The sequence below is a fragment of the Anolis carolinensis genome, chromosome 4 (genome assembly GCF_035594765.1).
Source record: "Anolis carolinensis isolate JA03-04 chromosome 4, rAnoCar3.1.pri, whole genome shotgun sequence".
NCBI classification, from domain to species: domain Eukaryota; kingdom Metazoa; phylum Chordata; class Lepidosauria; order Squamata; family Dactyloidae; genus Anolis; species Anolis carolinensis.
In genome coordinates, this window is record NC_085844.1 from 242,769,811 (window position 1) to 242,841,899 (window position 72,089).

The window sequence follows — 72,089 nt, forward strand, 5'->3', positions numbered from 1 at the left end:
TCTTCACCAGGTTGAACACAGCCAACTACCTCAATCTTTCCTTATATAGTTTGTTTTCCATACTTCTTATCATCTTTGTTCCCATTCTTTGAATTTGCTCCAGTCTATATTCTTCTTAAATATAAGTCTCGACATCTTAGTAAAAAGTCAATTCAAATATTTTTATGTCGTTTCCTCAATCCTGTGTGCCATGGTGACTTACAAAAATTAAAACAGGTACAGAGGAAGGAAGGAAGGAAGGAAGGAAGGAAGGAAGGAAGGAAGGAAGGAAGGAAGGAAGGAAGGAAGGAAAGAAGGAAAGAAGGAAGGAAGGAAGGAAGGAAGGAAGGAAGGAAGGAAGGAAGGAAGGAAGGAAGGAAGGAAGGAAGGAAGGAGTTTACAAGACTGCAGCATTAGAATTCTTGAATATTGATTGAGGGATCCAAACGAGACCTCCTTGATGTAAATTCAGGATGACTCAACATTCTAAAAGTTGCCCAGTTCACAGCATTCCTTGCCTTGACATTTTAGGACCAAGCCCTGAAACTCTTATTATAGGCAAGGAAAGTATGGGACAAAAATGTTTCTGGCTCACTCAACTTTAGAAATAGCAGGAGGGGTATCTGGGTAAAGGGGCCCAGAATGTGCATGAAACTTGGCTAACCAGATAATCTGGCAACCCAGGGTTTTGGTGATGACAGAGAGACACTGTTTTTCATTTGTGACATGAGTTGCAGTGTTGGTCCTTCACTTCCTGGCTTGTTCCAAAGGGTGCAATGCATGTGGCCAGTGCCACCCATAAGAATGCCAGTTCTCTCATTAATTTTCTCCCTTTTCTTTTCAATTTGGGATGCGCCAACATTGCACAAATGCAACACACATGCCAACTTATTTGCGTTGATCCCAAGAGAAATGACCCCAGCTGGAAATGGTGGAGATGGATGCTTGTACTCTGATCTGTGTCTCTTTATACATAAAAATCAGGAAGTCTCCTCCTCCAGTATTGCTTTGTTGTTGTTTGCATTCAAGTTATTTATAACTTATGGAAATCCTAAAGCAAACCTCTCATAGGGTTTCCTGAACCTATGGCTTGCCTAGGTCACACAATGGATTTTCATGGTTGAGCAAGGATTAACTCTGGTCTCCAGAGTCATAATCCAACACACAAACTACTATGACACCGAAGATTTGTTGTCCCTCCTGATGATCACCAGGTGGGGAAATCTGAAGTAGAATAGTACTTTGCTAAAATATTTTCTAGTACTCTGAGATCCAGCAACCCTAGGGGAGTTGCTTGTCCCATCTCTTTGCTGGATATTGCAGTAAAACATTTTAAACATTTTTTTAAAGAAAGGGGGAATATAATAGAGATCCTTGCTGTGACTTCATTAGGGATTAGAAATGTAAACTGACAAATGCAATTTTTAGCAGCTGGGTACAGCTGCCCTCCCCCAGCACCTCATACCTTTAATTAGAACGGCCTGTGGTCTTTCCCCTAAAGCAGATAAGTAATAAATAGGAGCCTTTTGTCGCCAGCAAGTTCGGCATTGTGAAATGGCACACTGCCTGCTCTTTTTTTATTTTTTGAAAAAAGTCTTTGATTAAGTCCAGCACTAAATCTACAAACACAGAGGAAAAAGAACAGGAGCAATTTAGGCCTTGCCAGTTCCTGGCATTAAGTATGCAAATGCAGCAGCAGTTCTGGCTCAGAAAAACAGCGGGCGCTGAAAGGGGCTGCGGCAGCAAGCGGCACGACATCATTCATTTCCATCATTAAAACAAAAGCAGGATAAATTGCTACCTAATTTGTAAAATATGCTTATCATATAGGCTCTTTGGTCTTTAAGAAAGGCACCAGCTGAATAAGAATCATGGAATTATTTGGGGACTGGGTGCAGGAGGGAAGAGGCACGGAAGGGGGGATGCCTCTGTCCTCATAGTGAGGCTGTTTTAGAAACATAGGATCAATGATGGGCATCCTGTTGAGTAATGCCAGGTAGAGTAGACCCACTGAGTCCATTTTTGAATAGTAAATAAACACAAGAGTCAATGGAAAAATTCAGTGGGAAGTTGTTATTTCTATCAAGTAGACTTTCACTTATGGTATGAATAAGAGCTCTCCAAGGGAACTCTTCAGTTGCACTGCTCAAGTCTTGCAGACTCAAGACTATGGTTTCCTTAGCTGAAGCAATCCACATGTAGAGTGTTTGTGTGTGTGTATGTCTTCCAGGCATCTGTCAGTTTATGATGACCCCATAGATTTCATAGGGTTTTTTTAAAGGAATACTCAGAAGTGACTTTGCCAGGTCCTTCTTCTGAAATATAGCCTACAGCACCTGGTATTCACGAATGGTCTTCCATCCAAGTACTAACCAGGGATGATCTTGTTTAGCTTCCAAAATCAGAAAGGATCTGGTGCCTTTAGGGTTTTTAGAAATGGTCTTCCCCATTCCTATGTATCATTGTGAAACTAAGTCAGTGTAAAGGACTGACAGGAATGAAATCAACTCATTAAAACGTGGCGTTGTAGAGGGGTTCTGCAAATACTGAGAACTTCCTAAATGACAAATAAATGGGCCCTGGATCCAGAGCCGGCCCTAGGTATTTTTCAAGTGTAGGCGAACAGAATTTTGGCGCCCCCCCAAACCAATCACTGAAAAATAAAAGCGATGGATAAGCGAAAATGTTGGATAATAAGGAAGTATAAAGGAAAAGCCTATAAAACATCAAATTACATTATGATTTTAAAAATTAAGCACCAAAACATCATGTTTTACAACAAATCAATAGAAAAAGCAGTTCAATACATGGTAATGTTATGTAGGAATTACTATATTTGCAAATCTAGCACTAAACATTGAACAGGGATATAGGGCAGTGTGGACTTAGATAACCCAGATAGCCCTCAGTATTAAAAAAAACCCTCTAAAATCAGGACAATAAATAAAGAACAACACTCTGAAAACAGAAGAAATCCAGACAGTAAACAATCAGGGACAGCTAACACCTCCCAAAAAAAGATTATCCCAGGCAAGAAGAAGCCAGGCCTTGAAGCCACAGGGCGATTAAATGCTAATCAAGGTGATTAATTACAACATTCACACCTGCTTCAAAGAAAAGTTCTTTCTCCCACCCTGGACCTTCTACAGATATATAAACCCCACATACCTAGCTTCCAAGTTCCTACAGACCTCACAATCTCTGAAGGCCCCAAAGGTGGGCTTGCGTGGTGCGAAGGTGGGTCTGCGCTGGCCAGAAGGCCCGAAAGAGAAGGAGGTGGAGAGTGGTGCCCTCCTCCCAGGACGATGGTGCCCCCGGGACGATGGCGCCACAGGCAAATGCCTATTTCGCCTTATGGTTGGACCGCCTCTGCCTGGATCTGAACTCTTTCTCTGGAAGATAAGATGTCTAAACTGAAGCTGTTGTATGTCGGCCCTATCATGAGAAGATGTAAAAAAACAACAACCATGCTTGTTAAGACAGTAGGAAAAGAGGAAGACTGTATTCCATAAGGATGGACTCAATCAAGGATGCCACTGACCTGAATCTGCAAGAACTGAGTATGGCTATTGCATAAAGGGTGGGTTAAAGGCCTCTTATTCATTTTAATTCAATTACATTTTTATTTAGACAAATTCAAACAAAAATCTACATGCAAACATATAACTCCCTCCCAAAAAAAATCATTAACAACAAAAATATTAAAAATACTTTTTCTGGAGTAATACTACTACGTCCAAAACATCAACTACAAACTACAAACAATCTATGTTATCCAATATAAATGCTTTACATTCTCTGTCATTTTCTCTCCCATTTAGTAAAAAATACACACCCACATAATAACACACCTCTAGTCCAAAACTACCTCAGTGATGGAAATTTGGCCCCAAATTTGCTGGAGGAACCAATAAATGGGCTCCTGATTCATATGGTCACCATCAATTGAAGTCACTTGACAACAGTTAACAACATCAAAATACTGTCTCTTTTTTCCCAATTGCCCTCCATTATGCTGAGCATTTTCATCTTTTCCGGTGAGTCACAACACACACATCATACATTTCATTACAACATAAAATCAGACATACCAGAAATGCTATATAAGGATAGAACAGTCCAGCCTCCTATCATGAAGAAAGCAACAGCCAAAGCATTCCTAAAAATTGCCACCAAATCTCTGTTTAAAGACCTCCTTGCTTTCTGAAATAGCTGATTTTATTTATTTAGATGATTTAAATACCACTCTTCAGCCAAAAAGACCACAGGTGAGCTGGCATGAGGAATCCTATTATGATTTATTATCATGTCCATCAACCTTTAGCATCAGTTCTTCCTTATGTTTTGATGGCAGCTCTTTCCTTGTAATTGAAATTGTATTTTTAAATTTTAATTTCTATCCTGCTTCTATAACATTATATTATCTGCTGTGATCAGTTTGTAAAACACTTTGGAACTAGACTGTTTTGATCCATTCTGACTTGCTTGCCACAATTGATGCAAGTACAGTGGATTTAACTTAGGCTTGTCCAGTAATAATGGATACTTTTCAGTTTGTACTGCTTGATGATATGAACAGAATTATTCTAGAAGTAAGAGTCCAGCATACATTTGGTTGACAATTGTTTCTTGGCATACTAAAATGGCCGGGGCAAACTTGCCAAGTGGGTATGAATAGTGATGAATACTGCTTTGTGACAAATTGTGGTTTCATTGGCACATAAACATGTGTCTCACTTTGAATCTGTCTGGGTGTTAAGATCAGAATAAGATCATATAAGAACATTATTGTCAGAGTAGATTTGCTTAATAGGTATCTGGGAGGAGACTTTTTCTTGTGTTACTTCATACTATGGAATAAACTGTTCATGGAGATGGGATTAGTAAAGTTGTGTGGAAACATGCCTTCAAAACAGGCTTTTGAACCATCTTATAACCAGCTTGAACATAATACATGTGAAAGGGCTCTATGGGCTATAGGAGACTACAAGCTAAACATGTGCCACCAACATGATGTAGCAGCAAAAAAGTCAATGCAGTTTTAAACTACATTCAGGAGAGTATAATGTCTAGATCAAGAGACTTTATAATGCCACCATATTATTCTTTGGCCAAGTCTCACCTGGAACCCTATGTCTAGTTCTAAGATGCACAGTAAAAAAGAATACCGAAAAGCTTGAATGTGCCGAGGCCAAGATAGGCAAAGACCTAGAAACCATGCACTGTGATGAGCACCATAGAAAGCTGAGCATGTTCATCTTGGAGAGCTGTATTTAGATACCTGTAGGGATGTCACATAGAAGATGGAGTGAGCTTTTTTTCCCTGCTGCTCCCTAGACTAAAACACAAACCAAATGACAAGAAATGCCTAAACATTAGGATGCACTTTTTGACTGTAAGAGCTGTTCAAAGAAGGTATAATGTGCCTTGGAAAGTAATGGATTCTCCTTCTTTGGAAATCTTTAAGTAGACTACATTGACATTTTTCAGAAATGTCAATTTATTCTTGTATGACAGGGAGCTGGATTAGAAAGCCTCTGGTCTTTTTCAGCTTGATGGATTACATGATGATTGATTATTGTTTCATTACTCCTAGCAGAAAATTTCATAGTCAATATTCATACAGAATAATTCATTTGGTGATTTCTCATCTGTCATTACTTTTTTGTTATTTTAATATTAGTATTAGTATTTTTTAAATATTGTTTTAATGTGTGATTAATCAGTAGCAGATGTTCCTGATAAATTGTTCTGCTCTTATCTTTTGTCCAAATTTTAGAGGGACTGTCCAAACTGTTAAACTTATTTGGATCTTAGGAATCAGCACCATGGATAATTCCTTCAAAATGTGGGCTGAAACCGGGATTGCATCCATCTCCCCCCCTAACATAGATGCCATAAACCAGTTCGATATAAAACTGTTTGATATAAAAATGGCATAAACTTGAAAAGTTTAAGAAAACATATTTTTGAAAAAGTAACTTCCAAAAGTAAGCAGCCATTCTTGGAAGATGCAAGTTATTATTTAATCAACACATCACTGAATGTATATCTTATCTTTCTCCTTGGATAGGTGCTTTGAAGTTCACATAAAATCTGGACTGGAATTGGCACCCCACTGTCATGGAAGCCAACAGTTGCTGCTAAGATTGATACAAGAATGAGATAAACCCTGAAGTAAGTAAAGGTAAAGGTTTTCCCAGACGTTAAGTCCAGTCATGTCTGACTTTGGGGGTTGGTGCTCATCTTCATTTCTAAGCCGAAGAGCCCGCATTGTCCGTAGACACCTCCAAGGTCATGTGGCCAGCATGATTGCATGGAGTTGTTACCTTCCCGCCGGAGTGGTACCTATTGATCTACTCACATTGGCATGTTTTCGAACTGCTAGGTTGGCAGAAGCTGGAGCAAGAGCGAGCGCTCACTCCGCTCCCGGGATTTGAACCTTTGACCCTGAAAAACACATGCAAAAAATTGTCTTTAAAAAAGTAGCATTTCAAAGTAAACGGTCATGACTTGGTACCCAGATTAAGTAACTGTGTTCCCACCTGCTACATTGCTTATGAAATATAAAGGCATTCCTCCTTTGTTACCAAAAATAAAGATAACTTCTTCCAGATAACAGTGTTGTGGTTCTGATCTGTTTCGTGTGAGCTCTGGTGATTCTTTATTTGCTTCTTTGTTGCCTGACATGACTGTGGTTCTCCTAATCTGTGCACTGGGGTCTCCTTTGCATTTGCCATGCAGCCTGCAGACAAAGGAGGAAGACGGTAGACCTCTCTTTGACTATGCAAAGTGTCCTTGGTTGATTTCCCAGCTGTTCAACCATTCAGCTGTTAAAGGACACTGCCTCTGGCGGTACAGAGTCCCCACTGCTGTTGTGCTGGGGTGTCACCAGATGGAGCCGAATGCAGTCATTGAGGCTGGGTACAGACTCTCAGATGCCTGCTTTCTCTTGGCATATGCAAATAGGTCCCGGGCATCTGGTTCTCTTTTGTTTGGGGAGGGGGCCGGGTTTGCTTAAAAAAAGAAACAATCGTAAATTCAAACAAGCACCCTGTGGATAGGGCGCTCCTCGGATTGTGGGGAGGCCAACACCACTGGATGGAGCCGCTCTGATTTATGATTAGGCAGGATGGATGGGTGGAATGACAAGGAGGAGGCTGCTGGTCATTCGGTTAGATTTGAGGCTATACTTTGTTCCAGGAGAAATCATGGCCTCTTTTCTGTTTAACTTGTGGAAGGGGGAAGGATGTCATTTCATTAGTTAGCAAAATTGCCAGAATGGGATTGGAAGGGGATACATTTAGAGCTCGCCTTTCTTTTGATGAGCTGAAAGCAGGATACATAACTTTGCAGTGCTCCTCTGGACCTCCCCTCCAAATTCTGATATTAAGGTCGTTGTTGGACATATTTTAAGAATTAGGGACATTTTTTTTTTCGTGTCAGGAGCAACTTGAGTCTCTTCTGGAGTGAGAGAATTGGCTGTCTACAAGGACATTGCCCAGGGGACGCCCGGATGTTTTTACCATCCTTGTGGGAGGCTTCTCTCATGTCCCTGCATGGAGCTGGAGCTGATAGAGGGAGCTCATCCGCACTCTCTCTGGGTGGGATTCGAACCTGGCAGCTTTCAGGTCAGCAGCCCAACCTTCAAGTCACTGAGTCCACTACGCCATCTGGGGGTTCCATTAGGGACATGAAAAGAAATGAAATGAAACTGATATGCTGACTATTGGCAATCTTAGGTGTTTTCTTAGCTGACAGAAATTTGAACAGTATTATCTTTTATGAACAGTTGGTGGTATGGGGATACTAAGTCACCTTGTTTGTCTCCTGAGGAATCTGTATAATGACCAAGTAGCAACAGTAAGAACAGACCATGGAACAAACTGGTTCAAGATTGGGAAAGAGGTATGGCAGGGCTGTATACTCTCTCCCGGCCTGTTCAACTTGTATGCAAAACACATCATGCGACATGCAGGGCTTGATTAATCCAAGGCTGGAGTTAAAATTGCTGGAAGAAACATGAACAACCTTAGGTATGCAGATGATACAACTCTGATGGCTGAAAGCGAGGAGGAGCTGAGGAGCCTTATCACCAAGGTGAAAAAAGAAAGTGTAAAAATCTGGGTTGTAGTTAAACATGAAGAAAACCAAGATTATGACAACCACACTGATTGATAACTGGCAAATAGAGGGAGAAAACGTGGAGGAAATATTTGTATTTCTAGGTGCAAAGATTACTGCAGATGCAGACTGCAGCCAGGAAACCAGAAGATGTTTACTTCTTGGGTGGAGAGCAAAAACCAATCTCAATAAAATAGTGAAGAGTAGAGACATCACACTGGCAATGGTATTCCCCATAGTAACCTATGGATACGAGAGCTGGACCATAAGGAAGACTGAGCGAAGGAAGAGAGACGCTTTTGAAATGTGATGTTGGAGGAGAATCCTGAGAGTGCCTTGGACCGCAAGAAGATCCAACCAGTCCATCCTCCAGGAAATAATGCCCGACTGCTCACTGGAGGGAAGGATATTAGAGGCAAAGATGAAATACTTTGGCCACATAATGAGAAGACAGGAAAGCTTGGAGAAGAGAATGATGCTGAGGAAGATGGATGGATGGTGCCCTTGAAGTGACTGACTTGACCCTGAAAGAGCTGGGGGTGGCCACGGCAGACAGGGAGCTCTGGCGTGGACTGGTCCATGAGGTTACAAAGAGTCAGAAGCGACTGAATGAATAAACAACAAAGCTATGTCAAAAATCTAACCCATTTATGTCATTTCTAGATGGGGAAATTATCAAATAGGGTAATATGAACAAATGCATGTGCCTGTTGATATAGGGAGACCCAATGAAATTCATAGGGTTTTCTTAGGCAAGAAATATTCAGAGGTGGCTTTACCAGTTCTTTTTTCTGAAATATAGCCTACAGTTCCTGGTATTCATTGGAGGTTTTCTATCCAAGTGCTAACAAGGCATACACACACAATCCTGCACTAAATATAGACATTGCACACTGGACAAAAATGCCCAGCCAAAATGTCAGTTGGTTAAAGAGGTACATAGAAGAATATACACACAGAGAAGACATCAATGGGATGTTCTTTAAGCTTTGGGGAGTTCCTGCATAATCCTTGGGAAACTCTTGATGACTGTGGTACATGGTACTGAGAAAGGCAGACCAATGTTCTCACCTACTCTAAAACATTTCGGTGTGTTTTCTAATGTGTTGCATCTGAAGTCAAGTGATTAAAATCATTTGTCATGATGAAGTGTTCTTTGGATGTTGTTGGACTGCAAGTCCCTTCAAACCTGACCATTGGCCATTATGATAGGAGTTAAGGCTCAACTTTTATCTTGTATCCCATGCCTGTTCTTGACCATTTATCACCATTGTTAACTCCCATTTCTGAATTGTTTCCAGCCAGTTCACATCTTTCATGAATATTCGCTTCCATCATGCACATACTTCATTTATACTTTTTAGCACTGCAGTGCTGACTAGCAACACTTCCCAAATCTATAAGCAACACCCAAATGCCAGTCAAGCATGGGATTTTTTTTTTCTGGATGCAACTGATGTTATCTCACCTACACAAAACCACCCTTTAAAAGAAGAGTGAAGATGCGTAATGGGATCCTAACACTTCTGCTGCTGTTGTGATGGCCCCCTCTCCCTTAGCAGCTCAAGCTGTTCCTGCAAAGTTGTTGTATAAATATTTTTTTGTGTACCACTCTGTATGTGAAGCCATGTTTGGACTCAAATGTGTCTGTGCAACCAGCTGTCAAATAACCTCTGCCAACAGCAGGGGCTTCCTTGTAGACTGAAATTTGATAGAAGACAGATAGAGAGATAGCTACTAAATAGAAGCTTGGTTGGTTGCACTTTTAGATAAACAGAGTTCTCTGGGTAGTGTACAACACGTTCAACAAATATAAGATACAAACAAGAAAACAATGACTGAAGACAAGATGGAATAAAAACCAAGATAAAGCATGTAGCAAAAAGGAAAGACACCAAGATAAAGCAGGTAAGAAGGAGGAAAGAGGATCTTCACTGCTATGGCACCAGAGTTTTGGAATGCCCTCTCTTTGGGCAGCCATTTGGTGCCAACACCAAGCTAAAGGCTGGATCTACAGTGCCATATAAATACAGTTTGGAACTGCATGATGTAGTTAGTGTAGAGCCATATAATGCAATTCCATGGTGTTCTAAACTGCATGATATGGCACTGCAGTTCCAACCCAAATCTGTCTTCGTTCCACGATTTTAGGGGCTAAGAGATCAAGGCCTGGCTAAGTCATGGAGCTCTCATAAAGCATTCACTGTGTATACTATTCAAGGCCATTAAAAAAGATTTAGGCTGCTTTAAATTGGTTTAGACTCTTTAATGATGCTTTTTAGCCTCTACCTGCCTCGAGGTCTTTTGATATAGGGCAGGCTGTAAAGATTTTTAATAAGCAGATAAATACATTGCTGCAAAGTAAAATCAGCACAAAAAAAGTGCTCAGATCAAAAAGCACAAAACAAATCCTTAAGAGTTTATTTCTACTCTGAAGTTATAGATGTTGGATCCTATGTTACCTGCCATCCCATTTTACCTATGGAATCCTAGAATGTGAAGTTTATAGGATGCTTAGAATTATCTGTTTGGGAGTCTTAGCGCTGCTGTTCAAGGTATTCCCATAGCACTCTCAGGCAAAAAATTCCATCTATTAATCCAATAATCCCAGACCTTGTAGATACATGACCTTTATGTATACTGTGCATTGCCATAAATAAAAATGAGTGAGCCTTGGAGCAAATCAAGCCTAATTCTCCATAGATGCCACAATGACTAAACTGACACTGTCATAGTTTGGATATATCATGACATGATGTGCCTGATTAAAATGGATTATAATGCTTGGCAAAACAGAGGAAGACCACACTACAAGTGGATTGGTTCAGTCATGGAAGCCACAGTTGCCCTAAGTTTGCAATACTTGAAGAGGGCAATAATGACTGAGATTCATGGTGATCATAAGGTTGCCATAAGTTAATGTTGACTTGACAGCAAACAACAGCAACCGCAACATAGGATTCCTAGGTCTGCAGCATACAGTCTACCTACACCTTGAATCACCATTCAACAATTTTTGGATGTGTGTACTCAAGCTGTGGCTACCTAAGAAGATGCCAACCAATGCCTCCAATACACACATACACATAAATATGTATACATACATGCACATACAAAATTCTAACATTTTTTCAAGACTTAAATGCATCTATGTATCTGGCAGGACAGCCCACAAATGGATTCTCCTCAAGGTATTGATAGGTATCACAAATGGAGGACCAGTAAACCCAGAGAACAATCCCCCAATTATTATTTAAATCTTTTCACTTGCAATTTGAATTAATTGAGTTTGATTGGCCTACTCTCTGGTACCTGCCAGGACTTTCATGGCCAAAACTGCAGCCATCCTGGCTTGTATGCTGGGAGTTGTAGTTCAACTAAGAAAGATGAAAAGTCAGAGTAGAAAAACAGGAAAATCTACAACAAAAATGTTTTCTGAAGTTTTTTGTTACTTCATAAAAATTGGTAAAATATAGTATTAATTTTAGAATTGTGAATAAAATATATCATAAAGTGTTTACTGTATATATTTTACTATCCCCACATTACTTCTAAAAATTACACAGTAGATAGACTTATATATAAGACTGTATAATATCACCCATCATTGCAGTTTCCGGTCATGGCTACCAAGTCTCAGGTCTTTTCATGGGAACGAGGGCTTTATGTTGGCACTATGGGGGATTAGGAGAGACAAAACAGTTTTCTTTGTTGACTAATGTCAATGGTTTCCTGTGTTTTTATTGCTTGCTTTTGCTAGTTTATGAGTAGCAAGCAGAAGGGGGGGATAATAAACCTGAAAGATGTTTCTTATAATTCAGGTGTTTCTTGGCTTTTTGGACCATTTAGATCTATTTTTAGCATTTTTTTAAAATAAATCCAATTTGTAAATGTAGTTTATGATCTGAGAGTAACGAACTTTAAATATGTAAAGCATGCTTCTAATATATGCTACCTTTCTCCCAGGGCCCTTCTACACATGCTGTAAAATCAAGAAGTAATTGGGTTAAAAGGGAGGAGGCATGGCTAAACAACATTTAGCCAAAGTGTAGTAGGGATCGGGTTAAGAGGTAAAAAGTACGTGCTAAAAAGGTGCACTCATAACCCGATTCCAGTTGGAAAATGAGCACTTTTGCATGACTGAATATCCTTGCAGTCATGCAAACATATGTTTTCCTCCCTCCATCCTGTGTGGACTGCTCCAGTGCATGTGCACTTTTTAAAAGCCCAAAACAGTTGATCAGCTGATGGGCTGTCAAACGGACACACAGGTGGTTTAAGTGAAGCACTAATGGAGCTCAATTAGAGATCTCTGAAACTCTTTATTTTACACTTTATAATCTTAAGCAGAGGTTGAATTAACAATTGAGAGAAGAGAGATATTTCACTGAAGATTTTTTTTTTAAATCCCTTTTATGCGCTGGACTTCATATGCACACATGCAAATCTGCTTATATTTATATTAAGATATTCGCATATATAGTCTAACACATAACGGAATGAATCGTTTGAAAAAAGATTTCCGTCAGATGTCCTCCATCCACCCTGAATCTCGATCCACTTCAAAAGAAGACTGTGAGGATGGCAGGGGACCTTATCCCTGGGCTGACAGGTCTGTGCGTAAACCTGCTGTCAGATCATGTGATTTTTAAACCCACTTTTAAAACATGGACCTTGGTGCTTTTAAATTGCTTTTAAACCCAGTGGAATTAAGGTGGCTTCCAAAGGAATTTTTAAATTCTCAATAAAAATTAAAAGAATTAAAAGTATAAACACGTTTCAAAAAACAAACAAGTTGAAAAGAAATAAAATATCACTCTAAAAATTTCTCCTGCTTACATATTAAAAGCTTGCTTGAATAGAAATGTCTTCGTGCAAGGGCATTTCTGAGGATGGGAGCAGCTACTGACAAGGCTCGCCTTCATCTCCTCATCAGGCAAGATTTAAACCTCTAGTAAGTTTTTACAGGAAGATACAGGCTTTCAGAAAGTCTAGGTCTAAACCATATATGATTTTATAGATCATGACAAGTATTTTGAATTGTGCCCAGGAAAAACCTACTATGGTAGAGTCTCACTTATCCAACATAAACGGGCTGGCAGAATGTTGGATAAGCGAATATGTTGGATAATAAGGAGGCATTAAAGAAAAGCCTATTAAACATCAAATTAGGTTATGATTTTACAAATTAAGCACCAAAACATCATGTTATACAACAAATTTGACAGAAAAAAAGTAGTTCAATACACAGTAATGCTATATAGTAATTACTGTATTTACGAATTTAGCACCAAAAGACTTGCAGTAAAACTGGTGGAAATTGAACATAGAAGATCCCGGAAGACCTATGGATGGCTAGAGAAAAATTCTCTCTAATTGACCATAGGTCATGTTGGAAGACCTAGAGATCCCTAGAGAGAACATATTATCAAATCTGCAAAAGTTACCCAAGCCAATGTTGAGGGTGAAGTGGCTGGTATGAGCATCGGTGCTCCACAGGGCCCCCTTCTCACTGGAGGGAAGGAAGAACTGAAGCCAACCTGATCAGAAGGAATTGGGAGATCAGGAAAGCCCAGCAAGAATGATCTAAATTGAAATTGGTCCACCATTTCCAGCTCATTATTATTACCTTTTCAGTTCAAGTGTAATAAATGAATTTGGTTGCAGAACATCTGTGGGGAATATGGGTTTAACAGGTTCCTTAGACCAGTCTTTCTTTTATCTCACTTAAAAACTCATTTGGAAACTAGCTCTGAATATGATGCATTTTGATAGCATGACCTAATACACTGACACTCAATTACCTCTATTAATTTATTATTCATGATGAAAAATTCTAATAAATGGTGAAAAATTATTCTAATAACATTTTATTCTATTACACCATCTCTCTAGATAGTTGCAGTCAAATAGTTAAAGCCAGTTACTAAAGATTTGTTCTTTTCTTGCCATTCATCTGTTTCTAATGAAGTTCACTGAAATGAAATTCACTCCATTGGGTACCATGCTTGCTAGACACTGTAGGCTAGGTTTGGTCGTGGAAGCAAGGGGAGATGAGAAACCAAGGTTCAACATTTGGCAGAGCAGATGACAAGCAGGAACTATATGAATTGAAGCAGAGTTGTGTAGGTAGAATCTGAATCCTAGTCTGGTGAGTTGGGTGTATGTGCAGTAAGCATGGACTACACTTAGTGACAGCATCAAAAGGGCTGACATGAAAATGACTCTCCCCACCTTCTGTGTGGTGAGGGAATGTGTAAACACCTCACCCCTGCAAGATACACATGTGTTAGACTTCTGCTAAGTGCACTCACAGGTCCAGTGGGGAAAGGGCAGAGGCAGTGAAGTCGTACCATGCATCAGCTTACATGGAAGTCCTACCATGCATCAGCTTACATGGAAGTCCTACCATGCATCAGCTTACATGGAAGTCCTACCATGCATCAGCTTACATGGAAGTCCTACCATGCATCAGTTTACATGGAAGTCCTACCATGCATCAGCTTACATGGAAGTCCTACCATGCATCAGTTTAAAAGGAAGTCCTACCATGCATCAGCTTACATGAAAGTCCTACCATGCATCAGCTTACTTGGAAGTCCTACCATGCATCAGCTTACTTGGAAGTCCTACCATGCATCAGCTTACTTGGAAGTCCTACCATGCATCAGCTTACATGGAAGTCCTACCATGCAACAGCTTACATGGAAGTCCTACCATGCAACAGCTTACATGGAAGTCCTACCATGCGTCAGCTTACATGGAAGTCCTACCATGCATCAGCTTACTTGGAAGTCCTACCATGCATCAGCTTACATGGAAGTCCTACCATGCAACAGCTTACTTGGAAGTCCTACCATGCATCAGCTTACTTGGAAGTCCTACCATGCATCAGCTTACATGGAAGTCCTACCATGCAACAGCTTACATGGAAGTCCTACCATGCAACAGCTTACATGGAAGTCCTACCATGCGTCAGCTTACATGGAAGTCCTACCATGCATCAGCTTACTTGGAAGTCCTACCATGCATCAGCTTACATGGAAGTACTACCATGCATCAGCTTACATGGAAGTCCTACCATGCATCAACTTACATGGAAGTCCTACCATGCATCAGCTTACATGGAAGTCCTACCATGCAACAGCTTACATGGAAGTCCTACCATGCATCAGCTTACATGGAAGTCCTACCATGCATCAGCTTACATGGAAGTCCTACCATGCATCAGCTTACATGGAAGTCCTACCATGCAACAGCTTACATGGAAGTCCTACCATGCATCAGCTTACATGGAAGTCCTACCATGCATCAGCTTACATGGAAGTCCTACCATGCATCAGCTTACATGGAAGTCCTACCATGAATCAGCTTACTTGGAAGTCCTACCATGCATCAGCTTACTTGGAAGTCCTACCATGCATCAGCTTACTTGGAAGTAGTACCATGCATCAGCTTACTTGGAAGTCCTACCATGCATCAGCTTACATGGAAGTCCTACCATGCAACAGCTTACATGGAAGTCCTACCATGCAACAGCTTACATGGAAGTCCTACCATGCATCAGCTTACATGGAAGTCCTACCATGCATCAGCTTACTTGGAAGTCCTACCATGCATCAGCTTACATGGAAGTACTACCATGCATCAGCTTACATGGAAGTCCTACCATGCATCAGCTTACATGGAAGTCCTACCATGCATCAGCTTACATGGAAGTCCTACCATGCATCAGCTTACATGGAAGTCCTACCATGCAACAGCTTACATGGAAGTCCTACCATGCAACAGCTTACATGGAAGTCCTACCATGCATCAGCTTACATGGAAGTCCTACCATGCATCAGCTTACATGGAAGTCCTACCATGCATCAGCTTACATGGAAGTCCTACCATGCAACAGCTTACATGGAAGTCCTACCATGCATCAGCTTACATGGAAGTCCTACCATGCATCAGCTTACATTGAAGTCCTACCATGCATCAGCTTACATGGAAGTCCTACCATGAATCAGCTTACTTGGAAGTCCTACCATGCATCAGCTTACATGGAAGTCCTACCATGAATCAGCTTACTTGGAAGTCCTACCATGCATCAGCTTACATGGAAGTCCTACCATGCATCAGCTTACATGGAAGTCCTACCATGCATCAGCTTACATGGAAGTCCTACCATGCAACAGCTTACATGGAAGTCCTACCATGCATCAGCTTACATGGAAGTCCTACCATGCATCAGCTTACATGGAAGTCCTACCATGCATCAGCTTACATGGAAGTCCTACCATGCATCAGCTTACATGGAAGTCCTACCATGAATCAGCTTACATGGAAGTCCTACCATGCATCAGCTTACATGGAAGTCCTACCATGCATCAACATGGAATGGTAGGTCTTCCTGCCTTCCTGCCATGGCTGCTTTTCTTCCTGCTTAGCAGGCCAGGCCTTAGTGGATGTGACTTCCAGAGATAGCTGCAACAGTGGATTCCACCAGGCCAAGAACATGACAGTACCCAAAGGAGACTGCCTGGTCACCATGCAGCTTGGGTCCAGGTTATTTGAAGGACTGTACCTTTTTTTATGACCCTCTTAGTACACTAAGATCATCTGAAGAGGGTCTTCTTTCTGTCCCACCAGTCGTTCAAACATGTTTGGTGGCACTAAGGGAGAGGGCCTTTTTGGTGGCTGCTTTCAGACTCTGGAACTCCCTCCCTGGGGAGACCAGAATGGTACCATTCCTGCCTGATTTCTGCAAGCAAGTCTTGCAGAAAGGGAAAGCAATTCCCTTTCTCTGTCATCAGGGAATGGCGAGACACACTAAAGGATCAGTACAGCGTGCTGTAGTTCAGAAGACTTGATTTATTATTTGATTTATTGAGTATTTGATTTGGTTTATTGAATATCCAGCTTGACATTTTTTTAAAAAAAAGATCCCAAGAGAGCTAATTTCAAATTTTTTCACATTTGGCAATTCTGTAAAATGTGCCTTTCCAAGAATCCACCCCCAGCATTCAACACTAAAATTGAAAAAGTCTGAATCCTGAACCTTGAGGCAAATATGCAGCTGATTAATTCTAATCCAATGAGGATAGTCTATCACATATTGACTGCTTTGGCAAAATCTCCGGGTGTCAGATACTGATGTTGGCTATCAAAGAACTGTCAAGCATTTCTAGACATGCAATAGCCTGAGAGTGTCAAAATGTTTGTTAGAAAGAATTTGTGAAAAGGACTTCTCATGTGCCTAGAATAGAAGAATAATAACACATGATGGCCTAAATCCTATTGATAGTGTCAGCTACACTAAACAGTTGGAGTCAGTGGGGTTTGCCTATGCGTTGACTTTACCATTCACCTATTGATTCTATGGGTTTATTCTAGTTAGGATTCACCAATAGGATTCAGGCTAGTAATTCAGTGGCTTGACATATAGATCTTTTGTGGGGGAAATATAGCCCTGGGGATACAGCCAAGGACCCTCCATATCTTCAGGAATGTCAGACTGGCCTTTTTCTGGCCACAAAAAACGAGTGCACTAACCTCATCTAAGTGCAAAAAGTTGACTTTGTATAGGTCACAAGGGATGCATCTACACGGTAGAATTAATGCAATTCAAGGATGTTTAAACTTCCATGGTTCAATATTATTGAATCATGGGAATTGTAGTTTTACAAGATTTTTAGGTTTTTCTGCCAAAGAGAATTGGAGCCTTACCAAATTACAAATCCCACCTATCCATAACATTGTGCCATGGCACTAAAAGTGGTATCAAACTTAATTCAATCTAGAGTGTATGTGCAGTCAAGGCAAACATAATCTTGATTCAGGTCATTCCATTTTCTCCCCTTGTCTCTCTCTCCTTCTTCTAGTTGCTCCTTCAGTTTACTTCAGTTGCTGCCAGTTGAATTCAATATAGCAAAGTAGTTTACACTCAACTCAATAGAGAAGAGGAGGAGATGGAATCTTGTCAGTCCCAGTTGGCTCAGGCAAAAAGCAAATGCTGCAGCCTCTCCTTGCTTGCTTTTTTTCATTCATAACTCTTGCCATCTTGACCACACTCTGTTGTTGCTTGGTTTTCACTTCTGAAATGTTGGAAGGTGTGGAACCAATGTGCTATAGGGATCTTAGAATGAGAATACAATTCTGGAAATTAGGGTTTGATTTGCCACACAGCCATGGAGACTCACTGGATGACCTTGGTGAGTTACCCACTTTCAACCCCAGAATATCCCATGTAGGATCACCTTAGAGTCACCATAGGCTGCATATGACTTGAAGGCATTCAGCAATAAATGTATTTAATATAAAAATATCATTTTAAATACCTGAAGTGGATGTCTGCCTACTTTATTTTTCAGTACTCTCTGCAGTCTGTGGAGGGTTCCAAAATGGCTTGTGAAACTACTGTGGTTGCCCACCCCTGATATATAAGGACCCAGGCTCATTCATGAGCATCTCCAGCTATAGCATCAGGCAATGGCAAGTGTGAAAGGTCTCTTTATGATTGGCTGCAGAGCTGGTGGCAACAAGAGATAATACTATGCTAGATAGACAAATGCTATCTGCGATGTAAGGCAGCTTTCTGTTGTCCATATAATAACCTACTCCTCCATTTTTGGTGCAGTATTCAAAGCTAAAAGAGAAGGCAAGGCGGTGGAAGTGGATGCTTTCTGAAAAGCTGACAGAAGCTCCAGTGGCAATGAATGCTGCGTGTAGCCTTTCCAGCCATTTCCTCCCCAGTTATCTGTACGGCTGGCAGCACAGACATGCCAGGCCCTGTGCCAGAAATATTTTTTCTCCCAAGCTGTTCCAGCTTCCAACTCCTGCTTAGTGTTTTTTTCCTCTTTTCTTGCTTGCCAGCTGGCTCGTCTATCCCCAGCAGCTTTCGGCAGCTGGGGAGGAGGTTTCATCGGTATGTGGAGGTCAGGGAGGCTTGTTGGCAGGTGGTGGAGCATCTGGATTGGGTCCTGCGCACTCAATTTGACAGAGATGCCCACCAAAGACAAGGCATGGCTCCCTTTTGTCTCCATGCTATTGTCCTGGGTGCATTGCTGAGCTACAGAGGTGGCCTGCTGTCAAAGTGGGACTGGCTTCACCAAGAAACCCACAGTCAGTGCATCCCAATTGTTTATCCAGTCTGGAAAGTTTGAGAAAAAGCCACTCTCCTTTTTTTTTTTTTTTTTACAGCTTCTAGAGTTCACCAGTCAGAATGGCACAATCACATAGGATAAAGGAGAGCTTATTGGTGTTGCTCAGTTTTAGTTGTCTTCTTTCTGGAAAGCCCTTCCTAGCAGGAGTGGTCATAGTGTGAACCCATGGCTGCCCCATTTCATTTTCCCCAAAGCCATTCGACATCCATTTCAAAATGGCATACTTTTGATCGATTTTTGGTCTAAAACAATGCAGAAGGTTCTGAAATGATGAAAAGCACATGGAAATATTCCATCTGGAGCTGTCTAAAGTGTGTTTACTAGGTGAAGAAAACAACCTCTTGCACAGAAAATAGTGTGTCTTACACAGAGTATACTATATGCTGTGCAAAAAAATCTAATCAAAGTAAATGATTTTTAATAAACAAGTCCCAAATTGCAAATACAATATCAAGCTTAAACAGAAGTTATTATTACGGAAGAGAACACAAGCTAGAGGAGAGTGCAGCAATTTGCTTTTGCTTGTGTCTCGTGGAAAAGGCAAGATTTATCCCTCTTCTCTCTGCTGGGTTATTAGGGTGCAAGCTACCCTGTATACGCATGTAAAAGCCTAGAAATTGTAGTCAATTTATCAGTCCCCCAAACCTGAGTCAAGTTGTTCACTGGTCGTTGTAAATACAGGACCTCAGCTCTTATCAAAAAAGGAACCTTCCCTTTCTCTGAGTGACAAAAGGTGGAGAGCTTAGTTCGTCCTGGAAGAACCTAAAATAAGTACTAACTCTGTTCAATAGTGGAATAGGCTGTAATAATGGGTGGGTGACCCTCCAAGATAGCAATGATGTTTTCCCCTCTCCATGAAATGCCCCTTGACTTATCCATGGGTCATATCAAAATCTATATTTTTGACCCCAAAACCTGAACTTATGCATGAGGTCAACTTATGTATGAGTATATAGTAGTTGTTCTCCCTAAATCCGGCTTGCATTGCATGTACAAATAAAATAAGCCGAGGAATAAGAGAGAAAGTGGGAAGAAGTGGAGAGAAACTGGGACATTTGAAAAGCAGTTGAAAACTGGGATGGAAGAGGATTAATATAGTCTGTCCCTTCCATATCAGGACAGTTGGTAGGTGCTTAGGAGTTACACCATACAGGTAGTGTAGTAAAAGGTGCATAGCTTTGTTTGGTTTAGCTTCTTTGATCACAATAGCCTCTTTCCCAGAGAAAGTTCAGTGTTTTGAAACAGATCCTTCAACTCCTGTCTGCTGGAGCTGGAGTTCGATAGAACTGCTGCCTTATCCCCTTGTTCTTCCTTAAGTATTCCCCTTGGGCTCCTTTCAACAAGACTTCAGTAACATGGGTGAATGCTTAACACTTCTTAATTTCCTGGGTTTTTCCCCCAGTTGCATTTCCCTCTCTTTTTTTTTGTCAGCATGGAGCCTAAGTGTGAAATAGCACTTTCAATGTTTATCCAAGTTTCATTTGGAGATTTTGCTAGAGAGAGGGGAGAGGAGGGTGAAAGAAAGGCAGGGAGGAAGGGAGCGAAATACACAACACCGAGGTGTTAACTTTGCAAAGTGAAAATAAAATGACCTTTAGCATAGAAAGTGTTACTTTCTCCTACATTACACATGAAGTATGAAACTCTTCCTGCTTAGGCTTCATGTACATAGTGAATCCTTCGAGGTGGGAGATATAAATATGGCATTTCTGAATATGTTTTTTAAGGGACAAGTCACAAAGGAAAAGGCATTTTTGTAAAATGGCAGGCTGGTTCATACAGTTGTCCCAAAATGTCAACAAAAAAAGACCACCTAGGGCACAGAAATATAGACATTTGGCAGATGCCTGATTACTTATGTACCTGAGAGCCATTATGGATCCTGCCTAGATTTCATGCTGAAAGAAAAATGCGAGATAAACAATATAAATAAAATAATGGCATCATCGTGTTAGAAGAGACTGCAAGGGCCACTTTGTCCAACCCTCTGCCACAGAGGTATAGGTGTCTTAAGCACTTGAGAAATGACCATCTTATAATAATAATAATAAACCTTTATTTATATACTGCTCCATCTCCTCGAGAGGACTCAGGGTGGTTTCCAGCATGTACAAAACAGTCAGTTGTCAAAACAACATACAACAGCATGAACGAACGAACAAACATAATAAAAACAATATCATAAACAGCAGTAAAAAACAGTTCAATCAAAAATGAACACAGTTACAGTACCTGTCAACATGAAGGAGTCCAATACAGTAATCAGGCTGCAAGGTCGACATAATCAATGAAAAGATAGGTAAAGACTTGTACTTCAGAATATCATAGGACCCAGGAGTGGATAGTGTGTAGACCAAGGTCAACATGTTGAACAGCCAACTAATCTTGCTCAAAGACTTCCCGGAACCATTTTCCTAATATTTAGGTGGAATCTCCTGTAATTTGAATCCATTGGTTTTTTCCAGTCTCTAGAGCAGGAAAAAGCAAACTTGCCCTGGTATTAAATATGGCTATTTCACTTCTATCTTCTCTTCTCCAGGTATAATATATTCAGCTCTGCAAGCTGGTCCATCACTGGCCATACAGCCTCTGTATTTGTTGTTGTTGTGTGCTTTCAAGACATTTCCAAGTTAAGGAGACACTAAAGTAAACCTATTATGGGGGTTTTTCTAAGGCTGAGAATGTGTGACTTGCTTCCAGTGGGTTTTAAAGACCAAGCAGGGATTCAACAGAGTTGTAGCTCTGTTGAAAGACCTGCAAACGAGAGTTCATCACCCTCTGAGGCACTGTATTTCACTGTCAAACTCCTCTTACATCAGGAAATTATTTCCAAAGTTTATATGTATGTAATCTCTTTTTTTCCTTGCATCAATTCATTCATTAAGTTCAGTTATTGTTGTAGTACAGCATCATACCAGTGAATTGCGTCATTGCTTAACCATATGAATGAAACCCATATGCACCTATGTAAGCATAATTTGCAGTGATGTATACCTCACAACAATGTGCACCCACAATGTTAAAACAAATACAACCATTCTTCATTGGACAAAAATATCCAATCCAATCATAGTGGAACATACACATGAGTAAAACATTCTGGCCATGAAATATTAACTTTCAGGCCAGGTGTGTAATGACGTGCAGGATGTGAGGCTGGATGGCTCTTGTCTGCTTTGGTTTCTACAGCTATCTGGCTTTCTACTGTACTTGTTCATGCCATCTGGTTTCTACATCAGTTTCCCAAATTTTGCTTACATCTATCAGAAGTGCAAGTCACAGGGCACAATGCAGCTTGTGTTGGGGAAAAAAAACTGTTTGTGTGGAAGAGGAAGCAAATAGAGACATCCCTTGGGCTTCCTAGCTGGTTCTTATAGTTCTGATCTATTCTGATCACCCTTCCAGACATTTTAGGGTTACTCAAGTCACTTCCTCTTTCATACTTGAAAGTCTTCTCCTTGGAAGGAGGCCATCTTTCCTTTCTTGTGTAGACAATGGGGGGAAAGCATGGCTCCCTGTATCTCCACCTTAGTCAGATAAGTAGCACTCCAATTTCCCTTGAAGTTCCACAGATACTTACCCTATATACTCGAGTATAAGCCAACCTGAATATAAGCCAAGTCACCTAATTTTATAACAAAAAAACTGGGAAAACTTATTGACTCGAGTATAAGATGAGGGTGGGAAATGCAGCAGCTACTGGTAAATTTCAAAAATAAAACAAAAAACAATAAAATCACATTAATTAAGCATCAGAAGGATAAATGTTTTTGAATATTTACATAAAACTGTAATTTAAGATAAGACTGTCCAACTCTGATTACCTTATATACTTGAGTATAAGCTGACCCAGATATCAGCCAACCTGGACCCTCACTCGAGTATAAATCGAGGGGGCTTTTTCAGCCCTAAAAAAGGGCTAAAAACTCAGCTTATATCCAAGTATATACGGTAACCTACTTTATTATTTAATAAAATTACATTGTGGTTACATATAATTGGCCTGAAGACATTTCGGTTACTTTTCTCCAGACTGATTTTGATTCCCCTGTTTATTCCCTAAACAAAACTATTTATTGGCCTACCTTCCATCATCTCTACCCATCAACCTAGCTTATCTTAGACTTTTGAAAACTTCAAGGCAGATCAAATTATTGAAACATGCAATGAAACACCTGTATTATAGAGACCACCAGGCTTTCTCTCACAGTAACAAGTCAAAAGAAGCCATACTCTAAAAGAAGCCACCTTGGCCTTTGTGTGTTCTTCTGTTCCTCACATGAGTAATTAAAGGACCAACCACAGCTCTAAGGCCCTATTCATTTTGTGGTTCACAACATCTTTCACTCTTGCTATTTCAATTCCCAGGGATGGCATATTAGATCAAGCCATTAAGCAACTTCCAAGGGTTCTCCTGAGACCATCCATCAATAATAATGAATGCCTATTTCCTACAGGATCCTTAGTGAAGAAGATCAGTGCATTGTGCATGTCTCTGTCTCTGAGTATATCTGTCCCAGTGAAGCAAGCCTGTTGCCTTTTCAGTATTTGACAGCCAAATGCCTTTAGAAATGGCCTCATTCTATCTCTCCTATCTGTGTCAATCCAATTATTTGTCCTGCATTTAACATGGGCCATACAGAGAGAGAGAGATGAAGTCATTTGCTCTAATTTCAAGAACACTTGAGGGAAAGAGGCACCAGGTTTAAAGGTTATTTTGCTAGCTTGTACAAATGCTGGGCAGACAAACATACAGTGAAGTGGCCACCTTAGGCAGAAGATGCTGAGAGGTGGCTGCAAGGTGTCAGGGGAGGGGGCATCAAGAAATGTGTTGTCAAGAATGAGAACATTTCTGAATATTCATTCCATCATTACATCAATGCAAGAAGGACTCTCAAATAAAGAACGTTCTGGCAAAAAGAAACAGTGGCACCATCAGCCATGCTGATTGGGAATATTGGAGCTGCATTCCAACACACCTTCAAGACACTTGTTTGGGGCAAGCTGTTCTGAACTAATGCTGATTAAACCCTCTGTTATCACATCTGTATTTATAATGTCTCTGTTTCTTCTCCCCCATTTCTCTCTTTGTTGTCAGCTTGCTTCAGTAGCTGCCAAATTAATTCAAAGCTCAAAAGTAGTTTGCACTCAATTTAGCAGGGGAGAGAGGAGAATAATTCTGGAATGATCAACTACCCAACAGGTTTAGCAAAAGCAAACTGCTGCATCCTCATCTCAATTAAAAGTAAAGGTAAAGGTTTCCCCTGACGTTAAGTCCAGTCGTGTCTGACTCTGGGGGTTGGTGCTCATCTCCATTTCTAAGCCGAAGAGCCGGCGTTGTCCTTAGACACCTCCAAGGTCATGTGGTCGGCATGACTGCATGGAATGCTGTTACCTTCCCGCCGGAATGGTACCTATTGATCTACTTACATTTGCATGTTTTCGAACTGCTAGGTTGGCAGAAGCTGGGGCTAACAGCGAGCGTTCACTCTGCTCCCCGGATTTGAACCTGGGACCTTTCAGTCTGCAAATTCAGCAGCTCAGTGCTTTAACACACTGAGCCACCAGAGGCTAAATTAGTTACTCATTAATAACTTTTACCATATTAACTAAACTGATTTTCCTTGGATAGATATGTCCCAGTTTGCATCTGTGAAATGCTGGTGTATAACTTATGCAGGGTAGAAAGGATGAGTTTACTGAGTAGTGGACATGAGCAGGATACTTAACAGTGGTGCAGTGATATCTAGGTTTTTAGGGTCAAAACACCAGGACTCTTTCCTTAGCCAGGGATGAAATGATAATTTGGATGACACCTCTCATGCTTTCCTGTCAGTTGTAGATTTCTTACTTGCAATACTCACAACAGTGAGTAGAGAAATTGATTTCTGCATCAATCATATACATTTGCAAGCCATCCTTCTTATGCATGTTATGTGGCTTTGTCCTTGAACACTCAACCCATTTTTCCCCAAAAAAGGTGGAGGCCACTGTCCAACCATCAGTACTGAAGAAAGTTTTAGTAATCCAGTCCAGGTATCTTTTATACATGGAATGGATGAAGCTGCCATTTTGCTCTTTATATCAAGCAACTGTGTTATGCACCAGCATAGTGAATATGTGCTTCATGTAGCAGACATCCAAGTGAGACTGCTACTCCATGGTTCTGGATTTTGCCTTTGGATGCTGCTACTTACTAATCAGGTTTGAGGATCACAGATTCAGTAGTGTTCCAAAACTATGGTGGAGTTCATATGGACTCAATGGCAATGAAGTAAATGCACCATGATCCAAAAAAATGTGTCTAGGCAGGTACATACTGGTGCTGAAGGAGGCTTCAACAGATACCATGGACATACTGGTTCTTCTATATAAGTCTTGTAGTTGTGCTGAGGACTGTTGAATGGCAGAAGTACTTGCAGGAGCTGATTTTTGCTCCACATATTTTAAACTGATCAATTAGTATGAATGAAGCTATCACTTCCATCTTCATCTTTATTTTCTTTGCTGTACAGTCAGCTCTCCATATCCATGGATTCTGCATTCACAGATTCCACCATTCGTAGCTTGAAAATAGTTTTTTTAAATCCCCAAATGCACACCTTGATTTTTCTATTATATATAAAAGCTGCCATTTTACTACAACATTGTAAATAATGGGACATGTCCATCCATGGATTTTGGTATCTATGGGGAGCCCTGGAACCAAACCCTGAAGATACCAAGGGCCTATTGTATTCTTTTTTTTTTAAGGTGGTGACTTAATGCAGAGCACCTGCATTATATGCAAAACATCCCAATAATTTGTCTCTCCAAGTAAGGCTAGAGAAAGAAAGGTCTGCCTGAGCACCTGCATAGTTGCTGCCTGCCAGTATCAATGCTAAAATGGACGGATGGTTTGCCTTGGAACAAGGCAGCTTCTTCCATTCCTCTGTGCTTTAAAAAAAAGAAAATAAAAACCCACTTTCTGGGACATTATTCTGTAAGATGATTATCACAGGCAGTGGAGCTCTGATAATCTCCTGGGGCCTGCTGTGTCCCGCAGTATTCAGAAGCCCCTTTTGTGCTCTGTTGCTTTAATTCTCCATGCTATCTCTTGATGTGTGTTTGGTTATCTGCCTTGACTCTCTCTTTTGCTGGAATGCTTCTCTGTGTTAAAGTGCTTTTATGCAGCTTCTGAAGGCACTGCAGTAGTGTCATTGTTAACATGATAAACTCACAGGCTATATATATACACACACACACACACACACACACACACACACACACACACAATTCCTCCAACAATATCAGAGTCTTACTTAGAGCAGTGAAAAGCCAAATCCACCAATCCAAATTCAAAGGAGCAAAATTGTCATGGACCTTTATATTTGAAAAACTCACAACAGCACATCAGATACTACACCGATGTCCTTGGAGCTGGACAGGATAAGAAGAAACTAGGGGAGGGAAATAATGGGGAGAAGCACAGCCAATTCCTAAACCAGGAATCAAAAGAAGAGCTTTTAATTTTGTTTTGTAAAAAAAAAAAAAAAAAAGCAGAAAAGATATGCATTCTTCAGAGATTTCAAAATTTTCTGAATGTTTCAAAAGAACAGCAGTTAATAGGTTACATGAAGCCCACAATGCATCCACAAAACCCTGTGGGCTTTGAACACTATTGAAGAAAAAGACTGTGCTTTCAGATAGGAAGACCGGTAAGATATAATGTAATGGGCGATGAAGAGAGAGAGAGAGAGAGGGAATGAGAATGTAGACAGGATATGATGTGTGATGAAAATATATGTAAGGTCTCATTCCCGCTCTGCCTGATTCTCTCTCTCTCTCTCTCTCTCTCTCTCTCTCTCTCTCTCTCTCTCTCTCTCTCTGCTTACATGTCTGCCTGCCTTACTAAAGCCAGAATCATTCATGTCACAGTATTTACAATTTCTATGCCTGGTTGTAAAAGCTGGACAGTAAAGAGAGTGGATCCGAAGAAAATAATCTCATGTGAAATGTGGTGCTGAAGGAGACTTCAACAGATACCATGGACAGCTCAAAAGACAAACAAATGGCTCCTAGAGAAAATGCAACATGAGTTGTCCCTAGAAATCAAAAGAACCAAACTGAATTGTATTTTGGACACATCAAGAGGCAATGTGATTCAATGGAAAGGATTACAATGGGTGGCAAAACAGAAAACAATAGGAAACTCAGTATGGGTGGGGTGTTATTTGAACAAGTAAGCTGCAGCCCTAAATTTGCAAGATCCAAATTGGACTGTTCAAAACCAAAGCTCTTGAAGCTCTCTCATTCATAAAGGTGCTATAGGTCAAAATCAACATTATGGCAGATCACAACAATTACATCCTAGCAATGACCAGATGTTAGACATCATGTGCTTTTCAACATAGAAACAAGTCAGCAATGGCCTTGGTCCCATTCTTCGTGTGGAAAATGACATGTCTGAAAAATAGAGATTCCTTAACTGTGGAGAATCAGTGCTCTTGCTCACATGGAACTCGGGCTGTGGCACAGGCTGGAGAGCAGCTGCAATGAATCACTGCAATGAATCACTCTGACCAGGAGGTCATGAGTTCGAGGCCCGCTCGGAGCCTATGTTTGTCTTGTCTTTGTTCTATGTTAAAAGTTTGCCTGAATGTTTGCCTATATGTGTAATGTGATCCGCCCTGAGTCCCCTTCGGGGTGAGAAGGGCGGAATATAAATGCTGTAAATAAATAAATAAATAAATAAATAAATAAATAAATAAATAAATGGAATGCCATCACTTGGGAAGAAATCTTTCTTCTTCATATGTGTTCCTTTTCATATGTGGAAAACGAAGCTGATAAGGGACCAAAATTGGCACCTCCTTGGCTCTACATGGCGAGAAATGCTTGAATGGGGCTTCGGTCATCCGTCTGTCTATTGATCTCCATGTAATTTTACTCATCATGTAAATTCAGATATAAAACATTCCTCTTCACAAAATGGATACACATGATTTCTTTACTATTTAAATTTCTGTGCCATGTTTCCTCTATAAATAGTGCTCAAGGCAGCCAACAGCAATAACGGGCAAGTTGAAATACAAAATCACAGTGACAATATAAAAATCTAATGAATTTCAATGGAATGACACAATTATGGGATAAAATGAGATGAATCAAAATCCTGGAAATAAAATGAAGCCGTAGATAGCAAATGCCAATTAAAACTGACAGTGGGATATGTATCTCAGCTTAGGAACATCTGCAGATGGTCCGAAGTTTAAATCCTGGCATTTGCAGGTAAAAATCACTAGGAAAGACTCCAAAGAGGAGAGCATGCTAGATCCAGTGTGGAGCTTTATTCCAGGCATCCTAGAATCATTATCATAGAATCATAGAATCATAGAATAGTAGAGTTGGAAGAGACCACATGGGCCATCTAGTCCAACCCCCTGCTAAGAAGCAGGAAATCGCATTCAAAGCACCCCCAACAGATGGCCATCCAGCCTCTGCTTAAAAGCCTCCAAGGAAGGAGCCTCCACCACGGCCCCGGGGAGAGAGTTCCACTGTCGAACAGCTCTCACAGTGAGGAAGTTCTTCCTGATGTTCAGGTGGAATCTCCTTTCCTGTAGTTTGAAGCCATTGTTCCGTGTCCTAGTCTGCAGGGCAGCAGAAAACAAGCTTGCTCCCTCTTCCCTATGACTTCCCTTCACATATTTGTACATGGCTATCATGTCTCCTCTCAGCCTTCTCTTCTGCAGGCTAAACATGCCAAGCTCTTTAAGCCGCTCCTCATAGGGCTTGTTCTCCAGGCCCTTAATCATTTTAGTCGCCCTCCTCTGGACGCTTTCCAGCTTGTCAACATCTCCCTTCAACTGTGGTGCCCAAAATTGGACACAGTATTCCAGGTGTGGTCTGACCAAGGCAGAATAGAGGGGGAGCATAACTTCCCTGGATCTAGACGCTATTCCCCTATTGATGCAGGCCAGAATCCCATTGGCTTTTTTAGCAGCCGCATCACATTGTTGGCTCATGTTTAACTTGTTGTCCACGAGGACTCCAAGGTCTTTTTCGCACACACTGCTGTCAAGCCAGGCGTCCCCCATTCTGTATCTTTGATTTCCATTTTTTCTGCCGAAGTGAAGTATCTTGCATTTGTCCCTGTTGAACTTCATTTTGTTAGTTTCGGCCCATCTCTCTAGTCTGTCAAGATCGTTTTGAATTCTGCTCCTGTCTTCTGGAGTGTTAGCTATCCCTCCCAGTTTTGTGTCGTCTGCAAACTTGATGATCGTGCCTTCTAACCCTTCGTCTAAGTCGTTAATAAAGATGTTGAACAGAACCGGGCCCAGGACGGAGCCCTGCGGCACTCCACTTGACACTTCTTTCCATGATGAAGACGACGCATTGGTGAGCACCCTTTGGGTTCGTTCGCTTAGCCAATTACAGATCCACCTAACCGTCGTTTTGTCTAGCCCACATTTTACTAGTTTGTTTGCCAGAAGGTCGTGGGGGACTTTGTCGAAGGCCTTACTGAAATCCAGGTACGCTACATCCACAGCATTCCCTGTATCGACCCAACTCGTAACTCTATCGAAAAAAGAGATCAGATTAGTCTGGCATGACTTGTTTTTGGTAAATCCGTGTTGACTATTAGCAATGACCGCATTTGTTTCTAAGTGTTCGCAGACCACTTCCTTAATGATCTTTTCCAGAATTTTGCCTGGTATTGATGTGAGGCTGACCGGACGGTAATTGTTTGGGTCGTTCTTTTTTCCCTTCTTGAAGATAGGGACCACATTCGCCCTCCTCCAATCTGCTGGGACTTCTCCCGTTCTCCAAGAACTCTCGAAGATAATTGCCAGTGGTTCTGAAATAACTTCCGCTAGTTCCTTCAGTACTCTTGGGTGTAGCTGATCTGGCCCTGGGGACTTGAATTCGTTTAGAGAGGCCAAGTGTTCCTGGACAACTTGTTTCCCTATTTGGGGTTGGATTTCCCCCAATCCTTCATCCATTCCGTGTTGCTGAGGTTGAAGATGGCTTTCTTTTTCTGAGAAGACCGAGGCAAAGAAGGCATTAAGTAGTTCTGCCTTTTCCCTGTCCCCTGTCGCCATCACCCCATCTTCTCCTTGCAATGGCCCTATCGCCTCCTTTTTCTTCCTTTTTCTACCAACGTAAGCAAAAAAGCCTTTTTTGTTGTTTTTTATGTCCCTGGCAAGCCTGAGCTCATTTTGCGCTTTAGCCTTGCGAACCTTTTCCCTACAGGTGTTGGCTATACGTTTGAATTCTTCTTTGGTGATTTCTCCCCTTTTCCACTTCTTGTGCATGTCACTTTTGAGCTTTAGCTCAGTTAGAAGTTCTTTGGACATCCATTCTGGCTTCTTTGCACTTGTCTTATTTTTCTTCTTTGTTGGCACTACATTGAGTAGAAAGGTATCGCTAGAGGCATATAGACCAACCTCAATACAGGAAACCTACCACAAAAGTACCTCTGTCCTTCCCATCACAAATTTTTGCAACTAAATCTTACCATCCATTTCAGAAAGTAAACAGTATCTCATGGGAGTGCAGGAAGCAAATTCTTTGTTAAATGAAATCTCTGATTGAACAAACAATTGGTGGGCAATCAACAATAGCAGTTTCTTTCTGTGTTAGTCTATATAATCAGTTTATAGAATTTCCTTTCCTTCTCCTAATATTTCATCCTTTCTCCCATCTCCCTCGTAGCTTTTTCTTCCTTTTGTGTGTAGTCTCAGATTCTTCTACTGACCAAGTCAGACATCAGGTTTAATATTATTAAGGATGCAATTACTTCTTTCTCAAGTGTCTGTCCATTCAGCTCACCAATTTATATATCAATACCACCCTTTTGCGTAAAGTGAAACACTCTCTGTTTGTAATTACATAATTACTGCCTTGAGATTGATATTTTCCACACTGGCAATGTCTTTGTAGTACAGTGAATGAAGAAAAGAATGTAGTTCTCCAGCTGGACTATATGTCCCAGTTGCTTTAGCCCCATAGTTAGTGATGAGGAATGGTGAGAGTTGCACTTCAGCAATATCTGGGGTGGCACAGGATCCCCTTGTGCTAAGATCAGTGAAATTCATGTTCAAGTCCCCATATAGGCAGAGGAAAGTTACCTCTTAACCTTGATCAAGTTGTGATTTGCACCTGGTTCTACTTCATAGAATTAATGGGTTACTATGGTGGGACTAGGGCCAGAGGCAACTATAATGTACCAACCTGAGGTCCTTAAGGAAATTGTGAGAATCAAGTACAGAGTGAATTCAAACTAGTTGCCTCCTGCCCCAGGATGAGGCATTGACTCAAGATCCCATAGCAAATTGTGGAGAGATACAATTTGTGTGTCCATTTCTGAGTTTCATGATTCGAGAAGGATATCAACACGCTTGAATGTGTCCAGAGGAATGTGACCAAAATAGTAAAAAAACAACAAAAAAAACCCCCAAAACCACATTCTATGAAGAGCAGCTTAAGGAGCTGAGTGTGTTTAGCCTGGAGCTAAATGAGTTGTCAGAATTTAAGACACAACTTAAGACCTATCTCTTCTGGCAGGCCCATGCAGTCCATTTCAACCATGACTTTTAAATCACATTCGTTGTTTATTTTCTTGAACTTTTGTCTCAGGTATTTTAACATCTCTGTGTTTTAATAGATGCTTTTATGGTTGCATTTTAACTATGTTTTTATATGTGATGTTATAAATGTATTTAACTACCGGTATGTTATGTCCCACCTCAAGCAGATAGATAGTTAGTAGATAGACAGACAGACAGACAGACAGACAGACAGACAGATAGATAGATAGATAGATAAATCTGGTTGAGGTGGGACATAACATGTTGTTGTTTATTCGTTGAGTCGCTTCTGACTCTTCCTGACCTCATGGACCAGCCCACGCCAGAGCGTCCTGTTGGCCATCGCCACCCCCAGTTTCTTTAAAGTCAAGCCAGTCACTTCAAGGATGCCATCCATCTATCTTGCCCTTGGTCGGCCCCCAGCATCATGATCTTTTCCAAGCTTTCCTGTCTTCTCATGATGTGGCCAAAGTACTTCTTCTTTGCCTCTAATATCCTTCCCTCCAGTGAGCAGTTGGGCATTATTTCCTGGAGGATGGACTGGTTGGATCTTCTTGCGGTCCAAGGCACTCTCAGGATTTTCCTCCAACACCACAGTTCAAAAACATCTATCTTCCTTCGCTCAGCATTCCTTATGCTCTAGATCTCGCATCCATAGGTTACTATCAGGAATACCATTGCTTTAACTATGCGGACCTTCGTTGCCAGTGTGATGTCTCTGCTCTTCACTATTTTATCGAGGTTGGCCATTGCTCTCCTCCCAAGCAGGAAACGTCTTCTGATTTCCTGGCTGCAGTCTGCATCTGCAGTGATCTTCATGCCTAGAAATATAGTCTGTCACTGCCTCCATGTTTTCCCCTTCTATTTGCCAGTTATTAATCAGTCTGGTTGCCATAATCTTGGTTTTCTTGATGTTTAACTGCAACCCAGCTTTTGCACTTTCTTCTTCCACTTTGGTGATAAGGCTCCTCAGCTCCTCCTCGCTTTCAGCCATCAGAGTGGTACCATCTGCATACCTAAGGTTGTTAATGTTTCTTCCAGCAATTTTAACTCCAGCCTTGGATTCGTCAAGCTCCACACGTCGTATGATGTGTTCTGCATACAAGTTGAATAGGGTGAAAGTATACAACCCTGTTGTATTCCTTTCCCAATCTTGAACCAGTCTGTTGTTCCGTGGTTTTTTCTTACTGTGGCTACTTGGTCTTTATACAGATTTCTCAGGAGACAGACAAGGTGACATAACATAGTTAAATACTGTGTGTGTGTGTGTGTGTGTGTATGATGGTAAGAAAGTAAGATTGCAATGTTGTTCCATGTCCCATGCCTCATCTGCATTGGGGTCCAAAGCAGTAACTTTCCCAAGCTCTGCAACAGAAGACTGTGGTTTATTATCCCAGAAACTGAGATGGAGTGTTTGGAAAGGCGTTGAAATAGATTCTAACATTTGATCAGTAGTCCTTTGACATTCCTGAAAAGAGAATCTGGCTAATTTCAATTTTTCACTAGAGGATACCCCTTTGATTTGTAGGGGCTTACAATTTCTGTTTTGAGATTTTGAAAAGGAGATAGCAAAATATGTACCAATATGTGTGTGCTCCCCACCCAGCATTGTTTCACAGTGCAGCACTTCCATGTGCCAATTCAAGCACATCGAAGGCCTGGATTATGATCTCATCTGGTGAGATAGGAATGGCACAAAGCTGGGGATGATGAAGCAATTGGAGACTGTTGACTCATGGGGGTCTTTCTAAAGCTGGCATCCTTTCATACTTAATTATTTTGTCAAATTCCTGGAATTTGAGCTGCTGGTGATGCTGACAGCATTGGGTGCATGGGAATCTCTTCGGAATAATTTCTGCACTGAAAATCTTTGTTCATGTCTTTGGGGGCTTGCATGCACTCAGGTTCCTTGGAGTGATTTAGCCACATAATTTTTTCCGAGAAATTAGCTTGGGCTTCTGCCTGGTACTTTCCTTCGCTGCTCTGATACACAATAGCAAAATGAAACTGTGTGTATAGGTAGAGGGAAAGATATCTCTTACAGATTGAGCATCCCTTGGCTGGAATTCTGAAATCTGAACTTGTTCTCATGGGTGGCTGAGATTATGACCCCTTTCTTTTCTGATGGTTCAATGTACACAAATTTTATTCCATGCACAAAATTATTTTTAAAAATTGTATAATTGACCTTCAGGCTACACGGATAGGGTGTATATGAAACATAAATGAATTTTGTGTTTACACTTAAGTTGCATCTCGAAAATATCTCATTAAATGCAAATATATGGAAATGCAGATAGTCCAACATCCAAAAAAAATCCCAAATCTCAAAAGCTTTTGGTCCGAACCATTTTGATAAGAAATATTCAATCCATATAGCATTTCTGTTTGCATTCTGGGTCTCTTGAAATATAACATGGCTCTCCAAAGACATATGGGTAAGATGTTTTTCATTTGCTTTCCTTTTGATAAAATGATTATTTTTAGAAAATCATTGGAAAAGGTGCACATTTTGGCTCAGGTCCTATGTTTGATTGTGTGGCATAAATCTCCATATGGGGTGTTATGCACTGATAATGTTGATGTTGAAGGCTAATATTACAAAACCAAACACTTCTCACCGATGTGCAACTGAATGTGAGAGGAACAGTGAACCAAAGTGCCTCCATTTTTGACTGCTTAAGCATTGAAGAGTGTCTGCTTCACCTTATATTAAAAAAGCAGCCTGCCTTCCCCAAAGGAAAGGCAAGTGTCGCAAGGATTGTTCCGAGAACATTTGTGGTTGGCTGATGTGGTCAACTACATACTGGACAATGTATGTAATATATGTTTCGCTACAGGTGGTGTTTACTCCAAAGGAAATGCTTGCTAAACTTTGTAACGCTTAAAGAGAAAAGAGGAACTTTTAAGTGGTAAACAAGTTGGATATATAAGGCTCCCAGCCCAAAGGCTGGGTGTGACAGCTTGGTATCGGCATCACTTTGTATGCTGTCTGTCTGACAATAAAGGTGCATTGTTCTTAACTCATTTGGGCTCCGAGTGGTCATCCATACCGGTTCAGCAAGATCCCGGTTGGTAAAAATATAGGGGCAGCACACCGCTTCCCTTATAAATGCACCACCATGTATGCATGCTCATCCATGTATGAACTCTGTCTTCCCACATGAACCTATCCAAGCTTTATGATCTACAGGGGAGGCCCTTTTCCCCATCTTTCCACCATCACGGGCATGGTTGGTGGGAACAAGGGAGAAGGTCTTCTTTGTGGCTGCTCCCACACTTTGGAAGCTAGAATGATTCCTTCTTGATTGACTAGCAGGTTTTGTTGTTTATTGGTACAGTTGCTTCTGAATCTTGATGACCTCATGGACCAGCCCATGCAAGAGCTCCCCATTGCCACCCTCAGCTCCTTCAAGGTCAAGCCAGTCACTTCAAGGATACCATCCATCCATCTTGCCCTTGATCAGCCGCTCTTCCTTTTTCCTTCTATTTTCCCCAACATCATTATCTTCTCCATGCTGACCTCTCTGACCTCTCAATTTAGTCTGACCTCTCTGCCATGACCTTCCCGTCTTGCGTGTCCCTTCACGGTTTTGCTCATGGCATCATTGAAGTGCCCAAGCTCCAGCACCATGACAAGGTAACAATCCTTTGCAGGAGGACTAGCAGGTTAAGACCTTAAGCCCTTGGAAATTGATTTTTAACATGAAATCTTTATTTTAAAGTAAAATTTCAAATGGTTTTGATTCTGTGATTTAATACTTTTAAAATATATATTTTGTACATTTTAACTATACATATTTTTATTATATTTTCTGCCTTTTTGTAAGCCACTTTGAATCTGAAGCCTGGGAAAAAGACTTCCAAATAGAAAGACTTGGGTAGATGGAGCATATGAATGTCTTATAGACATCCCTTAAGTATTTGTGCACAGCTGACAACATCTCTCTACACACAACACTACTTCTGCAACCTTCCATATCAGAAAAAAGTGTCCAAGCACTTCTGTAAGGTGAATGCATCCATTATTATGACAGCAACAGTGGGGCTTTTATTTATACCAAAACCAGATAAAGCATAGGTGAAAGTATTCATCCATATTTATATTTGCTATTGCTGAGAATAAAAATGGTGGTCATGCTGGAAACTTGGCAAAGATGGATCCATGAATCACAGCTCCTAGTCAATTTGTGTTGCCCCAACTGGCTGCCCAAATGCTTCCCCCCCTTTAAGACTGTGGAGTCGGTGCATTAGGACTGAACCTGGTGAGGCTGTTAGAAAACCTGACCCACTTCTACACTGACGTGAAGTCTGCTTTTCCCTCGGATCTTCTTGCAGTAGTTCAAAGCGAAGGGTGAAGGATAAGGATAGGCTGGTGTGACCCTCCTTTGTCGACGGAGGGGGTGGATTTGATTAAGGAAACCTTTGATTCTCGGCTCATCTGCAACTATTGATTTTGGAAACTTCAAAGATGGGGCATTCAGAATCACCTTTTAAATGAAACACATCTTCTGGGGGAGGGCTTCCCCTCGAATCTTGCGGGTACCATTAGACGATTCTTATCACGTCTCTTGAATACACACCTGCAAGACAAGATGACCCTCATTCTTTCTTCCACCTGAGCTGGCTGATGAGGTTGAGAATGCCTTAAAACAGGTTAATTTGATGCCAAGTGACAGGAATAAATTGCTGCCACTTTGACGGGCAAAATGTAACCTTTCCCTCCCCCTTTCTTTCCCCGCCCCAGCAGTGAAATTGCCAATCATCTGGAAACGTGCTGCCGTTGATCTGTTACATAAAGAAACGGTTGGTTTCATTTAAAACAATATTGACCTTCCCCTCTGAATCTTTCTATTTGGACTAAATTACAGGACAAGGCTTTGAAAGAAAAGAACTTGCCTTTCTCACATCTCTAAAATGCCATGCAGTGACCCCGCTTTTTTGTTTAGCATCTCTCTTCTGTCTGCAATGAGAGCCATTTGGGATTAATCATTACAATTTTGAGAATTCATGGATTAAAAGGAACATCTTACTTTCCCAACAGCTTTCCTTTGCATGGATTTGAAGGAAATACACAGTGTAGCATTCTTGGACCATTATACAGTATGGAGACAAATCTGATTTTTTATTAACTCTTGTTAGTTGTATCAACTTTGAACAAATCTTGCCAAGAAAACTCCTTGATAGGGTCACCATAAGTTGGAAATCATTTGAAGGCACACAACAATGTTCTGTTTCAGCTACTTATCGTAGTTAAGTAGCTTCGTTTGCCCACCACGCCCTTGCAAACCTGACAGAGACATCATTTGCCCATGCTCCAATTACCTAGATTCACTTCTCTGCAGCCTTTACGTATTCATGATTACTACATAGACATTATTGTGACGCATTGTCCAATGATTTCTCACTGATCCTTAGATTCTTGGATAGAATCCAAATCATTGATGATTCATAATTCCATCCACTGACTCCTGGCAGACTGTAAAACTGAGACAATAATGGAAATGATTTATTTATTTATTTATTTATTTATTTATTTATTTGCAGTATTTATATTCCGCCCTTCTCCCCCTGAAGGGGACTCAGGACGGATCACATTATATACATATAGGGCAAACATTCAGTGCCCCATATACACATAGAACCGAGATAGGGACAGACGCAGAGGCAATTTAACCTTCTCCTGAGGGGATGTTTGATTCTGTCCACAGGGGGGAGCAGCTGCTTCATCATTCACTGGGACAGCACTTCCTCATTGCAACATCATAAATTAGTTAAATTTGCCTCCCCACTTTATAAGTGGTACCTTATTTCCTACTTGATAGATGCAACTATCTTTCGGGTTGCTAGGTCAGCAACGAGCAGGGGCTATTTTTTTAATTTTTTTTAATTGACGGGTGTTCACCCCGCCACGGGCTGGGTGACTCATGACTTCATGGTCAGGGTGATTTATTGCAGCAGGCTGCTCACCAGCCTGCGCCACAGCCCGGCCCCATATATATACTATAGTATATATACCATAGTAGCACAGGATGTGAATATATGCAAGTGTGTGGGTCTACATGCCTACTGTTCTGGCAAAGGGATTAGATGTTCTTGTTGCATTAATATGAGCAACCTGGTTGATGCCACTCTCCCATTGCCACTGAGCAGCCCTTTCCTTCCATCTTCTGGGTTGGATGGTTACGCCAGTGAGTTTCTAGAAAAACCCACAGTTGTAAACTCTGTGGGCGAAGGCAATGATCAATGGTTGCCAGTGGCTTCCATGTCAGGGGATCTATTGAGTCCACTCTGGCCTTTAGTCTAGATTTTGAAAAAAATCCAAGTTCCTGGTGGTCCAGGTTCAATACTGTCATTTTATGATCGGATCTAGTTAGCAAAGAAACAGTCAGCACTCCCCTCTCCTTCAAATGAACTATCAATCTAAACTCACAAAGGAGTTTCTACAAAAGCCTATTTCCAGCCACAGGAAAAAAGCTTGGATTAATTCCACCTCAACGACTTACATATCCAGGTCCTGAATTTTTAAAAGGGCTTTTATTTTTGCAGGGGAAATATTGTGCTTACAAAGAACTGCATCAGCAGTTCCATACAAGCACTTAACTGCTTGACTGCAGGTGCAACCCCTGGTTCGTGTTTATATGGCAAGCTCAGGCAGCTACGATATCCCTTCCAGGTTCACCGACAGCAGTCAACATGGGCTGGACATCCGCCAAAAATGGATGCCAACCCAACTGCCTGGTATGGGACAGAGAGAGGATGCTGGAGCCTGGTGCTTAGATTGTTGCCTTGAAGTCTGGAATAAAACCCATAGTGGATTGACTTCATCTCTTAGATAAAAGCCACCAAGCATCGCTCAATGGCCTGGTAGGTCATCCCCAGGGAAGCAGCAGGACAGTTACAGAACAGTGAAAATGCTGAACAGTCTTGTTTTGCCCAGGAAAAACTGTTTAAAATCAAATAACTGACTCTCTAAAATAATGGCTTGAATCCTATTCAATTTCTGCAAATTAAAATTACAGAAAACTCATTTTATTAATAGATTTAATACTCTTTACACACCATTCCGCAATTGATCCAATAGGTCTATTCTAGTTGGGAGCTAACTAATAGGACTCTGAGCAATCTCTATAATTCGTTTTCATAAAATTCAGATTTATATTGTGGGTTAGTTGTGGTTATGGATTTTAGTTTACATTTAATTTACATTTGTATCATTGCTCCAGAACTTTTGTGAGTGTTTGTCAACACTTGAGAAATGGAGCCCCCGATGGCACAGTCGGTTAAACCCTTGTGCTGGCAGGACTGATGACTTCAAGGTGGGTTGCTGACCTGAAGGTTGCCGGTTTGAATCCAACCCAGGGAGAGTGCAGATAAGCTCCCTCTATCAGCTCCAGCTCCATGTGGGGACATGAGAGAAGCCTCCCATGTGATGGTAAAACATCAAACATCTGGGAGTCCTCTGGGCAATGTCCTTGCAGATAGCCAATTCTCTCACACCAGAAGCAACTTACAGTTTCTCAAGTCATACCGGATATGAAAAAAGCACTTGAGAAACATACTTTTTAATCATTTCTCATTTTTTAAAAATAATTCTTTCTGTCCCTTGAACTTGCTGTTGTTGTTGTTTATACGTTCAGTGGTTTCCAACTCTTTGTGACCTCATGGACCAGCCCACTCCAGAGCTCCCTGTCAATCATTGCCACCCCCAGCTCCTTCAAGATCAAGCCAGTCATTTTCAAACATAACATCCATCCATCTTGCCCTTTTTCCTTTTTCCTTCCATTTCCCCCAGCATCATTCTCTTCTCCAAGCTTTCCTGTCTTATCATTCTGTGGCCCAAGTACTTCATCTTTGTATTGTCGGAGGCTTTCATGGCCAGAATCATTGGATTGTTGTGAGTCTTTTGGGCTGTACGGCCATGTTCCAGAAGCTTTCTCTCCTGATGTTTCGCCCACGTCTGTGGCAAGCATCCTCAGAGGGTGATCTTCTTGTGGTTCAAGGCACTCCGAATTTTCCTCCAACACCACAGTTCAAAAGTGTCTATCTTCCATTTCTCAGCCTTCCTTATGGTCCAGCTCTCACATCCATAGATTATTATGGAGAATGCCATTGATTTAACTATGCAGTGTGTTGTCTCTACTCTTCACTATTTTATTGAGATTGGTCATTGCTCTTCTTTCAAGAAGTAAAGCGTCTTCCGATTTCCTGGCTGCAGTCTGCGTCTGAAGTAATCTTCGTATCTAGAAATACAAAGCCTGTCACTGCCTCCACGTTTTCTTGCTCTATTTGCCTTTTATCAGTCAGTCTGGTTGCCATCATCTTGGGTTTTTTGATGTTTAGCTACAACCCAGCTTTTGCGCTTTCTTCTTTCACCTTGGTGATAAGGCTCCTCAGCTCCTCCCTGCTTTCAGCCATCAGAGTGGTATCATCTGCATATCTAAGGTTGTTAATGTTTCTTCCAGCAATTTTAACTCCAGCCTTGAATTCATCAAGCCCTGCACATCACATGATGTGTTCTGCGTACAAGTTGAATAGGTAGGGTGAGAGGATACAGCCCTGTCATACTCCTTGAACTTGCCCTACCATAAAAAACCACAAAACAATAGATCTGATTGTGAAAACCTCTAATTATTTGACTGAGAGTTCCAATCTTATACATGCCTACTCAAAAGTTCAGTGAAATGTGCATAGGGTTGCCACTGAACCATGCCTGTTGGGAAATGGCCCATGAGACATGAAATATATGCATTTGCGCTGATAAACTGCTCCTGGTTTTTATCAACCTGTTTTTAAATAGGAAAATGAATTAAAATAAAGGTCTTGCAAAACCAAGGAAGATCTATATCATCAATTTGATTGTGAATATTCTAAAGGAAGGTCAGGGCTGGGAATATTATGCAACTTCCAATATGCTGGATGATGGAGGGATAGACCTACCCATAATTCAGAACTTGCTTCATAATTAATCCAAATAAAAGGATTAAAACATGGATATCATATCTCATCAGTAATGTTTCCTCAGATTTAATCTCTGGAATAGGACATATTTAATCTAAAATGTGACTTCTTCTGCCATATTTGTATCCTTTATTTTTTTAAAAAGCCCTTAAAACATTGAACCAATCCCTTTTTGTCCCCTTTTGTTGGGCTACTCCAGCAATATGATTGACTCAAAAAAGATATGTCAGAACGTTGATTACATTAACTGTCATACACCAGAACCGTGTAAAGTTCCTGACATTTCGAATAGGCCACGAGGGTTTGACATTCAAAATCTGTTCCAATCTGGAATCGGCATAATTGTTTCTTTGGAAAGAAGGGTGGATAAACATCGTTTGTGTAATAGAGTGATAAGGGTTTTTTTTTTAAAAAAAATGGTCATAAGAAACAGAAAGAGACTGACCACTTAGAAAAATAGCTTTGATGGACCACTGGTTCCCAAATCCTCCCAATCAGCATAGACAGTATTCTAGGAGATGTAGTTCCTCAGAGTTACCTTTCTAAGTCAGCTTATGCATCACCATAAAAGGTCAGAGGTTTGTACACAGTTTGCATTTATAGGCATAGGTACATGTTTTGAAAGAACCATTATGATTTAAGTAGAAATACAACATATTTCACCATATTATAAACTACCACAATCAGTTGTCCTTCATGTCTGTTTAGGCAATTTCTTCAGAACATTGGGTTGTTGTATGTTTTCCGGGCTGTATGGCCATGTTCCAGAAGTATTCTTTCCTGACGTTTCACCCACATCTATGGCAGGCATCCTCAGAGGTGTGAACATTGTTTTCCAAACATGGTCTTCCTGATGTTTTAGTCTTCAGATCCCAGAATTCCTGATATTTGGCCTGCCATTTGGGCCTCTGAGAGCTGAAGTTCAAAATAACTGGAGGATCAAAGTTTGGAAAGCACTGCACTAGATTTCCAGATGTCAAGAACCACCTTTGCCCAGTTAAGGGTGGCATATATGTGGTAGCCACTTCTAGCCACGTATTCCTCATTAGTACCTTTGCTGTCTTGACCTCGCTCTGGGCTTGCTTGACCATGCATATCTTTTTTTTCTTTGTAAAATATTTGAGGGTATGTACTCTTCAAGCAGGGATTCATGTTCTAGTAACATTCAACCACAATTACTGGAACACAGTGTGTTTTGTGAGGACCATCAATATGGTTTTGAAAAGAGGCGGGCAAAGTGTGACCTTGAGGCTCTGTGTCAATGGTTCTCAACCTGGGGTCCCCAGATGTTTTTGGCCTACAACTCCCAGAAATTCCAGCCAGTTTACCAGCTGTTAGGATTTCTGGGAGTTGAAGGCCAAAAACATCTGGGGACCCCAGGTTCAGAATCACTGCTCTATGTGAGTCGCTGCCCCCAAGAATTTTTTTTTTGTGAACCTCAGCCTCTCCATATTGCCTGGATCTCCTTATTTCTGCCCTCACTATGGTGAATTGCCTCTCCTGGAATCTTATAGGAATGGCAATTCCCTTTTTAAACACATAGAAGACAACTATGTGTTCATGTGTTTGTGTTTTAGCAGACTCGCAGGATCTCAAAAACAGAATGCAGTTGGTTTCCATCTCCAAGAATTGTTGTACCCCAAGGCAGCATGAGCACTCGAAAACCAGACAACAGCCAATATAACACACTATATCTTTATTAAAGCAATTATATATCCAAAGGAAGTTAGTATAGAGTCTGAGTAAGGAATAATTCTTTTTAGAAAGTCAATGGTGGTTCCAAATAGGTAAAAGGAAAAGTCCGATATTATAATCAACAATGAGAACTTGATAGCTCTCCAAAGAAATCAAAGTGTCCATGAGTTGAAACAGAGAAACAAGGCTGGCAGAAAACAGAGTTCAATCCACTGGAAATCAAGGCAGTAAGGTTGTCAAGGCTGAGGCAAACTTGAAACAGGAACAAGGAGTAACAACTGAAGTAAAGTCAAGGTCTACTCGAGAGTTGCGGCATAGCACGGCCCGACTGGAACTGGAATACTTGGCTTGGAAACAGGAGCTGGAGATGGAGAAACCTCTCTCCAAGAAAGCAACGTTGACACTTCAAGAAAATCTACTGAGCGAAACACTTTTAACAGAATCCGGACTGTTCAGAATTTAGGGAGTACAACTCCCAAAACTTTCCCATGGGAACACTAACCATTATCCCATCTATTTGCCAGTCTCTGGCTCCAGCAGACCCCTTGTTTTGCACTCCTCCCTCTGGTTACAAAATCTCTATGATTAAAAACCCCATTCCCAGGCATCTCAGCAACATCTGGCTCTATCTGCGAGGGAGGAATTGAAGAATCTTCCCCAATTAGTAAGTCTCCAGAGCCAATATCTTCGGGCACCTGCAGCTGCAAAGGCCCCTCCGTGGAGGGTGAAATGTCAGTATAATCCTCAGCATTATCTATGTCAAAGTGCAAGTCCTGAAACACTGCAGGCCATGGTGCCCTGGCTGGCTGGGATCTAACAAGAATTCTGTATCCATGGATCTAATCATCCATTGTTTGAAAATCTTTTTAAAAATCTAAAAAGGAAACCTTGATTTTGCTCTTATATTGTATACTAGCTGTGCCCGGCCACGCGTTGCTGTGTCTGAGTCTGGTGGTGTTGGTCAGTCTACATTAGGTTGTATTTATGCTGTGACCTCCACCTTCTTTATACTCACATTAGTAGTAGTATTTGAAGTCTGTTACCTTCTTCAATTTTTGTGTTGATTGATAATTGGTTGAGATCCCTGTTGTCTTTGGTTTGTTGTTAGTTGTAATGTCTGATTCTGCTGAGTGCAGTTTATATTTTTATTGTGGTACAATAGTCTTTTTTTTGTTTTGCCTGTGTAGGTGTTTATTACTATTGTTGTTGTTGTGGTCATGAAGGTTGGATAAGTTAGATGCTACTGTATTGTTTTTTGGAGGCCCAGTGTAGCACTGACTGGCCTCTCAGCCTCAGTGCCTGGCTGTTTCTTGCCTGTGATGGTGTTGATTCTTATTGTTGTTGTTATTGTCATTGTTATTATTGTAATTGTTTTTTTGGAGGCCAAGTGTGAATGTAGTGATTGGGGAGGTGGATGAGTTGTGTTGTCAAATATTGTATTTGTTATAGTCACAATGCGTTGTTGTGAGTTTTGTGGGTCCGGATTGTGGTTTTGTGGTGTAGTTGTGTTGTTACAACCGGGAGAAAAGGCTTTTGTGTTGTGTTGTCAAGTTTTGTATTTCTGGGGCGTTTAGTTGTGTTGTTATAGTCACGATGCACTGTTGTGAGTTTTGTGGGTCCGGATTGTGGTTTTGTGGTGTGGTTGTGTTGTTACAACTGGGAGGCAAGGGTTTTGCATTGTTTTGCCAAGTTTTGTGTTTCTGGGGCGTTTAGTTGTGTTGTTATAGTCATGATGCGTTGTTGTGAGTTTTGTGGGTCCGGATTGTGGTTTTGTGTTGTGGTTGTGTTCTTACAACTGGGAGGCAAGGCTTTTGCGTTGTGTTGTCAAATTTTGTATTTCTGGGGCGTTTAGTTGTGTTATAGTCACTATGCGTTGTTGTGAGTTTTGTGGGTCTGGATTGTGGTTTTGTGGTGTAGTTGTGTTGTTACAACCGGGAGAAAAGGCTTTTGTGTTGTGTTGTCAAGTTTTGTATTTCTGGGATGTTTAGTTGTGTGCCAAGTTTCGTATTTCTGGGGCGTTTAGTTGTGTTGTTATAGTCACGATGCATTGTTGTGAGTTTTGTGGGTCCGGATTGTGGTTTTGTGGTGTGGTTGTGTTGTTACAACCGGGAGGCAAGGCTTTTGCATTGTGTTGTCAAGTTTTATATTTCTGGGGTGTTTAGTTGTGTGCCAAGTTTCGTATTTCTGGGGTGTTTAGTTGTGTTGTTATCGCATGATGCGTTGTTGTGAGTTTTGTGGGTCCTGTGTGGTTTTGTGGTGTGGTTGTGTTGTTACAACTGGGAGGCAAGGCTTTTGCATTGTGTTGCCAAGTTTTGTATTTCTGGGGCGTTTAGTTGTGTTGTTATCGCATGATGCGTTGTTGTGAGTCTTGTGGGTCCGGATTGTGGTTTTGTGGTGTGGTTGTGTTGTTGTAACCTGGAGGCAAGCCTTTTGCATTGTGTTGCCAAATTTCGTATTTCTGGGATGTTTAGTTTTGTTGTTATAGTCACTGCGCAAACAACTTTATCATTTTATATATATAGATGTGACAGTATTTTAGTACGCTATTGTATATCATGGGACTTGGGCATCCACAGATTTTGGTATCTATGTGGAGCAGTGATGGTGGTACTGGAGTCAAATCCAAATTGAGACCAAGGGGCCACTGTATTGGCCCATAGGCCTATTGGTACACTCCCCAACTGAAAACTACAATTACAACAAAGTGTAGCTTCAGGGCAACTGATAGGGCCAAGAAACAAATGTTGTCCTCCTTGAACAACAAAGAATGGACACAGTCCAACCAAAGTCAATGCTTTAAGCTCTATGGATCTGGTGGGATATTTGAAGTCATTTGCTTAAATCTCTCCTCTCAAAATCATTGAGTGCTCAACGTTGACTGTGTAATTGTAATTAATTCATCATAATTAACGAGTGCATTAATTCCTGTGTTTCAATCTATGGTTAAAAATGTAATGATGTTAGCAACTTACAAAAGTCTCTCATTCATTTGCAAGACATGTGTATGAAAACACACACACACACACACACAGGAAACCAAATTAGCATTATGGCTGCAATTCATTTATTTCCAAGCATTTGCAGAGAAGTCAATGGTTTGCTCTGTAATTCTTCTGAAGGAAGGGAGTTGTATATTACAACCTTGGGGCAGAAACGATAAGGACATTCTCTTACAGAAATCCTACTAAAATAAATAGGAATTGATCATCCTGATATGCTCTTCCTAGCATTGTTTATATTTTATGCTCCATTTAAAGGTGATTCCTCCCTCTTTGCCTTTTGATATTAAAAAGGGTGAAGGGGGGGGGGGGGGATAGAAGCCGAAAGGGTAATGTGGATTAAGATTCTAAATGGGATGGCACATCTTTAATGATACATATGATAATTAGAGAATACAATAAACACAATTAGCATATGTTTTAAACAGTTTATTAGTGAAGCTTACCATAAAAATCAGAATATATAGTGCTCCGGGGTTGGTTGGGATAAAAGCTTCTAATCCTCAGAGCCATAAAACTCTCTGGCGTGGAAGAAATGGGCATCTTTAAAATGATTGAATCAGCAGGCCTCCAGTGGAAACACACAAATTAGCAAACTCCAGGAGTTGGCCAGGGCACAGTGTTGCAATGCAGGGAAGTGGAGTCACCACAAGAGCGGTTCTTGCAGGTCGGGTGGGACGCAGCTCTTTTCTATAGGGCAGGATCGTGACATTGACCCTTTCTGAATGGTCAGAGGAAAGCCTTTTCACTTCCCTCCACTTTCCACCCTTCAGCTGCAATACATACAAAGAGAATGCACTGTAAGCCAAAACAAAAACAGACCAAGCTTCAGGATCATTAGGGAAAACTCAGTTAATTACTACTGACAGAAATGTAAATGAACAGGATTTCTGAAGAAGGATGATACCCAGTTTCTCCAACCACAGGCCTCAAATCCAATAGTGAATTCAGATTTGTTATACAAAAGAGCTTCTGAACAGTTGGGTTAACCAAGTGGTTCTCAACCTGTGGGCCCCCAGATGTTTTGGCCTTCAACTCAAAGAAATCCTAATAGCTGGTAAACTGGCTGGGATTTTTGGGAGTTGTAGACCAAAATACTTGGGGACCCACAGGTTGAGAACCACTGGGTTAAGTCATCATTCAGGAACTCCAAAATACCATCCTCTAGTTTTTGAGTGCTCTTGGAAACTTCCCAGGATCAGCCCTGGTCAGGACTTGGATTGGGGACCATAAATTATATTTCAGAGGAAGGCGATAGCAAACCACCTCTGAGTACAGAACAATCTCCATATTCATGGGTGACAAGTTCCAAAACACGCACACAACTAGGGACACTTGATGCAATGGATAATAATGAGGTTTTATTTATTTATTTTATTTTGCTATACTTGAATCAGAAGCATACCATACACTCACACTGGAGGACCAAGAGAAGCCAAGAAAATGTGTGTAAGCGAAACCATAGATGTTGAATGCATGGATAGGAGGTTGTACTGTTGTCCTTCCTAATAAACCTTTATGAAACTCATGGAGTTGCCATAAGCATAAGCAACTTGTAGCCACATCTACACTTACATTTTAATCAGCGGGCATGGTATGAAAATGTCTCCTGGTTCCATTGATTTATTTCATTAAAATATTTTATCTCAATGTTTAATCACGAGATTACAGGACAGCAAACAAATAAAGCAATATAAACTGTAAAACACATTATAAATTAAAATCAAGAAATAATTTAAACATGTTGAGCATATATTCAGCAATTTAAATAATGGAAGGCAGCTTTAAAGGGTTTTTTAAAAAAATTATATGAATGCTTGCAAGTAAAATTAGCCCGAAGGTTTAATAAAAAAAAAAAAAGCAATAGTGCTGAAATAAAACCAGTGTTTGCACCAGTCAGGTCTTCAAGGGGAGGACATTTCACAAGTGATGAGCCACAGCCGATCAGGAAAAGGAAAAGAAAATGTTTTCATAGGAGAAGACATATTCCATGTCCACATCGAATGGGTTGCCAATTGGTGAATGAACAAAAAGGGAAACATGGATGATTCTGTGTACCTGCTTCAGTTGAGACTAATAATAGCATCCTGAATATTTAAATTCCAAAAACAAATGCTGTAAGAACTAGCACAGGTCCATACATGTCCAGAATATGATCCCCGAACTTCCACACAATCGTGGGAGTGGCTTTATGACGAAACTATGACATTGCCTGACAAAAACTCAGACTATGGGTTTAGTCAACTCACAATTGTAATAGAAATTTTCCAGGGACTCAATCAGCCCTTCTTCCTTGGATATATTTAACCAGTGACACTAGAAATGCTTGGCTAATGGGGCTAGAAATTGGAAGTTGGACGAGCGTGCAAAGCATGTGCTCTGTCCCTGACCCATATTTCCAGATTGCTCAAGTGTGAGCCATTGCAGTCAGTAAGACAGCCTTTCCCAGCTTTGGATATCCAAGTGTTGTTGAACTATAGATACCACCTTACCTGAGTGCTGGTTCCCTCACTGTGGCTGAGGATGATGCACCGTACAGTCCATGACATCAGGTGGCAAAGGACTTTCCATCTCCTACTCCCCTGATCTAGTGATGGCTGATGATTAGCAGGGAGTCTGTAAATCTACTCTGAACTTTAAAGGTGCTGGACCCAGTCCTACAAATAGGTTCAGCGATCTGGAGAGTTGCTTTGAAGTTCAGATTAAAATTGGTGTAGATTCGCCCACTGATATGGGATTCACCAGTCATCATGTCTGTGATCTGTTTAAACTTGAAATACTTGTACTGATGACCTACAGACCTTTCCTACTTATTCAACAAGTTAGGGACCAGGGCACTGTCAAAAACGGAAAAGGCTTGAAAAGCAAAATTTTTTAAAAGCTTGCAAAACTGAACATTAGATGATGCTGAGTTGACTGAGGAAGAGACAAAAAGAATGTCCCTCTTACCCTCAGTTTGATCTGCAAGCCACTTTAAACAGAAATATCTCTGACTGCTGGCCAAAATAAAGCAGAGTGGGGCAAAGCAAGCCTCCCTTGGGACCTGTCCACACTGCCAACAAAAATCCCACATTTGGGCCACATTTTCCTGCCCTGCATTGGGACTGCAGTGACTCCATTGATGCAATATATATCACACACATCACAGGGAGAGCATCATCGCCGGCCACTTATTTTTTACTGACAAACTCACCTTGCTGTTAGAGGATATTCCACATTTCCAATCATTTGCATTGTATTTGGCCACATAACTGTGGACACTCCAACTTTTCTTTGTTTTTCCTTCATGTATACGAATAAAAATATTTTTTATTGGGGGCAGGGGGAGACTCATGATGATATCATCCACACACTTATACTTTATTTTTTCTTTTCATCAGTTTGTTTCAGACACCACTAACTTCTTACCCTATGACATAGTAAAGTGCAGGATGGTCACAGATCTAAAAGTCTAGATTTTCTGTAAACCTAAGGCACATTTTTGGGAAACTGATTAAAGCCCAAAGAAATGTATTACAAGCAAATGCTCACATTGTATTTTAGGTTTTCAATGCTTTTGAGTTGCATGCAATTTTTTAAAATTTCACTTAGACAAACCCTGAGAAGGCTCTCTCCTGTGTCTCGACCAGATTAGTCTGTGTGGATGGCAAGATGAAGGAAAAAAACCCCTCTAAAGATTGAAAGCCTTGGGCAGATTTATATGGACTATCATGTAGTTTGGACCTAAGACTTTATAATTTGGAATCAACACTTTGAATTGTTGCCAGAAATAGACCCTTTCAGGGAGGGAACCATATATTTTTCATTGTGGGTTTTGGGAACATACTTAACCCAGTTCTATAAGTATTTGGATCGAGGTTTCCATTCTTCCAGGATAATTTAGGCTCTCCAATAGTTATTCCTCCACCCCCTTGTCTTCTTATTGAATTTGGACTTATTTGTTTGCATATGACTAATGCCCAAACTTTCTCTGCATTTTAATCCCTGTTTAGAGAGGAAAAAGCTATTCTTTGTTTGTTTGTTTGTTTACGTAATGTGGGAGGGATGTCCATAATCCTACACTAAAGTTGGTTTGTGCGGATCATGGATCAAGCCGTAGGATATTGTTTGAATAAGAGTTATTGAGCACACATTGAAAAAGCAGCCACAATGCTCAAGATTGCCAGCTTTGAGATGAATGTGCATCTGATGCGTCGCTGTTTCAATTCTGCAAAGAAAATAAAGAATAGGAACTGAGCTGGTGTTTGAATACATTCTTATAGGGAAATTGGAATGTCAGGACCTTCAATTAGATCTGAAGACGGCAGAACATTTCCATAAAAATGAAAGAGCATCCCTCAAATGATGCATTTCAGGTTTGCTCAGCTCCGGGCCTAATCTGAACAAATTCAATCACAGCTTAGTGCTGGTGGAAAATTTCACTCTCTTTTGCTGTGCACCAACTTCAGCAGTGGCATAATAACAGCTTTTGTGAAAGGTAGGTGTGTGTGGAAACCCAGGTACCTGAATCAGCAGAAAATGAAACATGGCTAAAAAAAGTTATATAGCACGGCTAGAGATGCCAGGTCTCAGGACACCAGACAAAGTCCCTTAGAGTTGGAAGAGACTGCAAGGCCATCAACTCCAACCTGATGAATTACTATCCTTCCCTGGCTCTTTGCATAGAGAGACCTATCTTGCGGGTGGGAAGTGATGTTTGTGTGCTTTGATTCAGACTTTGACAAAGTGAAACAAATTTGTAGCCCCCATGGGAACTAATGTGGGAGGGTAAAATGCCCCCAAACACCCTCCATATCAAAGGTAAGCATAATGGGGCCTGCAAGAGTACCTATGGCACATAGACCTTAGTTCTGAAATATTTGAATCATCTCACAATCCTCCCAAAACGTCCAAAACCTCTACCTCAGTTTGTCAAAATTGACAATTAGCCATTTCCACCCCCAAACCACCATAACATCATACCAAAAACACCCAAAAATCACATACAGAAGCACCCCAGAGACCTCCATCACCCTAAATATCTTCATCTTCCTCTGCAATCCTTCTCACAAATGCAAGAGGTAGTGATGCAATCTCACTTTCTGTTGCCATTTTGAGGGGGACACCAGAGAGAAAAAGATGTTCTTAGGCTTGCTGTGGGAGGAGAGGGGGCTGTGCAAATGTCTTGGGAAGAAGATGGCATTTGCTCCCCAAGTGATTGCCTCTAAGTTTTAGAGAAAATTTGGAGGCATTTTTTGGGCACATTTGAGGCTGCCGTTGAACCTTGAATGCCCAGGGGAGACCTTGTTCTAAAGTGAACAGGGAACAATTCCCAGGTCACTTTCTCTTATAACTATGGGGAAAATGGAGAATACCCCCACAACTCTACAGCAAGTTTGGAAGCAAAAATGTGCATTTATGTCAGGTAGTGCAGCATTTCATGATTCCTTATGGGGTCAATGTGGTCCTCTGGTTTCTAATAATTGGCTACCATTGCTTTTAAATCCATAGCACAGCTTCCCCATCTTCCATTCCTTGCTGGCACCAGGGCTCAGTGGTCCAGCTTAAAGAAGTTTCATTGTATGTAGTGCTTCAGCAGCAGCATCACACACAAAAATGAATGGTATGCCAACAGTAAGATTTGTGAGGCTTCTTGAATCAGTAGCCTGGACAATACTAGCAGTGAGGATGAACGACTCTCTGGAGGCTGTCCATAAGTCATCAACAAGCCCAAGCAATGGTATAGGACCTGGAGAAACTTGCCACGTGTCATATGTGCTAGAAGGAAGACAGAGTGGGTTAGAAAGACTTCATCTGCCACAGTGATTGAGCTGCTAGAAATGGGAACTTGGTAAGAACAGGATCCAGGATTGCCAAAATAACCTGTTAGTTGAATTTTAGTCAGATTCTCTTCCTATCAATTTCGACCATCAAATGGCCCAGGGAAAAAAAGTCCTCTCCCATCCTTTTCCTGCCTATCTTAAGTAAAGGTAAAGGTTTCCCCTGGCATTAAGTCTATCCGTGCCCAACTCTGGAGGTTGGTGCGCATCTCCATTTCTAAGCCGAAGAGCCAGTGTTGTCCGTAGACACCTCCTAGGTCATGTTGCCAGCATGACTACATGGATCCCTATCTTATCCCTGAGCTATCTCAAGGATCCACCACCTTTGCTCAGGCTTTGGCCTTGAAGTCTCTGGGCATGGGATGCTACTGACCTGGGAATCCTGCATGCAATCAAGGCTCCTTCTACGCTGCCATATAAAATCCAGATTATCTGCTTTGAACAGGATTATATGGCAGTGTGGAGTCCTATAATCCAGCAGATAATCTGGGATCTGATCCTGGGATATAGGGAAGTGAAGCAGATCATGCCTTTCTGGCAGGAAGCTCCCTCACTGCTCACAGCTGATCTCTCCCAGACAGGTGTTGTTTGACCATAAAAATAGATGGTGAAAGATGGCATGTGAACATGATACTTTCAAAAATAAATGCTCACTTGGTCTTCCAGACTTACTTTCCCACTCTTTAAGAACTAGTGATCAAACACTTTAGGGGGTGGAACCATCTGTTTGCTCCAGTCAAAAGGTTTGTTTCCCCCCTCTTGTGATGGCTCCTAAACTTTTGAAACAACAGATAGAGCTGGCAAAAGCTGCAAGAAAAAAAATTGTCCTAACCAGCATGACCAATGAAACTTATTATTCTGCCCCCACAAACCATGTTTCCTATTATTATAACAAAACTACATGTACATTTTCAACAAACAGATTTCCATCAATAAAATCCAGAAGTTCAACTAGAGCTCAAACTGTGATACAGTAGAGTCTTGCTTATGCAACCTTTGCTTATCCAATCTTCTGGATTATCCAACACAGTCTGCCTCCTGCCTGAATCCACAGCTGTTTCTCTAGGCAGCAAGGACTAAACTTTTTACGGATTTAACTTCTGACAATGTTGTTCATTTTATGCAATTCTCTCTTTATTTGTAGTCAATTAGTTAGTAGGCAATGTTTTTGTTGTCAATGTTTTCAATACATTGTGGTGTTTTGGTGCTAAATTCCTAAATACAGTAATCACTACATAGCATTACCGTGTATTGAACTGCTTTTTCTGTCAGTTTGTTGTAAAACATGATGTTTTGGTGCTTAATTTGTAAAATCATAACATAATTTGACGTTTAATAAGCTTTTCCTTAATTCCTCCTTTTTATCCAACATTTTTGCTTATCCAACGTTCTGCCAGCCTGTTTATGTTGGATAAGTGAGACTTTATTGTATATACCTTGTATTATATTATCCTGAAACAGGAATAAAAATCCTGAAATGATATTCTTCTTGAACTGTGCTGCCCAGAACTGAACACTCTAGATAAGGTCTGACCAAAGCATAATAGAGTGGCACTAATTCTTCCATTGAAAGGTATACTATGCCCATTGGTTGTGGCATTATACTGTTGACTCATGTTTAGTCTGTGATCAACTAAGACCCCTAAGTCCTTTTCACATTTACTGTTATCAAGCTGGGGTCATCCATCCTATATTTATACATTTCATTTTTTTCTGACTACAATTAACAATATTTTCCTATAATTTCTATACATTACTGAATATTTATATTAGGGGCAAATCATTCTGGAGTTTCTGATTTAGAACTTTTTTGTACCCATGATTTGAATTACCCCTCTGTCAATAAAAGGACTTTAGATCTTCTGTGTGATAAAATGTAGTATCACATATACAAGGCCATCTCGTTAGCATCCTGTGTCTCTTTTTTCTTGTGTGTCTCTGCATTAGAAGGAGAAATTGGCAAATAATGAGAACAACAACTGCGTTTTTTTGTGTCAGGAGCAACTTGAGAAACCGCAAGTCGCTTCTGGTGTGAGAGAGAGTTGGCCGTCTGCAAGGACATTGCCCAGGGATCGGCTGGATGTTTGATGTTTACCATCCTTGTGGGAAGCTTCTCTCCAAGGTTACAACTGAATACTAAGACAAAAATAATTGCCACAGATCTTTTATACAATTTTGAAGTGGGCAATAAAATATTAAAAGAGTTAAATATGTCATCCAACTTGTGTGTGGGCATATCTTCAAGTCACCTATCATCATCTGGCAACCTCATGGATTCCATAGGGTTTTTTAAAGGCAAGAAATACTTGGTGGTGTTTTTGCCAGGTCTTTCCTACAAAACCTGGTGTTCATTGTCAGTCTCCAACAGACTTGTGGTGCATCTTAACTATAGAATAAATGCAGTTTGATACCACTTTAACTGCCATGGCTCAATCCTATGGAATGATGGAAGTTGTAGTTTTCAAGCTCTTTCACCTTCTCTGCCACAGAGTTATTGTGCCTTAGCAAACTACTACACCCAGCATCTGAACCATGATGGTTAAAATAGTATCAAATTATACTAATTTGGCAATGCAGATGCACCCTTGGAAAGGCACTAGTTAAGATTCCCCCCAAGTGTAATGTCATTGAATACCAATATCAGAACCATCCAGCCTGTAGTAATTCTAATTGGGAATGCTAAATAGTGAAGAAAGCTGAGAAAGAAAAAAAATTCCAATCATTGTTGAAGGCTTTCATGGCTGAAATAACTGGGTTCCTGTGAGTTTTCTGGGCTATATGGCCATGTTCCAGGAGCATTCTCTTCTGACGTTTCACCCACATCTATGGCAAGCATCCTTAGATGTTGTGAGGTCTGTTGGAAAGGTGGTCAATTAGTCAATTGCAACATTCACACATGCCTCGGGCAGACAAGAGTTCTTTTTCCACTCTGGACATTCCATAGATATATAAACCCCACTTGCCTAGTTTCCCACAGATCTCACAACCTTTGAGGATGCCTGCCATAGATGTGGGCAAAACATCAGGAGAGAATGCTTTTGGAACATGGCCATACAGCCTGGAAAACTCACAGCAACCCAAATTTCAGTTCATTTGTAAAGTAGTGTTGGAGGAGTGTTCTGTGGGTAACAAGGATGCTAAAAAGAGCAAATAAAGTTTCCCAAAACTTTGAACGTGTCACAAAATGATGTGACCCTTACAAGTAAAAACATCTCCTTCCCAGGAAACAGGAAGTCAACAGAGAAGTCTATAGGGAAGTGGGGAGGTATGGGGATCAAAGGCACCGCTGGATTACATTATATCTTGACCAAAATATGTAACTTCTGCAATGCAATTGGGAGGGGGATAAATTAAAAAGAAAGAACAAAATGATGTGACTCTTTGGAAAAGATAATGCTTGATCAATAAGTGGAAGGCAATAGGATAAAGATAGGCCACATTATAGGTAGATTGAGTTGAGTTGCCCTGAGTTTGCCACCTGATTTGGGTGGATATTGACCAGGGTTTTTGGAGGTCTCTCATATATAGATTCACCAGAATTGGAATCAACTTGAGGGTAAACATTAGAGGAACACAGCTTCCAACTTCCACTGGCCATGCTGGCTGATGTTATTCTGTGAGCTCTAGTCCAGAAGGATATCTCTCCCACAGTGTGATCCATGCACACGCAGAGTCCCTAGTCCTCTCTGCTGTCATTTCTACACTTTTAAGTCAAATAAATGTTCTGTTTTCTCTGTGTATTTCTTTGTATCACAGAGCATGAAAAAGCCTGTTCCTTTCCTACCCTCCATACATCATCGGTGACAAAAACGGGCATCAAGGCAAAAAAAGAGCTCCAGTTCTGAAGTTGAGCTTGTCGCATTTGATATATGAAGTGGATCAAATTGAAACATAATGTTCCTCCCTTTTTTTTCTTTTTAGAAAGGGTAGCCATGGCCTACGGACTTCAGAAGCACTGAGAACAAAGCGCCGCTGCCTCCATCACCAAGAACATGGTTTAACTGGGAAAATTAAGCCATGTCCATTCAACAAACCTTGCATAAGACCCGCAGAATGAATAAATATGCACATCCATCATCAGTAGTCCAAGCCCTCAAGAAAGGAACCAAAAATGAAGTGACACAATACTATATTGCTTTTCACCTGTAATCATCTATTACGATGTCAAACACACATTTTGGTGCCTCAAATGTTAGCCCTGTTTCTGGGTATGTTTGACCTGCTGATTCCAAAAATGGCACCAGTCTTCCCCTACCAGCTCTAGTTTTTGAGATGCAGAACATATGCCACATAACAGTCATCATCTGCTCGCCCATAGAAAATCATAACCATACCTAAGAAACTAGAGCCGATAAGGTCTAGCCAATGCAATTTTCTGAATCATTGCCTCAAATAACTACAGGAACAGCCCTAAAAACCAAGACAGCAAGATTTTTAGTTGGAGTTTTCAAACACTTCAGAGCCCCCTGATGGCACAGTGTGTTAAAGCGCTGAGCTGCTGAACTTGTAGACCGAAAGGTCACAGGTTCGAATCCGGGGAGTGGAGTGAGCGCCCACTGTTAGCTCCAGCTTCTGCCAGCCTAGAAAAACATGCAAATGTGAGCAGATCAATAGGTACTGCTCCGGTGGGAAGGTAACTGCGCTCCATACAGTCATGCTAGCCACATGACCTTGGAGGTGTCTATGGACAACGCCAGCTCTTCGGCTTAGAAATGGAGATGAACACCATCCCCCAGAGTCAGACATGACTGGACATAACATCAGGGAAACCTTTACCTTTACCTCAAACACTTCCTGAAAGTCAAAGGACATTTAAAGAAAACTTCTAGAACATGGCCATACAGCCCGGAAGACTCACAGCAACCCAGTGATTCTGGCCATGAAAGCCTTCTACAATACATTTAAGGAAGAGTCTGTATATAGATTTTCTTGACCTTGTGCTTAGAAGACTAAAGATCTTGTAAAACTGCAACCTCCATAATTCCATAGCATTGACTCATGGCAGTTAAAGTGGTGTCAAGCTGCATTAATTCCACAGTGTAGATCAGGGGTCCCTTAGACTGTTGGGGGGCCAAACGATAATGAAATAGTCCAAAATTAGGATTGTTGTTGTTGTGTGCCTTCAAGTCGTTACAGACTTAGGTCAACCCTAAATCTAAAGTTTAGGAAAGGGGCCAGGTAAATGGCCTTGGAGGGCTGCATCCGGCCCACGGGCCTTAGTTTGTGGACCCCTGGTGTAGATGAGCCCAGGGAGTGATCTTAAACACAAAGTGAGATTTCAGAATAGGTCCTATGGCTTTCTCTTTCCCTTTCGTCTTCATCTGCATGTTGGGAAAGTTACAGCAAACTCAAAAGCATGGACTATGGCAAACTTCTCCTTACTCATTTTCTGGAGAGAACTCAGTCATCATCTGTCAGTAGATGCATCAATCTATATTTTTTACAGTTCAGGGGAAACAAAAACGTGGCGTCTGAAGGAGAGAACCATTCTTTTCTGTGCCCTTTCTGTTTTCAGGTGTTTTGAAAGAGGCATAAACTCTTTCAGTCGTTTTGCTCCATTTCTCTCCAATTTTCCATAATTTTGTGTGTTTCAAGCTGTCTTGTCTTTCTTGAAGCTCTGACGGCCTGCAATCTCCAGATGACATCTTGCAAGGAAGGTGAAAACATTACAAGGTCTGTCATCTTGGTGAGGAGCTGCAAATGGGGGGTAGCTCCAAGCTCTGAGGTTCTGCCCAGAGTTAAGAAAAGTTGTTTTTTGACTATTTCTTCTAGAATTTCCATGTTGTCATGGCTACTGACCAGGCTGGCTGGTTGATTTTAGAAGCTATAATCCAAAAAAGTAACTATTTAAAGCTGTGATGCCTTCATTTTTAAGAATGGGTGGGCAATCCAGATTGATCCTGGAATCTATTCCACCTCCCCCCCCCCCCCCCCACACACACAAATTTCCAGACAGAGCAGTTAGGAAAAAAAATAGAGATTCTAAGGTTTGTGAACATTATATTATAATTATTATAATTATTATTATTATTATTATTATTATTATTATTATTATTATTATTATTATATTATGACACAGCAAACAAGATAGATATGCTGGATTTCATATCACAAAATCACAAGTCGAACACTTCCCAAGCGTTTAGGACTGTGTGATGTATTTTGGGATAATGCGCACAGACCCCAGTAGGGTGGCCTTTTGCAGTTGGCAGATCATAATTTTGTCAATGTCTATGTAATTTTGTTTGGTATTATTATTATTATTATTATTATTATTATTATTATTATTATTATGTTTATTTATACTTTTTTTTTTATTCACAAGAAGACTCTAAGTGGCTATTACAGACTCTATTGTACTTTTACTGGAATAAATAAATTGAGTAGATGCAACTTATGCATTATGAAAACCTTGGAACTAATATTCCCTTCCTCTCCTTGGCACTTCCAGATGTGTAGCCTTTCAAACCCTGCCTTATACCCATCCAGGGAGGTAGCCATGCTAACAGAAGATTACATAGATAGTAGTCCAGCATATAGATAATGGCAAGTTTTACTAGGGTTGACCTAGGCCCCTTCCACACCGCTGTATAAAATCCCACATTATCTGCTTTGAACTGGGTTATATGGCAGTGTGAACTCAGACAAATCAGTTCAAAGAAGATATTGTGGATTATCTGTCTTGATATTCTGGGTTATATGACTGTGCGGAAGGGCCCCTAGTAGTTCTAGAGCTATCATTTGGCTACCTTATAGAGAAAAATCAACTATTTGAAAGTGTTCTGCATTTTAAGAGATGTGAAAATACAGTTCCGAGAATTATAGGGCCCTTCCACACAACCAAAATATCAAGGCAGATAATCCACAACAATGCATTCGCTGTTGCCCATTTTTGGTCAAAAGATATTTAGCCACTTGTGCTCCTTCTGTTTTTATCAGTTTTATACTTTTGTATCCAATGCTTTTGATATTAAATAAATAAATAAATCAACAACATCTGCTTTGAATTGGATTATCTGAGTCCACACTGCCATATAATCCAGTTCAATGTGGATTATATACATCTGTGTGAAAGGGCCATAAAGAGTGAGAAGAAAGGTCTTACAGCTGTCCATTTTCACTTAGATTCTAGATAGTAGATTGAACTATAGGCACCTGACTTACCTGATCACAGTCATTTGTATGTAGGTAAGAAAGAGCATTTTCATTTAAATTATACTACTACCTTCTAAACTAACAAGGAATAAATGGAAACTTAGTAAATCCATAGTTTTGTAAGTTCTATTGAATGAATAGGTCTACTCCAGTTGGGTCTCACCATTAGAGTTTGGAAGCGTAGAAAAAAGCTATGGTCATGTGCACAGATACTGGAGTTGATTTGTCCATTCATTGCTATTGCACATGATGAACATTGTTTGATGACAGCATGCATGGATGCACTGAATTCATATTTGATTGTGCATTCAGTTGCACATTTGGTGTCTTGGTTTTGTTGTGCAACGTGGCCACTCAACACAAGGATTACATGCTACAATTAATACCTAACTCTGACCATAGAGATTAATACTTTGACACCCCAATGTAGAATCTCACCTATTATCTAAAAATGTTCCATTGGTGCTAAGGCTTTTGGGACATCTGAAACCATTCATATTTGATCCATGGATAATGGATCATACTGTATATACTATAGACTAGGGTGTTCCATTTATGATTTATTACATGTCGAAGATGTCTAGACAACCCTAGGGGAAAGCATCTACATTTAGGAACACAACTAATATTTTTTGTACACCTAATTAATAATAACAACAACAACAACAACAACAACAACAACAACAACTTGGCATACATGGAGCCAAGCTGGGCAATTATAATCATCAGACGATAAAAACCCATCAAAATAAAATACAATTATACACATTAAACATATAATATACAGAAACACATGAATTTTCATTTCTCGAAATGTTTGAGGGCCTGCTTTCTTACTATACTTTCTTGGTTTTGTTTTCCTTTAAAATGTTTTCTCCATTGGATGCCATTGCCATGAAAACCCAAGTATAACAACAAAGATAAAGGATGGTTTTTTTAAAAAAAGTCTGATAAGAGAGGATTTTTAAAAGAAAAGAAAGAGAAAGATTAAAGTTGCAAGAAATGAAAGTTGATAATATAATTGGAAACAAGGTTTCTGCATTGGTGGCAGCTGTCAGTTTATATTACTCTCATGCTTTTAGGTGAACCTTTGACAATAGATCACAAAGTGGCCCCACAATGGTCTATGAAAATGAAGGCAAAAGGTTCACAGCCTTGATTTGTTTCCTGGTTACAGTATAGAGTGGAAACATAAATTATCTGTGTCTGTTTTGGTTTTTCTTTTCCTTTTAACATTTCGCAGAGGCTCAATCCAAGCTCTTGAGATTGTCCCATGGCCAGGGCGGGGAAATAAATAAATAACAACCAGGAAAGCATAAAAGATTCATTTTAATGGATAACAGGTTTTGCTAGTTCATACTTAATAATATTTAATATTTCATTGACTACCGGGGACTCACCTTATTTTTCTTTTCCACCCTTCCCACTCCCCATTGCCTGCTTCCCCCGCTGGAAAAGGCATGATTGAAGGCACTTGAGTGCATTAAGATTTTATAGCTGAAGAAAACAGTCTTGTAAAAGGTTGGTGCTGGAAGGATTTAGCATGATGCAGAAAATGAAAGTAACCAAGCAGTGAATTTTTCTCTCTCCTCCCTCTCCCACTGCCTGAAGCAATTGTTGCAAAAATAAGAGTCTGCCATGTGATTGCATAGGTCATAGTGGGCACTGGGCACAATGCTGCTGATTTCTTATGCAAGCATAGGTTTCACTATGTATGTAAAATGAGTTTTATTTTAAACAATGTTCAACTCAGCTTCTGGCGGTGGTGGAAGCAGACATTGGTATGCAGAGCCATTGCACGTTCATGTTCAGAGAGGAGTCAGCAAATGTGCATTGGGCATGTACATTGCCTGAGCACATTGTCCTACAACAGGGATGAGCAAAATTCAGCCTATGAGCTACATGCATTCTCTCCTCTTCGTCTGACTAGGGAGCATGGGCAGCATATATCACTGTTGAACACAAAACTACATCATGCTGTAACGTTTGCAGCAGAAATATGTGTTACTGAAACAATGTGGGATCTTGAGGAATGTCTTAAATCCTATCTAGTGGAGATCCATTGGAATAAATACTAAATGATAATTCAATGCTTAGTTTAATGCCACTGATTTACTCTAGTTGGGAATATCAGTTTGATTTAGGCCAAATGTAAATATTGTGGACAGAAGTTGGAAAGTTCCTTTTGAGAAGCATGACTATAATGAAAGGCTGAAACCATCCATTTCTGGGCAGTGATAAAGGGATGTTCTGAGAACTAGACTATGATCCTATGGGCTCGGGATGTGGTGCAGGCTGGGGAGCAAGCCAGCTGCAACCAGTTGCAATGAATCACTCTGACCAGGAGGTCATGAGTTCGAGGCCCGCTTGGAGCCTATGTTTGTCTTGTCTTTGTTCTATGTTAAAAAGGCATTGAATGTTTGCCTATATGTGTAATGTGATCCGCCCTGAGTCCCCTTCGGGGTGAGAAGGGCGGAATATAAATGCTGTAAATAAATAAATAAAGAATACCACTGCCCAGTTCTGAATGATTTCTCCATGTTCTTGACCTAGATCCAGTGGAACACAGCTTCCATTGTACCTACCTGTCATTTGGGTGTGTGGAAGTTGCTTATCTAGTCCCACTTCTTCATGGTCTGTGTCAGACACAGGTTTCCTGGTTGCAGCTCCATCCCACACCTGAAGAGAAGATCTTAGCTTCTGTTCTCTATGTAAAATTTCTCTTTCTTTCGAAGTGTACAAGGGTCTAAATATACCCCATTGCATCCATACATTTAAACAGTGGAAAGGTGACATAACCATGACTTTGATTCCTCAGGATGAGGAATGGTGAGCAAGAAAGAACAGAATACCATCTTTTGTGATGGTATCAAAGATCTATCCAGTGGTTATACTGGCATGCATCACCAACATGACTTGCAACAAGTCTCAGAAGGTGTGAAATAGGTAATTTTACTGATAATCTTAAAACTACTGAAATTATTTTTCATCCTTAGAAATAGTGGCACAAATCCATTGCTACCGAGATCCTGAGAAATGGAGTTCCACCCCCAAACTGTTAGCTCGGTCAATTGCATCTAAAATCAACAGGCGTTTAATGCTCTCTTATACCACTCTTCAGCAGGGTTAGAGGAAAGACCAGTATTCTGAATGCAAAGAAGAGTTTTATACGTCTTCACCTTCTATACAATGGAATTTCCTAGATCGTGTGGTCATACTGGCTGGAGATGCTGGATGCTGTAGTCCAACACATCTGGAGGTCATCATGTTTGGAAAGACTGCTCACTCTTTTTTGATTACAAAACCCATCCTTTCTTGCATGGGCCTTGGCTCACTGTGTCTCCTGTCTTCTGAAATGGCTGAGTTTGGCCTTTGAGCACCTAGTTCCTAAATTTGATTTCATCCTTAAATATAATATAAACTCTTTTATATAAACCTCTTTAACTGTGCATGTGCTAGTCTTCTTCCGCATGTTCTTATCTTTTCTTTGAAATTAGTAGGGAGATTGTGTCTTAGGTCCCCTCAGTTTGGAAACTGAGACTCAGAGCAGGACCTTCTTATTGCCTGAGCCTTTGAAAGAAGAATCCTGGCACCATTTCTTCTTGAGTTAAAACTTTTCTGACATAGAGACAGATTGATGGGGTTTTGTTTTCAAGACGAGCCATGTTGGATCAGATTAAAAGCCTTTCTCACCCCACATTCTGTCCACACACTGGCCAACCAGTTGCCTGTGGGAAGCTCACGAGTCGGACATGAGTATAGCCACACATGGCCACATACATATGCTCAGGCTCCCCAGCAACTGATATAAACAAGTTTACTGCCTCTAGTACTGGAAAGAAAGCATATCTATCATGACTGGTAGCTATTGACAGCTTGTCCTCCATGAATTGGTCCAATCCTCTTTCAAAGCCATCCAAGTTGGCAACGACTGCTACAGTCTGAAGTAGAAGGAGTGTGTGAAGAAGAGCTTCCTTTAATCTGGCCTGAATCTCCCACCATTCAACTTCAGTGAATGACCCCAGGTTCCAATATGATGAGAGGGGGAGTGAAAACCTCTGAGCCTTATCCCTATCCATCTGTTGCTGTGGAATTCTGATGGGTTTCCTTTGAATTTGGGTCTTTAAAAAAAATGTTACTGATAGGTTTATTGTGCAAGGCTGCCTCTGTAGATTTTCCCATCATGATTTGGAAATGCATAAAGGCTTCCACCTACATGACTCTCTCTGCTGGCATATGATGGGTTATTATGTGGGAACAATTGCAGAGACAATGCAACAGCCATACTGAGGACAGCGCCGGAACAAGTATTTTCCTTTTAAATTGGGATACTTATTGCAAGTATTCATAACTCCAAGGAGTCTCTCTTCTGAACAGATAAGATAGGTTGATAGGTTGAGTGAAGAGGTAACAGGTACCTGGGCATAGACCAGGGATGCAAGAAAATAAAGAAGGAATTACTTGAATCATTCAATCAACGCTGGAATTCTATATGCACTAAAGCCTGACCTCCACATTTCAAAGTTTAACTTTTGTGGATTTGATTATTTGCTGATTTGATTCATAGACATTTCCAGGTCCTCCAGTGTGACTTTATGATCACAAAATACTCCATTTGGAGCCAAGTGCAAAACAGAGGTTTGGGTAATGATGCAGCTAGATCCAAAATGGTGGCTTAGAGTGGCTTATTGCCTCTCATGATCTGAAACAAGCTCTCTGTACAAGTGGAAATTTACACTGTAGTTTCTAAGGACCAGAGATCTTACAAGCTATATCACAGAAGGAAAGCGTTCTTATGGTTGCTATTGGCAGTCACGCATCTTCTTAAGTAGTTAAAAACTGCTAGAAGAACCTTATCTCTCCTCTGCCTACTCCATTCTTGTGTTTTTCTGCTTGCCTGGCAAAAAATCACCCAAAGAAACTCAGCATTAGACATGGTAGAGGTACATTTTTTGCAAATGATTCCCAACAGATCTGCTCTGATTTCCATCCCCACTTCCATCACACACACACTTTGTGCCCTTTCACCCAGCTAAACCACAGAGGGAATAACCTAACATCTGGGCAGTGATTGTTGCCATTGCAGCCACATCTGTTCTTCCACAGAGCTGTTCTGATTGACTCAGCTGAAACAGCGCCTTGGAAAGTTGTTTCACTACAAGGAGCAGGAACAGGGTGACTTCCAGGACACTTAAGATGGGAGAAAGTTGGCTGGAGTCATTTTTCACCTCTATAACTTTGGAGCAAATGATAAAGGGGCCGGGCTGTGGCGCAGCTGGCTAGTAACCAGCTGCTATAAATCACTACTGACCGAGAGGTCATGAGTTCGAAGCCCGGGTTGGGTTAAGTCTCCGACCATAAATAGCCCCGGCTTGCTGTTGACCTATGCAGCCCCGAAAGACAGTTGCACCTGTCAGTTAGGGAAATTTAGGGACGCTTTATGCGGGAGGCTAATTTACAACATCATAAAACTGCCAGCAAAACACGAGGAAAGGAATGAGGAAGTACAGCCACTACTGGATGGTGAAGCAACAACTCCCCCTGTGGCCGGAATCGTGAAGCTGGAAAAATGTTAAAAATGCCTCTGAGTCTGTCTAATGTATGTTGTTTGTCTGTTGGCATTGAATGTTTGCCATATATGTGTTCATTGTAATCCGCCCTGAATCCCCTTCAGGGTGAGAAGGGCGGAAAATAAATACTGTAAATAAATAAATAAAATTTCTACATAGTGGCTGGAATCCTGTCATCTTATGCTGGGTTCCATTTCAAAATTTTTGTCAGATAAATGTTGATCCGAGGCTGTGAAAACTAGGTTATGCATATGATGTTAATGCACATTATGCATAGTCAGCTGTACAACATTGCAAATCATTAATGAAGCAACATTGCACAAATATCAGATAACCATCCATTAGCATAAAGTTAGATTCCATCTAGGAGAGCTCATTGTTATCCGACCATAAGGACAAAAAAGCTGTGTTACAGGATTTGCTGTATGATGTGATATAGTTTGCTTTGGAAGAAAGTTTCTTCTGCGTTCTTTTACTGCTGGAGGGAATCTGGAATGGCTCAATTTTCTGGGTCCCTAACACTCTTATTGAATCATAGAATCTTAGAGCTGGAAATGACCAAAAGAGCCATCAAGTCCAGCTCTTTGCCCTATAGGAATACTCAACTAAAGCACTCCTAAAATATGCTTATCCAACTTCTTTTGAAAAAAAAAACTTCAAAGAAAGAGCCTATCACCCTCTGGGGCAGTCTGTTCCACTCACATATTCAGGGCATCATCACGTTAATGCCATCTTGTGGTTGTGGGTCTTTAAGTCATTTGTGACTTTTGGCAACCCTAAAATGATCCTACAGTTGTATTGAATGGGCAAGGTTTATTCAGGGTGTTTTGCCTTTGCCTTTCTCTAAGGCTGAGAGGGTATGACTTACCCAGGCCATGCAGTGGGTTTCCACAGCTGTATGGGGATTTCAATTCTGGTCTCCTGTTTTCCGAATGTAAAATACAAACCTACACCATTAGTGACATATGCAGGCCTAACTTTTTATTTATTTATTTTTCAAACTTATATGCCGCCACTCCCCTAGGGCTCGGGGCGGCTTACAAGAACCGGCTAAAATCAACAATTTAAAAACATCTTAAAAACATCTTTAAAACATCCTAAAAGCACCTTTTAAAACTTGTGCCATGCATGAAGAATTAATGACTTTTCTAGCAAAATGGAATTGTATTTACAGGATTACTGTGCGTGTGGCAGCACATAGAATTTCACAGAGAAACATGTAAATGTGCTTTGCTTCTTTGCCTTGTCTCTGTGCCTTGTACATTGCAGTTGTAAAATGGATTGTCAGCCATGTGAATTGACCATTGATCTATCCATATTTCACTACCTTTGTTTTAAGCATAATAGTTGTGTATTCGTTGTGTAGGGGAATTTAGAGCTGTGGTCCCCAAGCTGTGGCCATCTGGATGTTTTCAAATTTTAGCTCCCAGAATTCATGACTGTGAGTCAAGCTGGCTAGGGCTTCTGGAAGATGAAGTTCAAAACATCTGGAGGACCAAAGTTTGGTAATCATTGTTATAGAGTATATCTTTTTAATATGCTTATGGCTTACATTTGGTTTTAAGGTTGAATGTTTGTTATGTTTTTAATTGTAATTGTAATCTTTTTTAAATGTGTAAGTGCTTTGAGTTTCTATGTGGCCACAGTATACACATTTTTGAAGATGTGTATTTGTATGCATAGTATACCCTGCATTTCCATCCAAGAAGATGCATAGAGCCTTAAACGGATATTCAAAACAAAACCAAGTTGCCAGCTAATCCAGGAAACAGTGCTTTTTCCTTCCATCATATTCAGGATCAGAATGAATTTGTTCCTGAAGTTCTGAATCTGCAGTTCAGTGTGGCTCCTAACTTGCATCTCAAACCCCCGGTCACAGGCAGCGCTGCCGCAGTGTGCCAAGCTGCTGGGCTGTGTGATAGCATTCCTGTACACAGAGCACCTGAACCTCTGGGAAGCACATCAGAGAAACCAGCAGATTTTACGAATCGCTCAGAGGAGGCTATTGTGTGGCAAAGTGCCACCGTCACACTAGCATGATGAGCCTCCCGAGAAGGAAGAGGGAAGTCGTCAAGCAGCTGGGCTTTTGCCTTCCAACATAGTGTTGGCTCGCTCAGTTTGCGGCATCTGGAGCAGCTGGCACCATTCAGGGTGGCTTTGCTCCCTGCTTCTGGCAGGATTTTGCTCTGTATTGTATGGGTTCATCTGTAGGTAGCCAGTTCCATGGGATGCCTGCCTGCAAGGAATGGAGCGAGAGACATGTTTTGGTCCTTTGCAGTGCTCTGATTTTTGTGCCCAGGACAGACAAGGGAACTAACCTCCGATGGCAGCAGCCGAGTTCATCTGTCCATCTGTAACAGATGCCCATCCAGCTACTAATTTGGAACGAGATTCCGGTCTGTCCCTAAGCAGCTTGCGCCTTTGCTGAGCCAGCCAGCATGAGTGTAATGGGGCGTCTGGCAGCAGTAAAACTGGGAGAGCTGGGTTCAGCCAGACTTGCTTGATGAATCTGGGCAAGCTGCTTTCCCTTCGCTTAATGCATTTTTTGCCACATTTGTGTATGTCTGTGGTGTTTGGAGGGAAAGATAACTAAAATCCTTTCCTCCTACTTCAAAAGCATAATGAATCCACATGCAAAGAAAAGAGAGCACAAGACCCACCATGGCAGATCCATCCACTTCTATCACCTAGAGAGCAAGATATTTACATAAAATTGCTCCCCATATAAATAGATGTAGAATCAGGAATCTTAAACAGATGTAAGGGGGAATTTTTCTGGATTGTGTACAAAACACACACACATTGGAGAATCTCTTTAGGCTCATTGCATTCTACATAAGGATGGAGATGAAGAAGAGAAGAAAGGGCTGGACAATGAAGAAAGCTGAAAGGAAATGAATTAACCTATTCAAAATATGGCACAGGAGAAGAGATCTTCAATGAATTTAGAGGAAATCAAAACTAAACTCTCTCTAGAAGTGAAGATCTCCAAACTGAGGCTATCATACTTTGGACATATCATGAGGTGATATGGCTTATTGGAAGCAATTATAATGCTTGGTAACGTGAAAGTCAATAGGAAAAGAGGAAAACTGCATTGTAGGTGTATTGACAAACAAGGAAGCCATGGCCCTGAATTTACAAGACCTGAGCAAGGTTATTAAAATGTGTTTTAATGGAGGTCTCTCATTCATAGATTCATCATAAGTCAACGTGAATTTGATGTCAAGTGAGATCATAAGAACAGCAGCATTATGAGAAGGTCGACAACATCTGACATCTCTGAGTGACTTATTTCTCCAGTGTTTACATTCTTCAAGGATATGACTCCTGTGGTTTCCACCACTACCTATGCTACTCTAACCACATTGTTGTAGTACAGCAACAGGACTACAGCTAGCCTTGGACTACATCTCCCAGTGTCCCCAAGCTAGCATGTAGCTGCGATGGCTGAAGGAAATTCTGGGAACTGTAGTCCAAAACCACAACATTTTGAGGTCAATCAGGAAATTGAAATAGGAAGCAAACTACAGTCATTTTCTTGGAAGAACAGAAATATATGATTTGAATATAAAATCAATAGTATCCTTATTTTAGATCTGAAGGGCAGACTCACCAAACATACACAAACAACTTTCAATAAGTACACAACCGAACTATGGTAAAGGTTAGTGGGAATGGTTTCATGGTAAATTGTGGTAAAGCCTAGCACTTCACTTTTGCACAAGACCATTCAGCGATTATTATAAAATATGATGCTTTAAACTTTAAAGGACCATTGTAGTTTGTGAAAAATGACCCCAATAAACAGCTGAATGAAAATGTGGTGCAGTAAATTAGCAATTTTCTAACGCAAATGATTGGGTTCTGGTATCATACATTAGTCTAAATGTGCTTAAATGGACAATTCACCATCTTATACATAAAAGGTTTAACTTATTAATCCTCCCCCCTCCACCCAAAAAGAACCATTGCTAAAAAGTCTTAGACTTGTGTGTTCCATCACTTATGCAGATGAAAAAGAGAGATTTTTGAAAGGGAAAATCAGAAAATACCCAAACAACCAAGTTACTGTTACTTTTAGATGAAGTACAAACAAGCTTTCCATTGCATATTAATAAGCTGCTTAATGCTGCAGCTCTTCCAGGCAACACATTTATGTAGATTATAGCAAAGCTATTTGCACAGTTGTGTATAAGTTGAACATACTTTCCCCTTCCACCCCCATCTGACAGGATCCTGACATTTCTCCCACTTCTGTACAAAAAACTCAGAAATTTGAGTTTGAAAGCTTGACTGAAAATGCTATACACACAAACACACACACACACACACACACACACACATATATATATATAGATATAGATATATATACACACACACACACACACATATACACATATACATACATAGAAATCTACAGAAAGATGAATCTGAATTAAATGGTTATAAAAGGATGTGATCATAATAAATTCATCACCATATTTGAAATTAAAACACACTTTTTTGGATTTAAGGAACAAGTCAGAAGGTTTCATGTATTTTGAGTTTTTTTGGCTTTGCTTAGCTATTTTCCTTTTTGAGCTAGCAATTGCAAATAAATCTTTTAGTAACAGTCATGGGTTCTGCCCATTCTCCAGTTTCTGGAGTAGGAGCCGAGGTGACGTTATGGGTTAAACCCTTGTGCCGGCTGAACTGCTGACCTGAAGGTTGGTATTCGAATCCATGAGACAGAGCTCCCATCTGTCAGCTTTAGCTTCCCAAGTAGGGACATGAGAGAAGCCTCCCACAGGATGGTAACACATCTGGGTGTCCTCTGGGCAACATCTTTGAAGATGGCCGATTCTCTCACACCGGAAGCGACTTGCCTCAATTCGACTCTGACACGATTTTTAAAAAGCTTCTGGATTTCCCATCCAGTTGAACAGAGTATGTGAGATTCTAAGGCAGTGAATTTTGATGTATTGGAGGGAATTTAAGGGCTGGAATCCACATAATCTGATGTTCCATGTATGTCTTCCATTAGATGTTGTGTAAAAACCTGTTCACTAGCTCTTCCCTGAGCCTTGGCTGCATTTCTGCAGGGATGAGAAGTTACTACATTCGATCCAACTGCCCTAATTTCGTAGGGACAGTCCTAATTAATCCTCTGCTGTTCCACTTTTCAGATGCTTTTAAAATATCCCAGTTTCTTTCCCCTGTTCCTCCTCCTTTATCCTCAGCATATTTTCATTGCTGCAAACTGAATTCAATATGCCAAATTAGTTTACACCCAATTACAGTCAATTAACTTTTCAGGGGAAGAAAACAGGAGACTCAGGTAAAAGTAAACTGCTGCACCATCTCCTAGCTTTCTGATTAATAATTTTTACTCTCTTGGCTATGCTCTGATGTCGCTTAGCTTAATGTGTTTTGGTTTTTATCTGCAAAATATTGAAAAGAATGAAACTGTTTACCTGCTTCACCCATTCATATAGTGTCCTTTTTCCAAAGCTTACTTGAATATAATAAGAAATAGATAACGGATGCCAAATTATTGGTTATTTAATGCCTTATCCCCATATTTTTATTGCCAAGTTGGTAAGATGAGCTTTTCTGATTTTCTAAAAATCCTCCCTAGTGATTTAGTTGTGATATATATTTAAAATGCTATGTATTAGATATGGTTAGGTACCTATTGTGTAAGCATTTAATGGTGGCAAATTCAGTCTATGTCATTACCGAGGAATATCTTAGGTTTGAATTTTCACCTTGACTACCTATATACCAAACCACATATTTACCTTTGATCATAAACAACTCCTGCAGAGCTATAATAATCCACTGAGTAAATAATCTGTGTGGCTCCTAAATGCATAATACACACATCTTCCAATGCATAATTAATATAGATATCCCCCTGAGAGCTCTAGGCAGACTCTCGGATATGTAATGGGCCGAAAACTTGATAAGCTACTCTTTTAAAAGAACCTCAGTTAACAAAGTAGATGTGTTCCTGGGCATTATGCCTTTAACGGGAAATGTACTAGTACCAGAGGCAGGAAAAACATGGGAAGAATGGGTATAGTTTTTCACACCAATGAGAAGCAAACCAGTTCTCAATTTGCAAACCATTTGGGAGTGAGGAGTGGGAGAGATGTATATTCGATTTCTGTTTTGGTACAAACTTTTCCTAAATTACCAGTTTTTTCAGGAATTTCAAGGAAAGAACTGGAAATTAAAAGTTTTTTGAATGAGCAGGAGAGCCATTTTAGAACATAGAAATGCTTTAGCCATGAGATGCTTTGGACTTCAGACTGATTACAGCACAGACTTCATCAGATGCCATGTAGACTTTGGACTGTTAAGAGCAAATTCATGTTGCTCTTGATTATAAGAAAGATGCCCTGTGTTATCTGCACAGAGAAACTACTTCAAACCTATCTGTAGCTGGATTGAAAAGTTATGTACTTGTATGCTGAATACATGAAGGTTGTGAGTAAACCAGATATATTACTTTTAATGAAGTCTACTTTATTTTTGTCTCTTGAGAACATGATATAGAAACAAGGTGCTTTATGGGAAAGTAGATGTTTCTTTTTGGGCAACTGAAATAACACTTCTGAAGATCTGCTATATATTTTATGCATTGCCATATCTTTGTTCCTAACAGTTCAAAGAGAAAACCAGGGATATCAGTCTAACAACAGAGAAACCTAGATTGAATACCAGTGGATATTTACCACTAAGAAGAAGATTGACTCAAGTGAGTTTTTAACTCTTCTCAGGAAATTCCAGGTTGTTAACTGGAGCTAGTTACAGGGAGTGGACGATGCCTCTACTGAAGCAGCTCCACTGGCTACCAATAACTTTCCGGTCTCAATTCAAAGTGCAGGTTATTACCTATAAAGCCCTAAATGGTTTGGCTCCTGATTATCTTGATGACTGTATCTGTCTCTGCAAACCGGAGCAAGTTCTAAAATCTACTGGGGAGGCCCTTCTCTCTCTCCTGCCTCCGTCACAATCATGGTTGGTGGGGATGAGAGAGAGGGCCTTCTCGGTGGTGGCTTCTTGGTTCTGGAACTCTTTCTCCAGGGAGATTAGATTAGCCACCAGCCTATCCCCTTTCCATAAAGACTTGCAAACTTGGCTGTTCCAACGTGCCTTTGAATAACGGTTTAGTACACGTTCATGGTCCCCATGTAAGCTGCCCCGAGTCCCTTCTTGGAGGTGGTGGCAGGTTATAAGAATAATGTTGTTGTTGTTGTTGTTGTTGTTGTTGTTGTTGTTACTTTACAAAAGGTTATGATAACTCCAAATAGTGTGAATGCCAATTGATCTCCAAAAAGGGTCACGCTTCCAAATGGCTATGGAGATTCTGGTTTTTCAAAAGGTTAAGATCTCTAAAAAGGTCATGCCTTTCCAAAAGCCCCATGCCTTTGTCATTTTCTCTCAATACCATGACTTGGAAAAAGAAAGGGGAAAGGTGGCAATCTGCAAAAGCATCAAGCTATGGCTAGGAGCTCTCCAGAACTCCATGGCCACAACTACAATGACACAAAAATGGCAGAAGTCAGTGTCATCCCATTTTCACCATACCATGGAGGACAGGGCAAGCGGGATGGCAGTAGTGGCCTGTGTAAACAGCGGTGTTTGTTCCAAATCAGAGCCGGCCCTGCTGTTCACATACACACTGATGTGCAGAGCTGATCCAGAAGTTCAGAGAAGTTCCCAAACATGCCTCAACTTCACATTATGCAGGAAAAACTGGGCTAAGCAGTTTTGTCCCATGCTAGGGGCAATAAAGCTCCATGTGTCATGTAGACACCATAGATCAACTTCTTGCCCACTTTTGGGTATGTAGCTTGTGTAGATGCACCCTAAACAACTAAAGTAGAAAGTGCAAATGAATAAATGAATGAGATATACATCTGGGGCCGGGCTGTGGTGCAGGCTGGTTAGTAGCCAGCTGAAATAAATCACTATGACCAAGAGGTCATGAGTTTGAGGCCAGCCCATGTCAGAGTGAGCACCCGAACATTAAAATAAAAAATAGCCCTGCTCGTTGTTGACCTAAGCAACCCGAAAG

General features: G+C 40.7%; 1 long non-coding RNA gene across 1 annotated transcript; it reads right to left on the bottom strand.

Annotated features, from left to right (window-relative positions):
• Positions 1-42,457: 42,457 nt before the first annotated feature.
• Positions 42,458-57,071, bottom strand: LOC134298536 (uncharacterized). The gene is made up of 2 exons (XR_010005650.1): positions 45,924-57,071; positions 42,458-42,881 (listed from the first exon to the last, which is right to left on the bottom strand). It is a non-coding gene; the product is annotated as an uncharacterized LOC134298536 (long non-coding RNA).
• Positions 57,072-72,089: the final 15,018 nt, after the last annotated feature.